The 72,089-nt window shown below is 42.8% G+C and overlaps 1 protein-coding gene across 3 annotated transcripts; it reads right to left on the bottom strand.

Moving 5' to 3' along the window:
- Window positions 1–17,014: 17,014 nt before the first annotated feature.
- Window positions 17,015–58,818, bottom strand: LOC147463264 (uncharacterized). Of its 3 annotated transcripts, XM_086487848.1 has the most exons (7): window positions 58,663–58,818; window positions 58,126–58,588; window positions 57,288–57,765; window positions 57,068–57,153; window positions 18,060–18,347; window positions 17,899–17,982; window positions 17,015–17,557 (listed from the first exon to the last, which is right to left on the bottom strand). In XM_086487848.1, the coding sequence occupies exons 3-7, from the start codon at window positions 57,651–57,653 to the stop codon at window positions 17,221–17,223; spliced, it is 1,161 nt and encodes a 386-aa protein (XP_086343974.1). In that variant the 5' UTR covers window positions 57,654–57,765; window positions 58,126–58,588; window positions 58,663–58,818; the 3' UTR covers window positions 17,015–17,220. The 3 variants fall into 3 exon arrangements, with proteins under 3 accessions (XP_086343974.1, XP_086343970.1, XP_086343971.1); XM_086487844.1 differs by having other exon boundaries at window positions 57,288–58,588; XM_086487845.1 differs by having other exon boundaries at window positions 57,288–58,604; window positions 58,663–58,814.
- Between the last annotated feature and the right edge of the window lie 13,271 nt (window positions 58,819–72,089).

The following is a 72,089-nucleotide window of genomic DNA, read 5'->3' as shown; positions in this document are numbered from 1 at the left end:
AAGAAAGTCGTTCAGTTTTTGGCAGTTTGACAGCAGTCTACCGTTTTGCTCATAACTTGAGCTACAAAGCTCCGATTCCAAAACTTTTTGGTTCAAAACGGAGCTGGCTTCAAGCTCTACAACTTTGTAGAAGGAATTGTTTTCTGATTCGGAGTGCAGGTAGCAGGCACATATGAGGTGGATTGGTTTGATTTGCTCGATTGTGAGCATTTGCAAGTGTTACAAGATCGGGTTTGACTCCCAGGTACACGTTGAGTTTAGTACTCCCACAGGTGTTGCCAGTTGTAGTTGAGCGTTTCTTTTGCAGTGTTGTGGCTTTCATACATGGTCTTTGAGCGGGTAATGCTCTATGTATGCTTATGTGGTTGTGGATGATATGTATGGTCACTTGTGGTACTCTTTGTGAGCATTTGCTGGACACAGGTTTGCAGAGCTTATGCATGTTTGTTGAGTGTAGTTTGATGCACATTGATTGCTCATTGTATTGAGCTTGCAGGACAATGGTTATTTTGTGTTCATAGCCATTGTGCGTCGAAACTCTGGAGAAATTTTCCCAGGAGTTTTATGCGCATAAGTTGATGCGATCCAGGTTGTGATGCGATTGCACTCAATGATTACGTGATGTGTTCTCTGCAGGTGGGAGCTTAGCGCATGTATGCATCGATACCGCACAGTGTGGGCTTGGTGATTAGTTCACAGATGTATGCTCTATGAGGGCGTGTGTGCACGTGATCTTCATACCGAACAAGTCATAACTTCTTGGAGAATTTTTGGGCTAATTCTTGATGCGCTACGGTTGGTAGTGTGGGGCTGAAGTATGGACTGTTTATGGCCATGAAAGAGGGCTGAGAATTTTGTAATTGTGGGTTGAATTTTCAGGGCTGATTCGGTGAAGATTATGTGTTGGAATTAGGGTTGCAGAGAAACACACACAGCTTGGAGAAGACGAAGAAAGCTCAAGGCACACAATAGAGAGTGTGTTACTTAGTGTGCAATGGAAAGATAGATAGCCCTAGAGTGATGGGCGTATATACAATGCACGGGGGAAAAAACCTCCTAAAGAGGGAAAAAATGCCCCAGCGGTCCTAGTGTGTTCACACACATCACTACCACATGTATATGGTAACAAATCCCCCCTGGAGTGATGCGGTGAACGAGAGCTGGCACATGAGTCAAGGGAAGTGCCATGCCCTGAGGACAGGATCAGTCCACAAAGGGGAGTAAGCCCAAAGCTTTGCAGAAAGCTTTAAGCTTCTCACGAGACAATGCCTTTGTGAAAAGATCTGCAAGGTTGTCCTGTGTTGGCACATAAGAAAAGCTGATCTCTCCTGTTGAGAGCCTCTCCCTGACATAGTGGTAATGCACCTCAATGTGCTTTGTGCGAGCATGAAAAACTAGGTTCCTCGCAACTGCCAATGCGCTCTGACTGTCAGTGTAGATAGTGTTGGCAGTGTCCTGTCCAACACCCAAATCAGCCATAAGGCGTCCGAGCCATACACACTCAACCGTAGCTGTGAAGACTGCCCTGTACTCAGCCTCACAACTCAAAGTGGCCATAGTAGGTTGCTTCTTGCTCAACCATGATATACATGAACTGCCAAGCATGAAACAAAAACCACTTGTGGACACTCTTGTGTCAAAACAACCAGCCCAATCTGAGTCCGAAAAAGCATGTAAGTCTGGCGGCAATGATCCCCCCTTGGGATAAAACAAGCCAAGATGTAAAGTGCCACTAAGGTAGCCGAAAATCCTCTTGACAACCTGCCAATGCTTAGACCCTGGGCTATGCATAAATCTGCTGGCATGTGAGACTGCAAAGTGAATATCCGGCCTCATGTTGCATACATAAATGAGGCAGCCAACAACAGTTTGGTAAAGAGTGACATCAGCAGGATCACCAGCATCATGTAGACTCAACTTCAAACCTGTTTCCATGGGAGTGGCAATAGGTTTGCAATCCTCAAGTCCAAACTTACATAGCAATGGCTCTATGTAACTTTTCTGACACAAGGCAATACCACCATCACACTGCTTAAACTGTATACCCAAATAATGATGCCACAGCCCCAAATCTTTCATCTTGAAAGTAGCATTCAAATCAGCCTTAAATTCAGCAATCTGTCTCTCATTTGGTCCAGTGATCAACAAATCATCAACATAAAGAACTACAATGAGAAGTACATCACCCTCACGCTTTACATACAATTTTCTTTCTGTTGGACTGTTACGAAAGCCTTGTTTGACCAAATGAGTGTTAGCTTTCTCATACCAAGCAGGAGGAGATTGCTTCAACTTATACAAAGGCTTGTTACATTTGCACACTTTGTCCTCTTGTCCTTTTATGACAAAACCGCGAGGCTGCGTTACATAAACTTCCTCAAATATGTCACCATTCAAGAAAGCAGTAACAATGTCTGATTGATGTACATCCCAACCAAAATGAGCTACCAATGCACATGGAAAACGCACGGTAGTCATACGACAAGTGGGAGAAAAAGTCTCTTCATAATACATGCCTTTTTGCTGTGCATAACCCTTTGCAACAATTCGAGCCTTATGGCGGTCGATCTCACCATCCGGCTTGCGTTTCAACTTGTAAACCCACTTCGTACCAATGGCCTTTTTGCCAGGAGGCAAATCACATAAAGTCCATGTGTCATTTTCTATAAGTGCATCATATTCTGATTGCATGGCAGCCATCCAATTTTCTGAATTTTGTGTTTCATCAAAAGTCAGAGGCTCCTCAACATCATGTAAGTTAGACACAGCCAAAGCATAACAATCTGATGCATGGCGAGAGCCTGAACGAGTACGACTAGACAAAGGTGCATCCAATTTAGTGTCACGCAAAGTGTGCACCAGCCATTTTGGCATACCTCTAGCCTGCTCATTTTCAGCCCTTTCCTCATCAAGTACATCATGTACATCTACATCAGTGATAGGCTGATCTAGAACATTTTCAAAAACCCCCATAGGCTATACATTTGCCTCATTGGAACTTACATTCGTATTTCCACCACTGAAAAGAGGCAACAAAGTGTCATAAATGTCCTGTGAGATTACATTACTGTCTCTAGTACATGACAGCAAGAGCTGAACAGAATCTTCCACAAACACTACATCCCGAGAAACCAGAATACGCTTTGTTTACGGTGATATAACCTGTAACCTTTTCTTTCAGCACTATAACCAACAAAAATACATTTGACAGCCTTATCATCCAATTTTCTGCGCTGCACTTGTGATCTATGAACGGCGCTGAAGAAGATTCTGATTCAGGTGAAACCATGGAGACCGAAATGACCACTAACATAGAAACCAACAAGGAAGATCTTCATGAGCCACAATGGCCAGGATCCAAAAAGAAGATAGGAACTTATCCAAACCCTACAAAGGAGATTGAGTGAGTCAAGCAATTAAGGATTTTGGTAGAAGATACCCAAAGGGCTCTGAAACCAATGCCTAGGAAGATCCAGATTACAGACACCATGTTCCCTACGCAACAACAACCTCACCAAGTCCATAGACCCTTGGATATACCTAGTGTCATCCAAGAAGAAAGTGACTTAAAGTCATGGGAAAGTGGGCATACTCACTTCTTGATGGAAAGAATGTTTACAGAGGGACTACCTGATCCTATCGAAGAAATGGAGATCCCATCTTCCCCATGTTAAGGGACTCAATGCCAAAAGGTGCCATTAAACATTGCCAAACTGATGGATTCATGTCTTCAGAAGTTAGAACCACCATTATGTCCAAACTATATAAAGACCCCGAGCGAGTCTCAGCTCTTCGAGCCTTCCTCAATGGAGAACTGAAGTTTGGGCTACCACAATTTGCACAGATGGATGGAGCTGGGGAGATGCCAATAGAGGAGGAACACATAGATCCACAACCCAACCTAGATGAGAACCTTGTTATAGAAATACATGTTAACAAGTTGGGACAATACTTTGAGGCTGATGAATCCAATGCGACTATACCAATCACTACTAAGGGATTAACTGTGAAGGGAATCCTTGATGGTGGCGCTGGGGTTAGCATTGTGACTAAAAATTGCTGGGAAACTATGGGAAGACCTCACCTTGCGACCACAACCATAGTAGTGAAGATGGCCAATGGGTCTATTGTTAAACCTATTGGGATGCTATAAGATCTCAAGATCAAGGTCTTTGGACATAAAATAAGGATTACCTTTATTGTTATGGATTTCTCCAAACACACTATGGCATCGGAGATGATCTTAGGACGTCCTTTCATGAGGGAAGCAAAAATGGTGCATGACTGGTCCAAAAACCATGTCTACCTGCAGTTCCAAGATTCTGTCATTCGAGAGGATCTTGTGACGGGTCGAGCACATCCTCTAGGAAACAGGTTTATAATCGATCATAGATCTGAAACCACAGTTCACTCGGCCCCATTGCAGTATTGTTACACGTGTAAAGCGGACACTGATGTTGGGGAAGATTCTCCTTATATGGATGTACTACCTGGGATGATTGAATCGGACAATGTGGATTGGGTCCACCTAGCAGCAACCATGATACTTGGGAAAATAGGGGGACGACCTGGGTAACACCTGAGGGGGATGAAATGCATGTACCCTTAAATATGCTATAAGCAATGCATATAGCTTCTGACAAGACTCATCCTCATCTAACAAGAAAAGCATACAAGTGGGTCCCTAAATCTTCTTTAGCGACCATAGCTAGTGCTAAAAAACAGAAGCCTTGTAAGAAACGTCCCACTCGCCCCAAAAAATGTAAGAAAACGTGGCGATGGATTCCTAAACGACTATTGGAAGCCCAAGGCTACTATCAAGGAAATGATCAAATCTGGGTGCCAAAACGTAGATTGTGTTCTTACCTGTCACCTGACCCATGTGAGCTCAATCCTGTAGCTCCAAAACAAATTGAAGATCGTGGAAAGGAAAAAATCACAGAATGCTACACACCCGCTCAAGAGCTAGTTTGGGTACCGAAGAAAGAACGATTTGTTCCACCTAGCTCAGGAAGGGGGGAGTCCCATGAAGCTTCTAGCTCTTCATGTAATTCATCCATAGAGGTAAAAGCTTCTCCACAGCCTCCACCTACAATAGTGGACCTCATAAAGCTACAAAGGAATCCACACTTCTCAGTGTTCAAGAATCACCTGATGAACCACTTCAAGTCCGATCCTGGGAGAGTACCTTACCACCCTTGCAACTCGATGAGGCACCTAAGGTAAGAGAAAACTACTCGCAAAAATCCCCACCTACTACCAACTGGAATAATTGGTTTCAAAGCGTGACAAGCTCATTTCAAACGGTATGATCTACCCAAGGAAGGGGCGAGTGTTTGCTAACATTCATCATTCACTTGCTTCCCTCTCAACCTTGTTTCCCTGACCTCTCAATCACCAACCTTAGGGAATGTACATATAAAGCCTTATACTCACAAAAAACAAAAATAATAAAGAGCAAGAGCAATTAGCAAATGAGTATGCACAATAAAAGTCAAAACATTGACCAGACCTACACATTCACATCCGGTACATGAAAGAGAAACCTATGCCATAAAACACCTTTGATCCTCATCACTCAAGTGATGGAGGGTAGGTAGAATTAGTACGATAGGAGTGTTTCTGTTTTAGAGTTGAGTGATTAGCAAAGTTTCTTTTTCCCACTAATGTGCCTCCTAGAGGTATTCTTTGTGTTTCCTAGTGTGTACAGGAACGTGTTGCTGTTGTTAGGATTTGGACCTTCATGGGATCTTTCTCTCATTCACACTTCAAATCAAGCGCGACCAGCGACAATAACAGGTGTTTCTTATCCATTAGCATTGCCCCTTATCTTTTTGCATCCATGTTTATCTGTTTTGATTGTCATTGGTAGCATAATATTCATCGCATTTGCTTAGTACCAAATATTAAATTCAATGAATTTTTTGTCATAATAACTTGTCTAGGTGTTAGAGATCTTCTCTTAATACCATGGGGAATGCCTTCCTAATAATCAATGGTTACTTAGGTTCTTAATCCGATTTAGGCAGCATTGTGTGAAATGTACTAGGGCTTTCTAGTGGGCTTGACCCTATTGACCTTTTGCTTAAGTATTATAAAGGGAGTTTACATGTGTGATGAGCCTGGGGAGGTGTATGAGTGTTATATGACCCCCCAAAGTTACAAAATTAAAATGCTGAAAATGAACAAACAAAAAATCAAAGTGCCACATTGTAAAATCTTAAGCTGGAAGAGAAATCTCAGCTTGATTGGGTACTTCACTCACATGTATTGCCTATGGTACTAGAGCCCTAGAGGTTCCCAGTGTGGACGCTTTTCCTTGAAAAGCAAAAAACCCAAGGCATACAAAATAAGCACACACATCAAAATTGAATCACTGTGAAAAGACTTTGGGGGGTCAAAGAAAAGGTAATCAGTCAGGCGATGATTTCATGAGACTATTCCTTTTATCGTAGCTTAACTTCAAGGTCTTCTAGGTATAGCCTCTAGTCAGCCCTCGAACATGAAATACTTGGCTCTCGCGATTAAACAACTTAATTGACCAGAGAAAATTAAGAAGCTTACCCATGGTATTAATAGTCGATCTCTAGTGCCTTTCGATCGTTAAATTAGCGACCCCAGACTTGTTTAATTTTTTACCTTTACATCTATTTATGCATTTGATTATGTTGCAATTTAATGTTTATTGCTGACGAATTGTTTAAAATTCTGTTACCAATCAATTTGCCTGCCTAAAACTACATATGCTTTTTAATCGCTTATAAGAATGCAATTACTGTGCCAATGTTGTTTGATTTTGCAGTGAGACTGAAGAAGGCTAAGGACATTCATCTCAAATGCTCTTCCACCTCAACGAACGAGCTTCAACTCAATAGCTTCCGAGGACGGAATCTACATCAGGAAGGGGGGCATGTTAACCCTCACAGCTCACGGACACCCTATCACCTACGGCGGACATTGTATTATTTATTTGGTAGAGTCAGGTACCGGGCTTGTCGGTCCAATAGGAAAAGGGTAAGAGTGATCGCCGATGAGAGGTGCACTCTAAGTGGAACATTCAAGGGATTAGTTGGCTAAGCATGGGTGCCCAAGTCTGAATGGGGCGAGCTCATATAAAAGTCAACTAAACCTAAAATTCACTCATTCTCTCATTTGTGCAATAGAAGAGTGCTCTTGCTCCATCTCCATCTTCTTCTTCTTCATCTCCTTGTGTGTGTGTGTGTGTGTGTGTGTGCGTGAGAGAGAGAGAGAGAGAGAGAGAGTGTGATCGAGCATTGCGACGACCGCACGGCGGTGGCGAAGCGGCGGCTCCTTCTTCTTCGCGGCGAGGAATCCTCCATGAAGCAAGCGTAGAGCGGTGAGTGACACACCATCGCCTTCTTTGAGCTTACTAGTTTAGGCTTGTTGTGTGCTTGGAGCCATTTGTGGCTTGCACGCGGTGTATCGGCAAGTTCCTTGCATTGACACGTGCGACATAAGCGCACAATGCTCTTAGAGAGTATACACGTGAATACTTCATTCACTGCACCCCCTAACTCTTCAAAGCTATTCCCCTCTGAATTTATATTACATGACGGTAGAAGCCTTGCCGAAGTACCAGAAGTTGAGCAAGATATCATCGCGGCTAGGGAAAAGGAAATTGAGAGCTTACGCAAGGTGGAGCAACGAAGAGAGTTAAAAGCGAAAGCCCCTATGTCAATATCTTTGCTAAGGGAGCAATCGAGTGCTCCTGAATTAGCGACCACTAAGGGTCAACCCATAGAGAGCCACATTGCAGTTAGTTCAAAGGACATCTCTAGCACCTCAAGCTTAGATGGAGCGTTCCTAAATGAGAACTGGGAGTACGAACTACAAATGGAAACTCTAATCGACCTATACACAGGTCACACCTATCACGTTAGTTGGTTAGATGTCCTACAATCCATAACGGGTGCTACTAGTATGGAGGATCAACAACAAAGAGTTTGTGAGGTCATCCATAGGGTTATTAAGCTAGAGAGACAGAACAAGGGGATCCACATGCCTTCAACTGGTCTCATGATATTCTTGGATATAGGGAAGGCTAAACAACCAACCGTATCGCAAATGAGGACTCCCTCGGTAAGTCCGTCGAATCCCCCATATGTTGTTTCACCAGGGGTCTCAGTGCAATCTGAGCCCACCAGTGAGAGCTTTACTTTTCCAAGTCTACCTCATCTTTCCCTTTATGACACCACTGCTACCATGCCTACCCCAATGATGGGCATGCCAATAAACACGCCATGGACCTCATTTGTTAGTAAAGCACCGCTACATGGTAGCTCAATGCTGACAACGGCCCCTACAAGTGTGTACCAATTGTATGCACCTATGGGTCATCGCACTCCTGTAGTCCCTACCCCTCCCATTGTTTCAACTACCTATGCTCCACAACCACAACACCCAAGCTCTTAGTTCCATGGGACCATACCGGCTAGCATTAGCATGTCACATCCGAAGTCCGATGTGCCTAGGGCCACACATATGAACTTTGGACTGCCACATGGCACAACACCGTACCAAACGTGGAACCCATGGGCTTCCTACGCGCCAAGACCAATGCCAATACCTACTCCACATGTAGTCTATGGAGCGCCTCCACCCATGGTTCCTGCTCACTTAGGTGACTTGGCAACATTTGCTCAAGCTATCGGTCGATCTATTGCTGAGAATATGCGTAATACGCCTGATAGAGAACCTAGAAGTAAGGCAATACAAATAGCCAAGCTCACACAAAAATTTAGTGGAGACGGGGATGTGAGAAAGCATATCGAAGTGTTTGAACAAATATGCGATTCTCTAGGAGAACACAATGATGTGCATAAGAGTAATGCTTTATTAACCTTAAGTGGAAAGTCTAGGAATTGGTATAGAACCCTAAGGTGGAAGAAAAAACAAATTACCCTACTCTTAGGAGACTGTTCTTAAAAGAATACATACGAGAGGGAGTTCTTTGAGGTGTAGCCTCTCAACTCTAGAAAGCCCAACAAGAGGAAGGAGAGTCGGTGAGAGAATTCATTAGTCGCTTGAAGCATTTAAATTCTAGTTGTAATCCAAATGCGTGCTTCAATAATAATCAATTGCTTGATAGATTCATTAGGGGATTACGACATGAGGATATCTACAATGGCCTAGTCATTAGAGGTATCACCACTTGGGAAGCAGTCACCACCAATGTGATCCAATTGGAGGATAATTTAATGATTCAAGGAGAAAGAGTGTCTGTTGAGCCTAAATCTATTAGCCAGCAAGCATCGGGGCATCAACCAATGATCCTAAAGCCTATTGCTAAGGAGCCAAAGATATCTGAGATGAGTTTAGCAGATCTGACCAAGGCCATTCAAAAGAGTCTTAGAGACAATCGTGCTCCACAAAACAATCATATGTATCCAAGAAGGGAGCAACAATGGTGCTCAGTATGCTATGGACCGCATAGTACTAGTGAATGCCCTACTTTTAGGGTAAAATTCAATGGGAACTGGAGTGCCCGTGGGAGGTATGGTCATCAAGGTAAGGATTGCATAGTATTTAAGCACGCAATGGCCAATAGACCAACCTTAGCATGGACAGACACACCTCGAGTGCCTGCATTGATGCCGGCCCCACCTCTTGAACAAACGTCACAACGCATGGTCCCTTGGCCAAAATATTGTTCAAACAACACCCTTACCACCTCCACTGCGAGGACCACAACCACCACATCCAAGAATCACTTCTGTGAATCAAGTGGGTTGTGAGTCATCTATTGCTTGTTTGGAAGGCTGTGAGTTAGATATAGACCCTAATATTGCCTATGGGATGGATGCGCTTGAAGAAAGTCCACAATACTACATGGAGGACTATTGGGGACAAGTCAAACGTTTTTTTCAAGTAACTGCTCTTGTTGCAAGAGGCCAAAATATCAATTACACTGCTAAGAAACCACTTATTCAATGCTATGAGTGTGGAGGTCCACATCGTGTGCTCGAGTGTCCTATTAGGCTACAAAACAACGCCACACTAATGCAAACCAATCAAGCGAGCACGTCTATAATGCCGATACTCATGTGTAATCGATGTGGCATAGATCATTTGATTTCCCATTGTCCAAATAATCCAAATGCACCGAAGATCATGCCATTAAACTTAATTGAGGTTACCGAGGAGCCATCACAAAGTACACATGCGGTACCGATAAACGTACTCACACGATCAATGCTCCAAAAACAAAATTATATTCTTGAGGAAAGAGACACGGCATCAATTGCCCAATCTCAAAAAAAAAAAAAAACATGAAGGAAGAGATCGCAAAAAGCAGCGAAGTCAGATCTTAATTCAAAGACCAACATAGGGACTCGTGACAAGCTCGTACATAGTGAAACCATGGAGACCAAAATGACCACTAAGATAGAAACCAACAAGGAAGATCTTCATGAGCCACAATGGCCAGGATCCAAGAAGAAGATAGGAACTTATCCAAACCCTACAGAGGAGATCGAGCAAGTCAAGCAATTAAGGAGTTTGGTAGAATATACCCAAAGGGATCTAGAACCAGCACTTAGGCAGATCCAGATTACAGACACAGTGTTCCCTACGCAACAACAACCTCACCAAGTCCATAGACCCTTAGCCATACCTAGTGTCATTCAAGAAGAAAGTGACTTAAAGTCATAGAAAAGTGGACGTACTCACTTTTTGATGGAAAGAATGTTTACAGAGGGACTACCTGATCCTATCGAAGAAATGGAGATCCCATCTTCCCCACGTCAAGGGACTGAAGCCCAAAAGGTGCCGTTAAACATTGCCAAACTGATGGATTTCATGTCTTCAGAAGTTAGAACCACCATCATGTCCAATCTATATAAAGACCCTAAGCTAGTCTCAGCTCTTTGAGCCTTCTTCAATGGAGAACTGAAGTTTGGGCTACCACAATTTGCACAGATGGATGGAGCTGGGGAGATGCCAATAGAGGAGGAACACTTAGATCCACAACCCAACTTAGATGAGAACTCGTGGTAGAAATACCTATTAACAAGTTGGGACAATACTTTGAGGGCGATGAATCCAATGCAATCATACCAATCACTACCAAGGGATTAACTGTGAAGGGAATCCTTGATGGTGGCGTTGGGGTTAGCATTGTGACTAAAAATTGCTGGGAAACTATGGGAAGACCTCACCTTGCGACCACAACCATAGTAGTGAAAATGGCCAATGGGTTTATTGGTAAACCTATTGGGATGCTAGAAGATCTCAAGATGAAGGTTTTTGGACGTAAAATAAGAGTTACCTTCATTGTTATGGATTTCTCCAAGCACACTATGGCATCTGAGATGATCTTAGGACGTCCTTCCATGAGGGAAGCGAAAATGGTGCATGACTGGTCTAAAAACCATGTCTACTTGCAGTTCCAAGATTCTGTCATTCAGTGGATCTTGTAACTGGTTGAGCACATCCTCTAGGAAACAAGTTTATAATTGATCATAGATCTGACACCATAATTCACTCGGCCCCATTGCGGTATTGTTACACGTGTAAAGCGGACATTGATGTTGAGGAAGATTCTTCTTATATGGACATACTACGTGGGATGACTGAGTCGGACAATGTGGATTGGGTCCACCTAGCAACAACCATAGAAACTTGGGAAAACATGGGGGACGACCTGGGTAACACCTGAGGGGGATGAAATGCCACCACTCGTACCCTTGAATATACTAGAAGCAATGCATATAGCTTCTGACAAGACTCATCCTCATATAACAAAGAAAACATACAAGTGGATCCCTAAATCTTCTTTAGCGACCGTGGTTGATGCTAAAAAGCAGAAGCCTGGTAAGAGACGTCCCACTCGCCCCAAGAAATGTAAACAAACGTTGTGTTGGATTTCTAAAAAACTATTGGAAGCCCCAAGCTACTATGAAGGAAATGATCAAATCCGGGTGTCAAAACGTAGATTGTGTTCTTACCTGTCACCTGACCCATGTGAGTCAAACCTTGTGACGACAAAGCCGATGAAAGATCATCGAAAGGAAAAATCGCATAATACTATACACTGGATCCGGAGCTAGTATGGGTTCCCAAGCGAGAAAGGCTTGTTTTGCTCAACTCAACAGTAGAAAAAACGAATAAAGCTTCTAGCTCCTCATGTAATGCATCCATAGAGGTAAAAGCTTCTACACAACCTCCACCTACCATAGGCAGCCTCCATGAAGTTACAAAAGATTTGACACCTCCCATTGTTTAATTATTACCTGATGCACTACTTCAAGTTCGTTCATGGGAGAGTACCTTACCACCCTTGATGAGGCACCCAAGGTAATAGAGAACTATTGGCAAAAATCATCAACTATTACCAATTGGAATAACTGGTTTCAAAAGGTGATGACATCCTTTTAAAGTATGATATACTCAAGGAAGGGGGGAAGTTTTCATTTACGTCATCCTATTGAATTATTTTCCTCTTACCCTTCTTTCCCTGACCTTTCAATCACCAATCTTAGGGAATGTATATATAAAGCCTTATATTCACAAAAAAGAAAAATAAAAAAGAGCAAGAGCAATTAGCAAACAAGTATGCACAATAAAAATCAAAACATTGACCCAGACCTATACATTCACATCCGGTACACTGAAACAACGGAAACCTATGTCATCAAACACCTTTGATCCTCATCACTCGAGTGATGGAGGGTAGGTAGGATTAGTACGATGGGAGTGTTTCTGTTTTAGAGTTTAGTGATTAGCGAAGTTCTTTCTTCCCACTGATGTGCCTCCTAGAGGTATTCTTTGTGTTTCCTAGTGTGGACAACAACGTGTTGCAGTTGTTAAGATTTGGACCTTCATGGAATCTTTATTTCGACTCACACTTCAAATCAAGCGCGATCATTTAACACAAACAGGTGTTTCTTGTCCATTAGCATGGTCCCTTAACTTTTTTGCATCCATCTTTGTCTGGTTTAATTGTGATTGGTAGCAAATATTCCGCGCATTTGTTAGTATCAAACATTAAATTCAATGTAATTTTTTGTCATAATCACTAGTTTAGGTTTTAAAAAAACTAGCAGTCCAACTAAGCTAGTTTAACCAAGCTAGGCGTTAGAGATCTTCTCTTAATACCATGGGCAATGCCTTCTTAATAATCAATGGTTATTTAGGTTCTTAATCCGATTTAGGCAGCATTGTGTGCAATGTACTAGGGCTTTCTAGTGCGCTTAGTCCCTATTGTCCTTTAGCTTACGTATTATACAGGGAGTTTACTAGTGTGATGAGCCTGGGGAGGGTAACAGTGTTATGATGCAGCGTTCGAGATATTGGGAGATATCATCATGCGAATTTGGAGGGACCTACGAGTCTACTCAAGATGGAAAGCAAGCATTTAGGACATGCCTCTATAGTTTAATAGTCTTTGCAAAAGAATGTAGATGAGTACCAAACTAGTGTAATGGATGTATAGGTTTGTCAACTAGAGGAACAAATAACAACGCTAAGAAAGGTTGTTATAGAGATGGGAAGCCAGGTAAATAGGTTAAATGCAGTCATAATAAGGTTCTCCAACAGTTTGAAAAGAGGACGCTTGTAAATATTGAATTTGATTTGTAAATATCTCTTGTTAAATAGACAAACCATCACTTCAAATGGCAACTAATCATATATTCTTGAGAAACTTAATGGTCCTAAGCATATGCTGAGGAATCTAAATATGTAATTCAATTTCTTTTAATTGTATATACCGATTACAAATTAGTAATATAGTAAAGACTTCATCAACTGTTTTTAATAAGAGTTGAATTTGTAGATATCAAAGAGAAGAGAGAGGACTATTCGGATAAAGAATACCACAATTGATTGTCTTATAAGTGTTCAAGACGTGCAGGGCATAGAGTGCAAATGTCCTTGCACTTTATACGATGCAAACAATGAAAAACAAAGCAAAATTTGTAGAGCATACAGCTACGGTAAGGCAGCCAGTTTAGAGACGAAAAATTTTGACCCCCAAGTTAGAAACATATATACCCCCAATTTAGAGGCAAGAAATTTGGCATATTCCTAGAATTTTGCTTATGTGTCATGTTATGATTTGTTGAAAAGTGTACCAGTACTCGGTCTTGAGTGTCTCTAATGCTTCAAAAAGCCTCAAAAGCTAAAATTTTTCAAATGGAACATTTAAATAAAATTTAAAAAATATTGATTTTGGTATCATTTGATTCGCCTTTTCATGAGGAATCTCATGCAATGTGTAAATATTAAAAATGATGAGATTTGCAAAATCCCCCCCAAAAATAACACGTTTCCACAAAATGCCTCTAAACTGGCTCCCTTACCCTAGACAAAGCTTCATTTAATGCAAACCTTTGCAATGTATGTCCCACATGCATCCAACGAGAAGCCACTCCAAATAATGAAGGTGTCAAAAGATGACTTTTGCCTCTAAATTCAATCCATTGATTATGTAAGATGTAACGTTACGAGAATAAAAATATTTATTCTTTCCTAGGCCCTAAATATCAAATATTTGTCCATAAAATATGTGTCAAGCTTCCTATATTCCTTTTTTTTAAATTTTTGCAACACCCGTTGAAGAGTGCCCAAAAAAACTTTTTTCCAAAAACTTCGAAAACCTGGATACGAATATTTTTGAAGGTTCACACTACATTGTCTGAATCTGGTACGTCAATTTTATAAGTTAGAGGTAAATCTCAGAATTTGTAGGTGGGATTACACTAAAGGTTTTTATCGAGCACTGAAGTGGAAGCCCATACCTTTCTCATCATTCCTAGGTTTACTAAGGGCTGGCCACTGCATCACTAAATCCTTTTTTTTTTTGGTAGCAACACAAGCATGCCCGCTCGCATGATATAATGAACATCTGTGAGCGATACAAGGGTCGGCTGGCCACATTCGAACCCATGACACAGGTCACGGAGGTTAAATGCTCAACAAACCAAGCTAGCTCCTTTGGACTGCATCACAGAATCCTAATAGCAACATAATTATCATTCATTATGGGAAAGACCTTCCATTCTTTAGCTTTGCAGATTGATTTGCAATCAAATATTGTTAAAGATTATTTGATGTGTACTATATGGCTTCATCTAAACATACAGTACCTCTTTACCAAGGTGAAAGAAATTCTCCCAAGAATATATTTCGCATGACAACGTACTCGCCAGCTGCATGTTTTTTCAAAGCTCTGAGTAGCGAGCTTTTGAAAACTGGGTAGTCCTTTTAAAGCGTTTCTTACAAATACTTCTGTCCTTCCACATAGAATAGATACCTTGCAAGTTGTCAAAATCATCCAATTTCTAATTTTAAGAATCAAAATCTTATTTTGAAGGATCTATTTGTCTACAGAATAGCTACAAGATTACGAGGCTTATTGCTGCATCAAACAAACACTGCTCAACAAGGAAAACTGGGAGTAGGAGACAAAATACACAGTAACACTACTTTTTAATACCTCGCATGATAACCCTGAGATGGATAAACTTGTCACTAATTTAATTTTGAGAGGTTTGCGACATCTTTGAAACAAGTGGGCCGGGGGATGATCCTCATCTTCTGCTCTTTTGCTGCTCCTTGCCTGCCCTTCTCTTTCATAGCCTCATGCAACATTGAAACCGCATGCATTTCAGCTCCTTTGTGACATGCAATCGCAGTCAATATGTTGATGTAGTTCCAACCCTCGTCACACAGCAGCTTACCTGATGGTTCGGACTCATTATGGAAGCATGTAATATATTGACAGCTCTGAGCAGAAGCACAAGCAATCAGTAAACCGAGCTATATCTGGCCTCATACAATTAAGGTCATTTCAGACTTATTTCCCACCTTCTCAAGCTCCATGCATAACCCAAGGGAGTGAATCCTAACTGCCAATTTATCTTTTCACGGTACTACAAATTCTCTAGCTTCGACCGTCCACAGCGATGCCAATACATCACCTACTGCATCTAGAAGAGCTGAAGCACCTAAGATCATTCCAAAGAAGCTTTGAAGGCATTCAACATATACTTGCAAAACATCACTGTAGCCTAGTCAAACAGCAGGGTGAATCCAACGATCCAGCTAAAGCAAGACCTATGTACTTACAGAGGTAACAATCTGCATTTTGAATAATGATACCAATATTTGGCCACATTGCCAAGATGCAGATTGTAAGATGCTTTTGTTATATCTGAAGACGCTCTTTATATAGAACTTTACTCACGCTATGCTAACTCTATGCAATTCTTCTTGAATCAAATATGTTGGAAGGAGAATGACCATCAGTCCTATCACAACCCACTAAAGTAACTGACTCTCCATCAAGACGTGATCAACGGCTCACAAGCTTGACGCACATGAGCCATCCATTTCCTTGGGCAGGGAAAAAGCCAGCCAAATTGAGGTTCACACTTGCTATCTCTACAATGCAGAGCCATTGTCAGGCCACTACACCATTGCTCACGACTTGACGATGCGGTTGTACAGTGAACTTCGGGTTTCCCCATTGCCGTAGTTCATGCATGGTTCACAACATATTCACAAAAGATCACCTTCACACACCTTGTATGGCTCAGAATTAGCTTACATCCTAATCACAACATCACGTTGTGATCACATCCCATATAGTGCACACCATGATCAGAACAGCACACAAAGGGGATCTGACGGTGTAGATGAATACTGCTCATACCTTTTCAAATGGACCATTGATCCCTTTTGGGGAGCTCCGTGTCAATTAGTCTTGAGGATCAACAATCATGGGTGTAGTCAAACAATACTTGCAAGCAAGGGTCACTTGGCACACATCTATGCATCCACATAAAGGCATTTACACCAGACGAACACGCAAGACATTAGGCCAGAACACGCAAGACATTAGGCCAGAACACATAAGGACGAAGAAAAAAGAATCAGTAGGCGTGAAACCCATCAAATATAAGCTTTTATGAACAAGCTTAACAAAAGCTTATTTCAGCTAGATTTTTTGAGATCCCTGAGAAAAAACCTTTGAAAACGAGAATAGACAAACTGGAGGAAAACCCAAATTCTTCAAAAAAATGTATTTTCACAGGATAATCAGAACAGAGAGGAAACAACCAATTGGAGTAGCAAGCATGTACAGAACCTATGTTGCGTTCGTTGACAACAGCCATACAACAAGACTTATGACTCTTACCTCAAGGATTATCCCTGAGAAAAAAAAAAAGAGCACACCTAGTGCACAACATTGCAAAATCAATGTCTGGCATGAATTCTGTACAACAGATATGCTACATACACCGATGCAGCTGCCCCCATGACAGCAAAAGCTGCCAGTGTGTCCTCTCTTTCCCAAGACTTTAACCACCAGGAGGGTTGCCACCAGCTATGGATACAAAATCGATCTGGCCTCCACCTATCGTCCTCCCCTTTGTCCGAAAAGCTTGTGCGGGGAGGATTCAAACCCCTTATGTCTGAGTAGCTTTCAATTATCTCTTGTGTAGCTTGCAAAAGATCATCACTGTCCACCAGACTTTGGGTAGAATTATGCACAGAATGTAAACTTCCCGACTCTGATCGTCCTTGAAAGCTTCTGCATCAATAGGTATCCTCAGCCAAATTAAAAACTGAAGCGCATGCCAAAACTTCCGCATCAATACAGCATAGGCATTTACACAAAATGTCCCCCGTTATGCATGCCAAAAGCATACTTCCAGACACAAATAAAATGCATGTGCATAGAGAGAAGTAAAAACACACACATGCATACTATCAACCCTTAAACTAGTTGCCCACCAACTAGAGGCCCCTTCTGCATGCAGAGGGTTTTACACAAATGAGCATACTGTCTGATGTAAGTTTACGCATATATGCAGAACTTCTGCCACTTCTATAGCAAAACCACCATAGAGCATAGTCGCCTTCCTGACTGACCTTCGGTGCCCTGCAACTAGAACCCCTATGTTGAAGAGTTCATCCACTAGCTGACACACATCATCGGCTGTAACTGAAGCATAGCTGCAGAAAACAGAAATAGCTTTGAGAAACATCATGCTCGATCAAGCATAACAAAATACGGACAGAAATAAACTCACCACTTCACTTCCAAGCTGTAAAGAATTACGTTGGCTTTGTATTTGTGACCCCCTATGTGGGTACAAGGCCTGACCCAGACATCTGCATCAAGACTTCGAGCCCGCAACTCATTCCTCAACCTCCCAATAATGATGGGCCCAGAGACCCCACAGCGAATGTCATGACTAGCATGTGAACAAACAAAGATATGGACCCCTGTAAGCCTTTCTGGCCTTCCTGAAATCCATACTTGATTTTGTACAAGTACTTCGTCAACAAACGTATCTACATCGAAATGAGTCAAACCCCTGCAAGATGCACAAAAGCACTTATGATCTCTCTCTCTCTCTCTCTCTCTCTCTCTCTCTCTCTCTCTCTCTCTCTCTCTCTCTCTCTCTCTCTCTCTCTCTCTCTCTCTCTCTCTCTCTCTCTCTCTTGCCCGCTCTCTCCTACTCTATTTGGTATGTATGTGGATGAGGTTTCTGACTACATTGAGAGAGATGGTGATAGAGGTGCACAGCTGGCAGGGACATGGATTCCATTATTGTTATATGCTCTGATGATATTGTGTTGATCTCCGACTCTCCGGAGGGGATGCAACGTCATTTGGATGCTTTGAATAGGTTTGCTCAGGAAAGCGGTTTGTCCGTCAACCTTGGTAAAAACAAGGTCATGGTATTTAATACCACCCCACAGTGGATCAGGAGGTCAGCGCCAGCATTCACATACGGCCAGGAGACTGTGGAGTATACAGATGTGTACACTTACCTCGGAGTGGTTTTTAGTGGGCCAGCATTTTCATTGAGGAGGGCAGCAGAGACTAGACTGACCAGAGCCCATGCAGCATTGGGTAGATTGGAAAGGATGTGTTCACAGGTTCAGTTTCAGGAGCCTCGGACAAAGCTCTGGCTCTTTGACACTCTGGTGGCTTCTGCATTGCTTTATGGAGCTGAGATTTGGGGACCATCATTAGATCATCACGGGAGGACAGGCCGCAGTGATGGATGGGGGGACATGGAGAAGCCTCTAGTCTCTATGATCTCGCGGCTCATTAGAGCCAAGGCCTCAGTACCACGTGCTATTGTGCGAGCAGAGCTAGCTGCCCCACCACTAGTGGTTGAGGCGCTCACCAGATCGGTCTCCTTCATACACCGCATGTGGGAACTTCCCAGAGACAGATATGCCCGCCTTGCACTTGAGTCCTCTCGACAGTTAGCCATGCAGGGAGATACAGCATGCTGGTACGGGGAGATGACATCATGGTTTCATGCGCATGGGTTCAGCATAGACAGATTGCCTCCCTTCCAGTACTCACTGGATGCACCTCTCTGACTCTTACACAGTCCGAGATCACCAGGCTCATCCGCCAGGACTTGACTCAGCTTGACACCAGGAGGACATGGATACAGGCAGCACAAGAGCTGGGCACGAAGATGGCTTTCTACAGAGAGCATCTCCTCCAACTTACGGTTGATGGTTTTGTGACGAGGCCCAGATACATGGACACCCACTTGTCTCATGGGATACGATGTGCTATCGGCCAGATACGTACATCTTCACACCAGCTGCGGATCGAGACTGGGAGATACAGCGGAGTACCAGCAGAGGCCAGGACATGCCCCCTATGTGGCATCGAGCCTCAGACAGAGTTGCACTACACATGCCACTGCCCCGTCTACTACGAGATACGAGGCCGCTTCCATTGCTTGTTCAGAGAGGGCTTTGGACCATTCTCCAGAGTCATGCAGTACGAGGAGCAGAGATGCTTGGGCTTGTTTTTGCTCGAGCTACGCAGACACAGAGAGAGCCTGATGAGAGGAGAGGCTAGCCAGTCCCAGAGCACAAATTTCTTTAGAGCTGCCACTGGACACCCGGAGGAGTTACTACCACAACAGAGCTCGTCGTCTCACACCAAAGGCACACTGCTCGACCGAGCGACTGAGCTGGGAAGATCCAGACGCCCACGACTGCGGAGGACTACACAGCATCGGCGGAGGCTACATCAGAGGATTCGGATCACTTTGGCTCGACATGCACGACGCCCGATCAGACTACTGACCATGGAGGAGATTGATGAGATCCACCAGCGAGACCGATGCTGGATCTCTTGTGATCTAGCTATCCCTGTTCACACCTAGTAGTTTAGGATTCCACAGTATTTTATTGTGACATTTGTCATTTCATTTTTGTCATTGTTGTCATCTTCTTACTCTGACTCTGACTTTGTATCAGATCCACCACATTGTAACTTTCTGGTCTCATAGGTCACTTTGGCCTTTTGAAGATGTTAATATAACATTTTATTTCATTTCATATCTCTCTCTCTCTCTCTCTCTCTCTCTCTCTCTCTCTCTCTCTCTCTCTCATTATCTTTCGCTGCCTAGTGCGACAAAAGAAAAGAAGGGTTTATCTATCTCAGCTAGAGCGGGATTTGTATCAGCTACTTATGAGTCAAGACTCGAGCGAAGCATGGAGGCTATTCCACGAGCATTCACTATCACAAACTCCTGACGTGTCAAATCCTTGAAGAATGGAGCCAACTTGCAAATCCTGGCCGAGGGGCCTAAAATCTAAGAAGAACAAGTAACATAAGAAGAAGTCATACCAATTTATGGGGACCCCGTCCAATGGGGCCCCAGTGACATAAAGGAAGAAAAATAAAGCAAGACCCATACACACACTCACGCAAAAACTGATGACGTGGCACCTGTACGGACGCTCCGCATTTTGCGCTGATTGTTGACGTGCTAGTTGTACGGAAATCCATAAAACGCGCTAGCAGCTTTTTGGCATTGCTTTTGGACCAAAAGCTTTTGAGTTTTGAAGGCTTTTCATTATAACTGCTTTTCATAGGACAAGGGCCTTTAAATATGTGCTAAGGGCTCATTCTTTGGCATATGCTTCCTAGAGAAGGTGCAGAGACTGGAGTACCGGCTTGTACTGTGTTGATGCAATATAAAGAAACAACAATAGGGGCGCCAAGGTTTGGGGCCAATACTCTGGAATTCCGCCACTCCGTGTCGTCTCTCTCTCTCTCTCTCTCTCTCTCTCTCTCTCTCTCTCTCTCTCTCTCTCTCTCTCTCTCTCTCTCTCAGTTCAATTGTTATTGAAGTGCTAAAAGTCTATTCAGTCTGTCCTTTTCTATTGGCACGTGGTGCCTCTTAACACTCGGAGCTATTATTGAGGAGGGTAGACACCATGGCAAGAGGATCTACTGTAGCTTTGTGGATTTCCGCAAAGCTTTTGACACAGTGCAGAGAGCCAAACTTATACACACACTACAGGACATGGGTGTGCCTACAGAGCTGATATGGGGTATTCTGGCTTTTTACAGGACAGTGATGGGGCGGGTACGCACTATTGAGGGAATGTCCGACATGGTCCACTCCACTATTGGAGTAAAGCAGGGATGCCCCCTATCTTCGACTCTTTTTGGGATGTATGTTGATGAGTTTTCGAACTATGTACAGCGTCAAGGAGACAGAGGGGCTCAGATAGCAGGGACATGGATTCCGTTGTTACTATATGCTGATGATATTGTGTTGATTTCTGACTCTCCAGAAGAGATGCAGCGCCATTTGGATGCTTTGCATACAGTTGCTCATGACAGTGGATTGTCTGTCAACCTAGGGAAAACCAAGTTTATGGTGTTCAAGACCACACCACAGTCGGTCAGGAGGTCAGCACCCACATTTACGTATGGCCAAGAGACTGTGGAGTACACAGATACATATACTTATCTTGGGGTAGTCTTTGGTGGAATGGTGTTTCACTGAGGAGAGCATCAGAGACTAGACTGACGAGAGCATATGCAACCTTGGGAGGACTCGAGAGGATGTGTTCGCAGGTTCAGTTTCAGGAACCGCGAACAAAGCTCTGGCTTTTTGACACTCTAGTGACTTCAACTATGCTCTATGGAGTTCAAGTATGGGGACCCTCAGTATACCACCATGGGAGATTTGGCAACACAGATAGATGGAGATGTATGGAGAGGCCTCTGGTCTCTATGATCGCTCGGATGATTCGGGCTAAGGCCTCAGTGTCGCATGAGATTATCTGAGCCGAGCTAGTCCCCCCCCCCCCCCCCCCCCCCATCGATGGGATACGATGCGCTATTGGGCAAATACGCACATCCTCGCATCAGCTCCAGATCGAGACTGCCGATTTCGAGGGGGAAAGACAATCGGAGAGACGAATCACAGATTTCTTACACCAGCCAGGGGAGAGCCAGAGGAGATTCATCACAGTAGATCTAAGAGCCCACCTATGCTAGAGGTACGTTGCTTGACCGAGCCACTGAGCTAGGCAGATCCAAACGCCCGCGACCTCGGGGGGTCTCCCACCATCAACGAAGGCTGCAGCAGAAGCTACACATCACTCTAGCTCATCAAGGACGCCCAACCAGAGTCCTGACCATGGAGGAGGTACCAATGAGAGAGTTCATTATCGAAGGGAGTTCATTTAAACCCACCAAACCCCTCCCCTATATCTGATTCTATTACTTGAGAGTCCGCCCAAAGCCATCAAACAGAAAACTGGAAAACTAGATACAACTAGGCACAAAGCCAAAAGGCAAAGACGGGATGCCAGGGTAAAAAAACATCTCCTATAGACAGTAAAAAGTGCCTACCAAGCTAATTGGAGAGGTGAAGACAGCAGACAGCAGCCTCTGAAAAATAGGCACTTCCACCGAAAATCCAATAAGCAAATGCAGATCAAGAATCTGAGCTACCAAAGGCCACCAGCGGTGAAGATGACAATGATCAACTGCGCGAGCTCGACGTCACGAGCAGCAAGCGGAGAACCAAGAAACCAACAACCAAGGCGACAAACCACCTAAATCAAAACAACAAGACCCCAAAAACCCCAACAAGAAAAGTAGGAAAAGAAACGAGAACAAAATCAACGAAAACGAAAAAGCAAACAAAATGTACTCTAAAGACATACTTTACCCAACCGCACACTCTCTCAAACACGCACTCACTCGAAAGCAAGCCATATAGTACATCAAAACAAAACCAACAAGCAAAAACTTTGCATCACACACACACACACACACACACACACAAAAGCAAAGAAAAACAACAAACAAGACAAACATGGAAACCGGAAAGCAACAAAAGATGTAGAAAGAGGCCAAACCAAGGAGCTCGCCAGCACCGCAAGACCAACAAAACCAACATAGGGAACAAACTCTTGAACAACTATTAGGAAGTCTGCAGCATAGTTTACCCGAAACAGGTAATCGGTAGAACTGCAATTCTGTGTTATGGATACTCACGTCTGAAACACGGAACGGGGAAAGGAGACCTAAAAATGGCCATTTCCTGTAACTATGGTCTACAACACCAGGAGGACATCGGTGGTGTGGGAGGTGAGGTCGAGCTTTCAACCTTCTTCGGGTAGAAACGATGATCCCAACAGGCTCCATATTTGTGAAGGAGAAGCGGCACCATGAGGTTGAAGAGCAAGGCCAAGATTCCGCACCAAGCAAAGAGAGGAGATGGGCGCTAACCTCATTTTGCAAAGGCCAATGGGCAACGCGGAGCCGGGACCAACAGAGGGCATCGCAAAGGAAGAAGACGTCACGAGGCTGGAGGCAGGATTTGCAAAGGGCAACACATAGGGCAAATGGGGGCATAGTAGAGGGTAAACGCGGGCACAGCAGAGACCAATGGACGCACACGGCAAGGCGTGGGCAAAATCAACAGGCAACATCGCTAGGTCTCTCTCTCTCTCTCTCTCTCTCTCTCTCTCTCTCTCTCTCTCTCTCTCTCTCTCTCTCGCTCTCTCTCTCTCTCTCTCTCGTCAGCTAGATCTTTAAGGTCTCTTGGGAAAGTTTCCTACGATGTTAAAACTCTCTTCCCTTCTTCTTCTTCTTTCTTCTCTCTCTCTCTCTCTCTCTCTCTCTCTCTCTCTCTCTCTCTCTCTCTCTCTCTCTCTCTCTCTCTCTCTCTCTAAGGTGCAGCGGAATGAATGTTTGCGCTTTGCTCAAGATGAGTGCTCCGAACTGTGCTCAAGGTTCATTTTTGTTCTTATATAAGGTAGAGCCTTCCGTTCTTAATGAGAGAATGCTATGATCACAAACAAAGTGAATGGACACTGTGCGTGCACGTGTATGAGACTGAGAGATAGAGAGAGAAGAGAGATACGACACCAGAGACGTAAAACCCTCCTCCGAAGAACCCACTCTCGTCGGCGAGAGTGGTCTACTTATGATTGCACAATCTGGTACAAATGGCATGCATGGGACTGATGCCAGTCTAGGCTATGTCGACGATGACGACGATGATGACGAAGTCGACCTAAGGGCTGAAATCTACAATCTTTCTACTGCTGTCCAAAAACTCTATGGCTGAAATCTACGACTAGTCCAAAAACGCTGACTTGGGGGCTGTTTTCTGTGGGTCTTTGACGCTGAAAATCTGTAGGTTTATGGCTGAAAACTGAGGTTCTTCAAGGCTGAAAACTGATGGTCTATCCGGGCTGAATCTGCTATTCCTTAGGGGCTGAATCTGCTACTCTTCGAGGGCTGAATCTGCAACTACTTCATTGCTGAAAAACGTTGCAGTTGTAGCTCTTCAAAAACGCTAGGCATGTTGAGTTTCCAAAAACGCTAGGGAAGGTCTTCTGCTGGCGATGGTTACTGATGCAAAAACGCTAGCTGTTGGGGTCTTTTGGTGATGGCAAATCTGATGCGAACGCTAGGATCTGGAACTTGTTGGCGATGACTTGTGGAAGGAAAAACGCTATGCTTGGGGATCTTTGCTCGAAGGGAAACCACCAAGGCTTGGTCTTGCTGAGAAGTTGCCTGCTGAGCTTGGCTCCTGTTGCCTCTTCTACCAAATAGTGCTAGCTCTAGTTTGCTTAAAAACAAACTTGGCAAAATTGCCCTACCTACTTTCCAACAAAAGTCACTTAAAAATAATCAGTGAGAAATGTCAAAAATAGGAAAAATAGGCTAAATGCATTGGAAAATTTCCCTGACTGATTCTGATGGATTCTGATAGGAATGCTTATGATCATGTTGTGTGCAACCAGAGGATATGCATCTACACTAAGTGGCTGGGCATGCACGGTCTACGAACAAACTCACAAAAGTGCCAGATCACTTCTAATCTAGACTAACTGGACTGACTGAACCCTGATCATGTTGTAGCTTGTCCACGGACACATAGGGTTGGATGTGTCACGTGACCTCCCCTCCTTTTCAAAGTGAGGTACTGGTACCGAAATGTATGGCGTCGAGGGAGATCGCCATAGCATCCGGAATCCTCGAAGAGACTCTTCGCCGGTCCACTCTGATGTGTAGGTCGTGCGGTACTTGAACTTCATAAAGGTCTGCAATGCTTGCTTCTTTGGGCCGCGCCGAAAGCGACACAAAGTCTTATGTGGCTCCTTCAATGCTTCAACGTCGTCGAGAGTCATGCTTCTTTCTTCTTCAAGAATCTCCATGGCTGAAAATTCATGAACCCATTTCCAACACAAAACCATGAACATACCCATTCCATGTAAAGTGAGTGGAAAAAATCGTGTCCTCCTCAAAGACTGTGCATGCAATGTAGATGAACAAAAAGACGGAGTGCTAAACCGTTCACCACATACTCGCAAACAATGAGATCGAATCTTTCTCTTATGATCTAGAGCAATCAACTGTGGCAATTCACAACGGAAATGCCATGCTTGGTGTTGATACTTTCATGTGCTCGTTCTACGGATGTGTCATGCCAAGGAAGAGACATGGAATGTGACTTCCTTGAATGCATACATTTCAGCTTTTCATGAACAATCCGCATAGATTCGTACTCATTCATGAGTGAAACATGCTCAACGTACAATATGTCATGCCTAGGAAAAGGGATCACATAAAGACGCTGACTAAAATACAGGAAACGATCACGAATGAAACACTCGAACAAAGCGTGCGCATCAATCATGCGAATACATAATACTTCCTATGAGGGCTCTTTGGACCTAGGCTCGAGAGCCAAGATCGCTTCTTCTTGAGGGGGTTCTTTGGACCTCGACTCGAGAGCCATGATCGATCCTTCGTGATTGATCGAATCTGCAACGAGGTTAGCTTCGCTAGAAAAAGCATCCACTAACACATCATCCTTGTGAAGAATCACATCTTCTTCATGCAACTCATCATGCTTGTGAGAAATCACATCTTGATCAAGCAAATCATTATACTCATCATTATCATCCAAATCATCATGCAAGTCATGTGTGTCATTCTTTGGAGAAAAAGAGACTGAGAGAGTCTCCTTCTCATGAATCCGTTCAATCTTGTTCTCCATATTAGCAATGAGAGATGGAGAATAAACAATGTCCTCTCCATGAATGACAATGGGAGAATCACTTTTGGCATTAAGAGTGATAGTGTTAGCCTCCCAATCAATGAGAGGGTTAACATCATGAAACCATCGAATGCCCAAAATCATATCACATCCTGAGAGAGGAGAGACAACAAATCTACTAGTGAAGGCAGCTTGTTGAATTGCAAACAACACACCAAGACACTCCTGCGTGATCAAAGCGTCCATACCCGGAACAAAGCCAGAGACCTCGAGAGGAGATCTCTGACAAACTTCTAGGCGGGCTCTCTCAACAAGAGAGAGACTGATCACATCATGCATACTACCTGGGTCAAACAATATGTTGCCCCGACACCTGATCATAACATTTAATAAGAGAATCGTCAATGGGAGGGTAAAGAGAAACTTGGGACACACTTGTGTTATGATTAATTGCATTCACAGAGGAAGTGGGTTTTGTGGATTCTTTAGATTCATTCGATTCAAGCTTAGGACATGTTCTTTTTATGTGACCCTTAATGTGACAATGAAAACAACGACCTTCCTTAGAATAAGTGCTTTGCTCTTCCGACGTGATGTATCCTCCTACAATTCCTTGTGCTACCTTTTCATCTGGAGTAAGCTTAGGTTTAGCAATTGTGTTAGCCTTACCCTTAGATTCATTGGAAGAATCTTTTCTGAGAGACTGCTGGAAGATTGGTTAGAAGAGTTACCATTCTTACCGTTCTTACCGTACTCAGGGTTCTTAGAAGTCTCCGAGCTACTTGTGGAAGTCTTGTTCTCCTTAGGCTTTCCCTTGTTGTGCTTCATCTCCTGTGCGAGACCAATCGCTACCGCCTGGTTGAGATCGATTGGATCGAAGACTTCTACATCAAACTTGATATAGTCGTCTAACCCAAAAAGGAATGCCTCTTTGCATTCATCATCCGACTTGCGTAATTGGGTACCTAGCTGCAAAACACGATTAAAAAAAGACATAACCGGCATACCATTTTGCTTGAGGGCGCACCAATCACCCTTCAATCGTGCAAGGTACTCAGGTGGCCACGCCTAGAGCTTGTCTTGGAAATCAGCCCAGTTGAAGAAAAGGGACGTGAATTCGTCGGCTTCCTCTAGGTGCGACGGCTAACTGTGCCTCTTGCCATCCATGGTACCAATTGATGGCATCACCGGCAAGGTACATGGCTGCCATCAAAACTTTGTTATTTCTTGTCTTCTTAGTTGTCGCAAAATAAGCATTAAATTGATGCAACCAAGAATGAATAACCGTAGCATCCATCTTACCATCATACTTACTGAAAGTCAACTTCTCTGTGACTGCATGGTTGGAATCCGCATCGTGGCTTGCGCCACTTAAGGAACTCCCACGATCTTTGGCTTGTTCGGATTTCGAGGCAAGTACTTGTCGAATCAATTCTCGAGTGCGTAGTTCTCTTTGAGCCTCACGCTCGATCTCCAAGGCCACTCTGAGCTTCACGCTCGACCGCCAAGGCCACCTTTTGAGCTTCACGCTCGACCTCCAAGGCTGCGCTTCGTGCTACCGCTTCCTCCTTTCTTTGTTCTTTTCTTTCTTTTCGTTCGTCGCGTTCGCCTTCCAAAGCAAAGCGAGTCTCTTCTTGTTTGGCCATCATGTTAATGCGATTTGCTTCTTGTTGTGCGGCAATTCTTTCGTTTCTTTCGGTGCGCTCGCGGTCCTTAGATTCCTGTTGTTTTGCTTCTCTTGCTAGTTGTGCCAACGCAACACAATTCATATCTTGTTGTTGTGCCATCATGTCCAACGTCAACTTGATCATCTCCTCCATAGAAGTTGGTACAATTCGTGGCGTAGATGGCGAAGGAGGAGGTCGGAAAAGTTGGTGGGGAGAACTCTTCGTCGCCTTTCTCATGCTCACCACCTATATGCGAAGTATCCATTCCGCTTCGGCTGATAACCATGCACTAGGGTCTTGGGTTCTTGGGTTCTTGAGGTTCGTGAGGGTCTTGACGTTCTTGAGGTTTTCTTTCACTTGCAAACCGCGTTTGAGAAGGATCTTCTCTTCACCCGAGTTCTGCTCTTTTCCAAGGGCGCATCCCTTGGCGGCCTTGCACTGACACCAAGGTTGCTTTTTCCCACCGCACGTCGATTGGCCGGCCGCTAAGTGCACGGTCCGCTCTCAATGAGTGAAAAGAGGCATAAGGGGAGGCTGGACAGGCCCTTCTTTCTTGGGATTCTTGTCACTCTTCAAAAACACGATTAGGAATCGACATCGTGCGACCGCAACAAGCAAAAAAAATTCATGCGGTTCTTGTGGTTCTTTCCTTGAGTGACACAGGACACTGTCAAAGCTCTGATACCAATGTTAGCTGCAGCGGAATGAATGTGCGCTTTGCTCAAGATGAGTGCTCCGAACTGTGCTCAAGGTTCCTTTTTGTTCTTATGGAAGGTAGAGCCTTCCGTTCTTAATGAGACAATGCTATGATAACAAACAAAGTGAATGGTGTCACCAAGAGGTGTATTTTTCCTGTTGCCTTTCGTAAATAAGTACTAGATATTTTTATTTATTTTTATTTTCACTTGTTTTCCTCGGAACCCTTGAAAAGGTGCAAGTGGACATTGCATGGCCAGTGTGAAACGGCTGCGGCCGAATAGGTTTCTCAGAGCGGGAGTCTGGGTCGGTCAGTCTGGGACTGGTCGGGCCAGTTAGCACTGAATTCTGATGAGTATGTAAGCCTGCGTGCGCCAACTGAAATCTGGGCCACTCGGAAAGTCACTTATAACTTTATAAGTCAGTGGGAACTAGAGAATTCACTCAAAAGGGGCAAACTGGACACATGGAAGCTTCTGGGGAGTTTGCTACTTCCAGCAGAAGAGGGGGCACCCAATTTGAGAGAGGAGGCTGATTTTTGATCATAAGTGAGCTACATTCTGTGTGTGAGTAGTGGGTGCAGATCTACAGCTTTAATGGAAAGCTTGCCTTCTCCTCTGTCTCATGTAGCGCGATGATTTGCTCTCGTGCATCTCTCTCCCCCTTTTCGCACATATCGTAATGCCCCACTAGTTGGGCTACTCAGATGAACATGTACAGTTCTAGGGGTTTATGCGTGTTTGCCAAGGCAAGAGCCTTCTGAACAGGAACCGGATTAGCTAATTGCTAATCCCCCACAGGTACGCACAGTTCCATCGCGAAATATTGCAAGTTTGGAGAGTTTCCTCGCGTGAAAACTCGTCCAATTCACAGGGGAACTGTCCCATTGTGTGCGGGAGCCCTTGGGACACGCGTAGGCGTGTTCGCTCCGCTAAAAACGATCCGAAACAGCGAATTACAGCCTCCTGTGTTTTTCTGCAGGTTTAGGGTTTCGCACCTAAATTGCAAGGGAACACTGGGGGAGCCTCGTGAGAGCCTTGGGATGCGTGTATAGGCTTTTGGGCACCCGGCAGTGGAAAACAGCGAATTACAGCCCGCTGAATTTCTGTGACAGCTCACCAGAAAGCTTCCAGATAGCGAGGGAATCCGTCCTAAACAGGTGCTTTTGACCTACAGGGGTTTTGCACCGTTATGCTACCAAAATCAGGTCGAAAACCTGCGTTTCAGCCCTCGCCAGGTTTGAACAGCTTTGAGAAAGCTTGTGCTAAGTGGTCGGATCATCTACCTTAATTTGAATAAAGAAATACCAAAAGGGGCGCCAATCTTTGGGGCCTACAGGGTGTCGGTCTCGTGTGCGTAGTGACATTCTAGTCGCTGAACGCAACTGTGTTCTCTTCCCTTCTCAGTGCTCTGTGTAAAGTTAACAGGTAATTAAAATAGTACCGCCCTCTACGATGTACAGGCCGGTTATATGGTTCCATCGACGGGATAGTCACTTTTTCTTCAAAAAGTGCAGCGTGGATTGTTGTGGGTGAAAGCAACACAGAGCTTGTCGATATGGCAGAGAAGAGAGACCAAGCACCTGAAGAGGGATCTTCCTCACATGGCACAGAGAAAATTCCTTCAACTCTTCAAGAAGAGGACAGGTTGTTTAGAACTCAAATGCGTTGTTGCATGGACATGTTTCAACAGTTGGCTAACAACGCAAGGATGCAGGAGTTCTTACAGGCTCCGGCACAGGGTTTTCAGCCTCCTACACAGGGCATGACTGAGCCGTTGCAGGAAAAGGAGATTTCCAATGCGTAGAGGACTCATGATGCTCGAGGGAAAGCCCATGTGGTTGAGCAATTAACGGTGTCCAATGATCCAAAGCAACTTGTTTTAGCTGGACAGGAACCGTTTGTGAATGGTGAAGGGAGTAATGAACACGCTATGCATCAGACCCTTCCATTACCTATTACTTATCCTGGTTATTTTGGAGGTGGTTCAGTGTTTCAAGCTATGGCTGGACCTTCCACAGGTTATATGCCAAGGAATGTGTTCGGGACAATGCAAACAGGCATGGGTAACCCTATGTACGCGAACATGGGTGTCCAACCAGGTTTTCAGGGTGCCTACGCCCAGTTTCGAGAGCCTGGAACACAATTTGGTATGGCTTGTTTTTCGCAGCCATACCTACAAAATGCAGATATGACAGGTAAAACAATTGATGCAAGTGCTGGAATGAACAATCATGGAGCACCACTGTTACAGGCACCTATTTATGATAATGTGGCTCCTTTGAGTCAACTGAAGGATTACAAGGAAGGTGGGCAAGGAGTGAAGTTGGAAACTTTCAGAGGAGCTGAGGATCAATTGAAGGCTTTGACCTTCATACAATAATTCGATGCAGCTTATGCTGGAGGAAACTTCACGGAATCTTCGAAGATACGCAAGGCTGCCACTTTCTTGAAAGGGAATGCGCTTCAATGGTGGACCGCATTGTTGAACCAAGGTCAAGCCCCAACAACGTGGGTCCAATTCAAACAGCTTTTTGCGCCTGCATGGTTGACAAACACTTTTGAAGTGGATGTGATGACAGAATGGCACGAGTTGAATGCTAAACAGTGTGCGAATCTCGAAGAGTACAATAAACAGTTTTGGGCCACACTGTTGCCAGTCACCTCTTACAGGTTTATGCCATTGTCAGAACAGATTGAGAAGTACTGTTGCGGATTGCCTAAGAAAATCAGGGACTATTGCACAAAGACTACTGTCATGAATATGTTTCAGTTGATAGAGAATGCAAGAGTGGCCAGCAATCTGTCGAAGGGAGACTCCGATGGATTTAATAGCCACAAGAAAGGGTCCCAGGGCAAAAAGTTTTCAGCCAAGGGCAATGTTGCAACACAGCCTACTGAGCCTTCCGCAAAAAAGCCCTCCACTCAAAAAGGTGATACGTCCAAGAAGCAGTCTAAATCTTCTTCGGGATGAGGACAAGGGCAAAAAAGGCATTTTTCTGGCAAAACTTTTGAAGAAAGGAAAGCTCTTAGGGAGGCCAAGAAATGCTATATTTGTGAACAGGAAGGACATTTTGCAAATGAATGCCCACAGAAGTAGTCACAAGATAAGGATGACAAGTCGGACCATAAAGGGAAGAAGCCAAAGCCAAGTGCAGGACTTGTTCCAGATTTGGTTGGAGACCAGCCAAACACAGATGCCACGGAGCTGTGCAGAGCTTGGGGCAAAGTTAGAGACCAGACACTGCTGGTTTTCTTTGATCCAAGAGCCCGTGCAAATTTCATATCACCAGAATTGGCATCAAAGTTGGACATTCGTGCAGAGGAGATGGGTATGACAACGGAAGCAGGTTTGGCATGTCCAGGTCATTCAGAGCCTGTTACTCCCATTTTGGGAAAGCTTCGTCTGCACATTCAGAGCTATGTGGATGCGGAAGAATTTCATATTATGCCACTTGAGGACTGTGATGTGTTACTGGGTATCCCATGGTGTTACAGGTTGCATGCTACGGTGGATACTTACAACAAAAAGATTACCCTTGTACATAGAGGAAAGACTCGTGTCCTTGATGTAAAGCTTAAAGGCGAGTCTCTTCCAGTTGTTTCTGCTTCTACTATTTCATCTGTAATAAAGAATCATCTTTCTGCGTACTTGATCTTTGCAAAAGAAGTACCTCAAGTTGTATCTAATTTGTGTACCTTAGATAAAGACAGGTCAACTTTTCTGAGTGGTTTCAGTGATTGTTTTTCGGACTCTTTGCCAGGGGAGTTACCTCCTGAGAGACCTGAGGATTATACCATAGATCTTGTGCTAGGTTCTAGTCCACCGAATAGACCACCATACAGGGTTAGTGTAGCCCAGCAGAAAGAGATTATGAGTCAGGTCTACGAGCTTTTAGAGAAGGGGCCGATTTAGCCCAGTTCATCCCCTTTTTGTTCGCGTGTACTCTTAGTGCAGAAGAAGGATGGTTCATGGCACATGTGCATTGACTATCGCGCCTTGAATAAGAATACCATCAAGAACAGGTTCCCCATACCGAGGATAGATGACATTCTTGATCGGCTTGAGGGAGCGTCATTGTTTACAAGGATAGACCTAAAGAGTGGCTATCATCAGATACGCATTAGGCCAGAAGATGTCCATAAGACTGCATTCAGGACAACATTTGGTCTCTATGAGTTTCTTGTCATGCCATTTGGTCTCACAAATGCTCCTGCCACGTTTAATAGAATGATGGACAGAATTTTTAGACCACATAGAAACTTCGTGGGTACCTTCTTTGATGACATGATTGTCTATTCGAAGCTCGAAGAGGAGCATAGGGATCACTTGACTGCAATTTTCAATGAGTTACGTAAGAACAGGCTACTCATTAATGCGAAGAAGAGTGAATTCTTTTTGCAAGAGATTCACTTCCTTGGGCACATTGTTTCAAAGGATGGGGTACGCATGGATCCCGCTAGAGTGGAAACAATTAGATCATGGCCACGCTTGAAGTCCGTACATGACATCCGAAGCTTTCTAGGCTTATGTTCCTACTACAGGAGGTTCATCCGAAATTTTGCTGAGATTGCTTCTCCACTCCATGCACTACAAGGAAAAGGAGTTACTTTCAAGTGGACAGCCAAGGAAATTTTAGCGTTCAAACACTTGAAAGAGAAGTTGACTTCAGATCCGGTAATCATTTTGCCAGATCTTTCAAAACCTTTTGTGGTTCAGTGTGATGCGTGTGGCCATAGTCTTGGTGCAGTTCTAATGCAGAATGGCCGAGTAGCCGCATATGAGAGCAGAATTCTTTTGAAGACTGAACGAAACTTGCAAGTCTATGAGAAAGAATTGCTGACAGTAATTCATGCTCTCACTAGTTGGAAACACTATCTGCTAGGAGCTGATTTTGTTGTCCAAACGGATCATCAAACCTTGCGATATTTTCTCACACAGACGAAGTTGTCTGAGAATCACATGCGATGGGCAAACATCTTGTCAATGATCCATTTTCAGATTGTGCATGTGCAAGGAAAAAAGAATGTGGTGGCTGATGCGTTGTCACGAAAGCCCCAAATTTCAACAGTGTCGATTTCGTACCATTGTGAACTAGACGAAATGAAGACACAATATGCTGAAGCTTCAGAGTTTGCAAGGATCTATGACCAGCTTGTTGATGGGCAACATCATGAGCACTATATGCTTAAGAATGACTTTCTCATGATGCATGGAAAGTTATGCGTTACTAAACAGTTACGGCCAAAGATTTTGATGGAAAGTCACGCTCCACCTTATGCTGGGCATCGTGGAATTGATGCGACAGTGAAAGGGGTTGAGGCATTCTTCTATTGGCCAACTTTACGCCAAGATGTTGACACATTTGTAAGATCATGCTTAGTATGCGAAAAAGTCAAATTTGACAGACAAAAGCAACCGGGATTGTTGCAGCCATTGCCGATCCCTGATAGGCCATGGGAAAGCATAACAATGGACTTTATCTTTGATCTTCCAAGAACGCAAACAGGCAACGATGGGATTTGGACTATCATTTGTAGGTTCAGTAAGCAGGCCCATTTCATTCCTGTGAGGAAGAAGATAAAGCCAGAACACATGGTCAAGATATTCATGAGCAATATCTTTAAATACCACGGGATGCCTCAGTCAATTGTCAGTGAGACAAGGATCCACTTATGACGAGTCTTTTCTGGAAGGCATTGTTTGAGAACATGGGCACTACGCTAAAGTTCTCTTCTTTGTTTCATCCGCAAACTGATGGACAGTCAGAAGAGGCCAATTCTACTATTTTGGACCTGCTCAATGTTATGTGTCAGAGCACAAGGCAACTTGGGAACACCATCTTCCATTGGTTGAATATGCTTACAATAACACTGAGCATACGTCAACAGGTAAGGCACCATTTGAGATAGTGAAAGGAGGGAAGAAAGACCCGCCCATTTTGCAGACTAAGGACAAGATTTTTGAGGCAAACAAGTATGTGCAAGATATGGATGAAACATACAGGAAGATAAAGATTGCTCTTGAGAAGACTCAGGCTAAGCAAAAGAAAGTTGCTGATCGTCACCGTCGTGAACTTGTATTTTCACTTGGTGATTGGGTGCTTTTGCGCTTTGAAAAGGCCAAGTTAAGGAAAAGGAAAGGCAAGGAACGCTTGTTTCCTAAGCTCAGTATGCGATATTATGGTCCTTTTCAGATTTCAGAAAAGATCAGCGATGTAGCTTACAGATTAAAGCTACCAGCAGGCTGGAAAATCCATAATGCTTTTCATGTCGGCCTTCTAAGACCCTTTGTTGGTAATGTGCTAGAGAATATGCTTGATGAGGAACAACCCGAAGTGGAAGAATTGGATGAAATCCTTGTTCCTGAACAAATATTGGCACATAAAGAAAGAAAGGTTAGAGGAAAGGTTGCAAGACGCTATTTGGTGAAGTTCAAGAACTATCCATCATTGGATGCCAGATGGATGGAAGAGTCTGAATTGCTTGATTCACCTCAACTATTGCAATTGTATCTTGAAGCCTTTCAGATGGAACCCACAATGACTTGATGTAGACTTTTTGGAGCAAGGCAAGAGCATGGTTCATGATGCTCAAAAGACTAGTTAAGCAATTGTATCTACTCTTTCCATACAAAATTTAGCTAGAGAAGTTTGTGCTTGAGAGTACACTAGAAGACTTCTATGCTTGATATATGTGTCGTAGCCAGGTTGGTGGGATTGTTTAATCATCCAACGCTACATTTCCGGAAGCATGTATATCTTGGATTCCCATCATAGAATATATGTGATATCACGAGATATTGCAAGTATTATTGGCATGCAAGCGAGGTTGCTTGCAGTATTTCAAGGGTGGGGTGTGTCACCAAGAGGTGTATTTTTCATGTTGCCTTCCGTAAATAAGTACTAGATATTTTTATTTATTTTTATTTTTACTTCTTTTCCCCGAAACCCTTGAAAAGGTGCAAGTGGACATTGCATGGCCAGTGTGAAACGACTGCGGCCGAATAGGTTTCTCACAGCGAGAGTCTGGGTCGATCAGTCTGGGACTGGTCGGGCCAGTTAGCACTGAATTCTGATGAGTATGGATGCCTGTGTGCGCCAAATGAAGTCTCGGCCACTCGGAAAATCACTTATAACTTTATAAGTCAGTGGGAACTAGAGAATTCACTCAAAAGGGGCAAACTGGACACATGGCGACTTCTGGGGAGTTTGCTACTTCCAGCAGAAGAGGGGGCACCCAATTTGAGAGAGGAGGCTGATTTTTTATCATAAGTGAGCTACATTGTGTGTGTGAGTAGTGGGTGCAGATCTACAGCTTTAATGGACAGCTTGCCTTCCCCTCTGTCTCATGTAGCGAGATGATTTTCTCTCGTGCATCTCTCTCTCCCTTTTGGCACATATCGTAATGCCCCACTAGTTGGGCTACTCAGATTAACATGTACAGTTCTAGGGGTTTATGCGCGTTTGCCAAGGCAAGAGCCTTCTGAACAGGAACCGAATTAGCTAATTGCTAATCCCCCACAGGTACGCACAGTTCCATCGCGAAATATTGCAAGTTTGGAGAGTTTCCTCGCGTGAAAACTCGTCCAATTCACAGGGGAACTGTCCCATTGTGTGCGGGAGCCCTTGGGACACGCGTAGGCGTGTTCGCTCCGCTAAAAACGATCCGAAACAGCAAATTACAGCCTGCTGTGTTTTTCTACAGGTTTAGGGTTTCGCACCTAAACTGCAAGGGAACACCGGGGGAGCCTCATGAGATCCTTGGGATGCGTGTACAGGCTTTTGGGCACCCGGCAGTGAAAAACAAGGAATTACAGCACGCTGAATTTCTGTGACAGCTCACCAGAAAGCTTCCAGATAGCGAGGGAATCCGTCCTAGACAGGTGCTTTTGACCTACAGGGGTTTTTGCACCGTTATGCTACCAAAATCAGGTCGAAAACCTGCGTTTTCAGCCCTCGCCAGGTTTGGACAGCTTTGTGAAGGCTTGTGCTAAGTGGTCGGATCATCTACCTTAATTTGAATAAAGAAATACCGAAAGGGGCGCCAGTCTTTGGGGCCTACAGGGTGTCGGTCTCGTCTGCGTAGTGACATTCTAGTCGCTCGACGCAACTGTGTTCTCTTCCCTTCTCGGTGCTCTGTGTAAAGTTAACAGGTAATTAAAATAGTACCGCCCTCTACGTTGTACAGGCCGGTTATACACACTATGCGTGCAAGTGTATAAGACTAAGAGATAGAGAGAGAAAAGAGAGATACGACACTAGAGACGTTGTAAAACCCTCCTCCGAAGGCCCCACTCTCGTCGACGAGAGTGGTCTACTTATGATTGCACAATTTGGTACAAATGGCATGCATGGAACTGATGCCAGTCTAGGCTATGTCGACGATGACGACGGTGATGACGAAGTCGACCTAAGGGCTGAAATCTCAATCTTTCTTCTGCTGTCCAAAAACGCTATGGCTGAAATCTGCAACTAGTCCAAAAACGCTGATTTGGAGGCTGTTTTCTGTGGGTCTTTCACGCTGAAAATATGCAAGTTTAGGGCTGAAAACTGAGGTTCTTCAAGGCTGAAAACTGATGGTCTATCCGAGCTGAATCTGCTATTCCTTAGGGGCTGAATCTGCTACTCTTCGAGGGCTGAATCTGCAACTACTTCATTGCTGAAAAACGCTGCAGTGGTAGCTCTTCAAAAACGCTACGCATGCTGAGTTTCCAAAAACACTAGGGAAGGTCTTCTGGTGGCGATGGTTACTGATGCAAAAACGCTATCTGCTGGGGTCTTCTGGCGATGGCAAAACTGATGCAAACGCTAGGATCTAGAACTTGCTGGCGATGGCTTGTGGAAGGAAAAACGCTATGCTTGGGGATCTTTGTCATGAGGACGTGGCAATTGCTAACCTTAGTTGTTGGTTTCTTTCCAATGATTTTTGATTAATTTTTGAGACCCTCTTTTTGAAGTTGCAAATGGTCGGACATTGTATTGTCAATGTGAACGGTAGTTTCACCCGCAGACGGGAAGTGATCGGCTCTGGAATTCGTATAGTAAGAGGATGTCTAGGCTCAGAGCAAGATCATATAGGTCCCCCTGTCACACTTAGCAAGTTGGTGGATAGTGGGAAGTAAACTCAATAAAGGCACAAAGTCAAGCTGGGACTACCAACAAAAAGTATCCGACAGTTGGGCCACATTGCACTTTTGGATGCGGTCCCAATGAGGATAGATGGTCATATGACCAGTGAGAGCCCAACGGAATCATTACCTAAAATTTAGGTAGCTGCTATTTTGGGCCGTGAAATGTGTTCGTGTCATTACCTCCGATATGACAAGGGGAATATTCTACAACTCTGCCGCGAAGTTAACTCGGCAACCAATTGAGAGATTTTTAAGCAAGAAGCCCAATGCGGGGAAATTGCATGTATGAGTGCCAAGTGTCACTTTTTGGTCAATTTACCAAGTTTGGGAGAGCAAAAACTCGTAACTGACTTCTTGGAGCAGTTTTGGAGGCTGATAACTGTGATTTTCAGTCATTTCTCTCCATTTTTGAGCTTCCCATGACTTTACCTTGGACCAAGGAGCTCATTTACAGCATTGGAAGGCATCAAATGCGTGTTTACAGGGCCGTTTTGCTGCGTTTTCAACGATACGCAAGTTTCCCCTTTTTGCATCTATTTGTTCACAGATGCATTACAGGTCAAGGGCAGCAGAGGGGGCGCTCGATTTATGTTGGGGGGATGCTTCATTGAGAAGTTGTCACAGGTTAAGATCTATGGGAGCTTGCTTTCCTCTCTATGTACAGTGTGGTGCTAGGAGTGATGACCTGCACACTACACACTGCTCTCTCCCTCCCCTACGTGCACTTATGTGATGCCCTACAAGAGGGCTCTTCATTTGACTAATGTACAGCTGTGTGGTTTCATGCTTTTGTGCTAAGGCAAGAGCCTCCTTGAGCAGGAACAGGGGTAGTTAAGGTAGCTTAACTGCTACTCCATAGCAGGCACCGGTGAGGGTCATAACCTCACCATACAGGTGCGTTTTCAGCGCTGTGTATGCGCTGTAAATTGACTGTTTTTCAGCCATTCGGACGCCAAAACCTTTGGGAATCGTGCCCCACTGGCAGAGGACAGTTAGGGGACTGTTTGGGGCTGAAACAGGGCAAAAACCAATAAATACAGAGCGCTGAATTTACTGTTTTTGGGCACGAACCAGAGGGTACACGCCAGTAGAATTGAGTTCTAGAAGGGGAATTGGTTTCGCACAAGTTTGGGGCTGTTATGCTGCCGAAATTTGGCCAAATCAGATGGTATTTAGCTGGATACGGGTGAAGGATTCCCAGGACTCTTCTTTGTAATTTACCCTCCTAAAGAATAAAGAAATACCTAAAGGGGCGCCAATTTTGGGGCCTACAGGTTGTCGGCGTCTGCTCGGAGCATTCTAGCTTCCGAGCCGTGTGTGTACTTAAGTGTTAATCCCTGTTGCAAGTTACCTTTGCGAAGTGCTCTGTGTGTGTGTGTGTGTCTAAAGTAAAAATGTTTCGGGTGAAAGCCAACGCCTACCGCCCCACCACGGGCCGGTTTCAATCTTTGCTCGGAGGGAAACCACCACGGCTTGGTCTTGCTGAGAAGTTGCCTGTTGAGCCTGGCTCCTATTGCCTCTTCTGCCAAATAGTGCTAGCTCTACTTTGCTTATATGCAAACTTAACAAAATTGCTCTACCTACTTTCCAACAAAAGTCACTTAAAAATAATAAGTGAAAAATGTCAAAAATAGGGAAAATAGGCTAAATGCACTCGAAAATTCTGCTGACTGATTCTGATGGATTCTGATGGGAATGCTTATGATCATGCTGTGTGCAACCAGAGGATATGCATCTACACTAAGTGACTAGGCATGCACGGTCTACGAATAGACTCGCAAAAGTGCGAGATCACTTCTAATCTAGATTGACTAGACTGACTAAACCCTGATCATGTTGTAGCTTGTCCACGGACACATAGGGTTGGAGGTGTTACGTGACATCCCCTCTCTCTCTCTCTCTCTCTCTCTCTCTCTCTCTCTCTCTCTCTCTCTCTCTAGATGGGGGGCTTGGTACCCCTTCGTATTACGTAATCAAAAATACAGGCCCAAAGGCGTTACATCGGCTTGTAAGCACACAAATATAACATATCTAATAGTGAAAAAACGTTGGGATTCTTCAACAACCACAAACCATGAAAGAAAAACTACCAGTGATACAAAGTTACAAAAGATGGGCAACAATCAAAAGCTAGAAACGGAGGAGATAACGGAAGAAAGTAACAACCACAAACCATAGGGGAAAAACTACTAGTGAGACAAAGTTACAAAAGATGGGTAGCACATCAAAAGCTAGAAATGGGGGAGATAGTGAAAGAAAGTAGTAAAGAGATGCAACAAGAACAAGCCACCTAATCTTTTACTGAGAGGCCAAAAACTCTAGGAAAGAATCTCACTAAGAGCCCGAAGGCAATACAATGGCCCGTAGGCATCACGAATAACCAACTGGTAGTGAAAAAACCCTGGGATCTGACAACATTACAAGACCAAAGGGAAAAAACCACCTATGACATACGGGATAAGACTATGGAGATACGCCAAGAACCGGAGACAAGGGAGTAGGGGAAGAAACTCAAAAACTCTATGAATTGAGAAAGGCAAGGGGAAGACACACCTCTGGAAGTGAGGTAAAAGTGCCCTCTCATCAAAGGAAGAGAGGATGACAACAGCCTTTGAGAGACGGGCACTTTCCACAAAAAGTTGACTCAAATTATAGTATAAATCCCAAGATAAACAAAAGGCCACTAATCCTATCAGTGAACACACTACATATGGCAGTTGCTCAATGTAAGGCGAGAGCCCACCAACTAGTGTCATCTACAACCATGGGACTATGAAACAACTATGAAAGTTAATAGCCGATGATGCAGAAGAAACAATCGCCGTCACCAAGAAAGTTGTTAGAGATCCAAGAGAACCATCAAGAAACTAAAGAGGAGCTGCCAAGGAGGCCTTGAAGCACTATAGAAGAGAATCCACTTGTTGAAGGCAACTCTTGTACTCTAAAGCTGTAAAGGCTAACACTAGAAAGACAATGATAGGGAAATCCAACGTCAACCAAAAGATGTCCATCAGCATATATCTTGGTATAGCTTGGTAGAGATCCAGCCCAATGCACACCCTGCTCAAAACAAAAAAGGAGACTACACTAGAAAACCAACATGAAAACCACAAGAAATCGAAACAAAAAACTAAAAAGAAAACTTAGGACAATATCCAAGCCAAGCTTCACACCTTCGAGCACACACAACCCTCTCCTCCACACTCACCCAAAAAAACAAAGCAAACAGAGGATATAAAACTATAATTACAAGGACATTCTTATTAAACTCACCCTACGAGAGCCTTTATGGAAAATATTTAGACACGGCAAGATTGAAAGTGATACACGCCTACATTTTCGCCTAATTATAGGCAAATTGATTAAAACAAATCATCTTCGATCAAAGAGAATTATGTTGAAATGTGTGCCCTTGCTTGCACACGGGCAGAATGTATGCCAAAAGCTGAATGGCACTTGCCAAAGAAATTTAAAGATGGAAGACACGGGCTAAAGGGTGCACAAAGGTCCTAAGACGGCCACCAATTTTGCATTATTTTTCGGCACGCCACTAAGTGGTTGTAATTATCCAAGCCCATTTATTCAAGCCTTATGGCTGAAATCCCACATTTTGGTATAGAGAACCTTAGGAGTTGATTGTGAAGCTTGGGAAATTTTCTTGTATTTATATGGAACTCTCAAAGCCCAAAACTATGCACAAAGACTATAATTAACCAGTTTTGGCTGATCAAATGTGAACCCTAGTTTTTAAGCTCCATTATGATAAAAAGTCACTTTCAACTCATTTTGGGGGTGAAGAGCTAGTCACATCAAGCTTACTCTGAGAGCACTAAGGAGCTTGCATAGCTTCCTCATCCACTTCAAGGAGCTACCCACTTGTATTCTTTTGTTCTCATAAGCATGAAGATTGAGATTTTGGATGAAACCGATGTTTCTTCTCCTTCACTTGTTTTGTGCATGTGTATTTGAGGTAGCTAATCAAGTTTACTTAATCATTGTGTGGTGCCTCCTGTGAGAATGGTGATGCCCTAGGTTACGCGTAACAGTAGGAAGAACTACGCAGCACGCTTGTTTGCTCATTTATGCGCACACAAAATAGCTACATTACTTCATCTTGCACTGACAAGGTTTCATTGAGCATTTCATGGTGTGAGCATTACACAAGTAAGAAAGGGTCAGCATAGTGGCACGTGCACATCTAACCATATGTGCAGGTGGACAAGCTAGCTCCTACTTTTAGGGTTTAGAACAACCTAGGAAGTGTCTTGGCACCTTTGTGAGCCTGTACGCAAGACATGCATGTCCAACAGGGTTGTCCTCGTATGGCATACGGGACAATTAGTACGTTCCGTATCGTACCGTACGACTCGTACGTTCCATACATGACGTTTTTTTTTTGCGAGTGTGATTTGTGGGGTGGGACCGTTTTGCAATTTCGACTGCATTTGACCAAGAGCCCAATCGCTACATTGGCTGAAACAACCATCACCTATGTGTGGCGAGGCTCGGGTAACGGATCTACTATGGTCGCCACCACTCTAGAGATCATGATTCTTCTTTTTTCGGACATTGCCGTTTCCAATGTCCATGGACAAATCTTTCATGTCCTAACTTGTAAGACTTAAGTTGCCATATTTAGTACTAAGATCTATGTCATGACTCATATGATCTATCATGTTCTAACCTCTTAAGTTTGAAAACTTCTTGGTTTAGTCTCTCTTATAGTGTGTAAGACATATGAAATTTTTTTCATCGTACTTACGTCAACGTAAGTCTAATTTTTTTTGGTTCGATTAGTACCGCACGTCTTCGTACGTGTACCTGTTGTACGTGACTGCACATGTCAACCTTGATGTCCAAGCACTTAAGATTAGCTGCATACCCTCTAATTGCACATGAGCACCGCCAATGTCTGCTAGGTGCAAGCACTGGGGAGTATTCCCATACTCTAGCATGAGCATTGCCAATGTCTGCTAGAAGTAGGCACTGGGGAGTAATTCCCATACTCTAGCATAGTTACCTGCATATGAAGCACCTCTTAGTAGTAGTATTTACATTATTAATAAGTGACGTTTGCCAGGTCATGGAGCATCCTCTGGCATTCCTACTACTAGACATACGCTTCTCACACTTTAGAGGCGACCCCCTAGGTCATCACTTGCATCATAAGTCAATACCATGCATGGGCAGCATCGCCCTCAAGCACCAGCCGTAGCAAGTCAACATACTAACATACAGCGTGTGGACACCCCAAGTCTAAATTTTGTCACGACACAATAGAGATTCACTTCAAATACTTTACAAAAAATAGAGTCGACACGGCTCGACGTAGTTCCGTGCCAAGAGAGATTGCGGCAAAATGTCTTCGTGCCATTACGTGCAGTTTGACATGGGGATCATTTTCTTACTCTGTGGCCAAGTCAACAGAGGCTGCAGGTGAGATATTTTTAGACCTGAGGGTCTAAAGCGGGAAAATGCACAAATGAGTGACACTTGGCACTCTGAGGCAAGTTTACTACTTAAAGAGAAGGCAAAAACGTGATTTTCAGCTGTGAGCTTGTTTTTTGAGTGTTGTCACAGGTGGGAGAGCTTCAATGGAGTGCTGGCTTACCCTCTATGTACAGTGAGGTGCACGATGTCATGACCTGCACACCTCTCACTGCTCTCTCTCTCTCCCATATTCTTTATGGTTATGCCCCTCTAGTGGACTCATCAGATTGACCATGTACAGTTGTGTGGGTTCATGCGCGATTGCCGAGGCAAGAGCCTCTTGCACAGGTACTGGATTAGCTAGCGGCTAATCCCCTGCAGGTACAGGTGATTCGGAGAGGTTTCACATGCGAAATCTCGTCTGATTCAAAGGGCAAAGGGCAAGTAGCCCTACAGGTGCGAGAGCTCGAGGACTTGCTACGGATGCGACCGACATGCGAAACGGAGCCCGAAACAGTGAATTATAGCCTGCTGTGTATTTTTGCAGGTTTAGGGTTTTGGCCCTAAACGGACCCTAATACCCCCAAGAGGTTCGGGGACGCGAGGAGACCGCTCTACAGGTGATCTTGCGCATTTTCAGGGCAGAAAACATAGAATTCAGCATGCTGCAGATTCTCGCCAAGTTTTGCAAAGTGTCCGTATGCGTCGGGAAAGTAATCCAATGCGTGGGGATACTGACTGCGAAGGGTCCTAGTACAGTTATGCTGCCGAAATTAGGCCAGAACAGAAGAAATTCAGCGCAGATTGTGCGGGGCAGCTTGTAGGGAACCACAGCTTTTATTCCCTCTTTTAAAGAATAAAGAAATACCGAAAGGGGCGCCTATTTAGGGGCCAATCTAGTGTCTGACTCGCATAGAGATGCATTCTAACATCTGTATCCCATTCCCCTCTCTTGTGTCATTATAGCACAGGTAGAATAGACGACTAATAATGGATGAAAGCTAAATCAAGGTTTGAAGTAAAGTCTACCGCCCTTTTTGAAGTCAACAAGCCGGTTACATGGTTCCATCGACGAGACTAAATCACTTTTTCCTCAAAAAGTGAGCCTTGGTCAGTTTGGGTTAAAGACACAAAGAGAGTTTGGGATGACCTTGAAAACACAGAGAGTTTGAAAGTAGATCGAATGGATTTACAAGTGCGAAAGGCTACGAGAGTCTTTCTTTGGATACAGGTGAGAAAGGCTACAAGTCTTTCTTTGGATTTACAGGTGAGAAAGGCTACGAGAGTCTTTCTTTGGATACAGGTGAGAAAGGCCACGAGTCTTTCTTTGGATACAGGATGTGGATGGCAACAAGGAAGAGGGTTCCTCTTCAGAGGATAGACAGCCTATTCCAACTGCACATGAAATTGGCGAGAGTTGAGGCCAAGCAGAGAAAGCTTTGCAGGTTGTTACTGCTGTGACCATGTTCAAGCAATTGATGGAGAATCCAAGATTTATGGAGTTCATACAATCTTCATCAACAGCACATCAAGTTCAAGGCAGTTTTGGCATGCCAGGAACAGTGTTTAGGGGTATGCAAGGCATGGTGCCCAACCCCATGTATGCAAACATTGGTTTGCACCCAGGATTTCAGGGCACACAAGGTCAGTTTGGGGTGTCACAAGGCAACTTGGGTATGGCTGGTTTTTCAATCCCATCAGTGAATATGACACCTGGACATCAACATGTTATTGGCAAGGGAGTACAAATGGCTCCCACAGGTGTACCCATTATGCAAACTGTCTCTTTTGACAATTTGGAGTCAATGGATAAGCTAAAGCCATACGAAGAAGATGATCAGTGAGCCCATTGGCACATTCAATGGTTTTGATAAGAGGACAAAGGTTTTCTCTTTCCTCGAACACTTTGACAAAGCATTTGTTGGAAGGAGCATTTAAAGTTAGGAAAGCTGCCACTTTTCTGGAAAAAAAAAATGCAAGTCAGTGGTGGAATACACTGTTGTTACAAGGACAGACTCCTTCCACTTAATATTGGCAATTCCATTTTTGTTTATTTTCTCTTTCTTTGGGGAATTTTGTTTGTTTTACCTTTTGGAAAAACTCCTCTGGAAATCTAACTCCCCTGCATTGCATAGCCAGTGTGGAACTGTTCAGAGAGAGTCCAGGCCTGAGGACTAAAGAGCACTAGGGTTGGACAAGGACTATGGTTAGCCAAAGTGGGGTCATTGGCCAACCAAAGCAGAATCCTTTGCTACATAGGCTACATTTCAGTTCTGGGTGTGACTGCAATGTACAAAGAGGGTCAAATGACCTAGAAGAATGTAATGACAGAAACTCCTAAATTTTAGGGACTGCTATTTTTGGACGACAAAATGTCTTCGCGTTATTACGTGCAGTTTGACATGGGGATCATTTTCTTACTATGTGGCCAAGTCAACAGAGGCTGCAAGTGAGATATTTTTAGACCTGAGGGTCTAAAGCGGGAAAATGCACAAATGAGTGACACTTGGCACTCTGAGGCAAGTTTACTACTTAGAGAGAAGGCAAAAACGTGATTTTCAATTGTGAGCTCGTTTTTTGAGTGCTATCACAGGTGGGAGAGCTTCAATGGAGTGCTGGCTTACCCTCTATGTACAGTGAGGTGCAGGATTTCATGACCTGCACACCTCTCACTGCTCTCTCTCTCCCTTATTCTTTATGGTTATGCCCCTCTAGTGGGCTCATCAGATTGACCATGTACAGTTGTGTGGGTTCATGCGCGATTGCCGAGGCAAGAGCCTCTTGCACAGGTACTGGATTAGCTAGCGGCTAATCCCCCGCAGGTACAGGTGATTCGGAGAGGTTTCACGTGCGAAATCTCGTCCGATTCAAAGGGCAAGTAGCCCTACAGGTGCGGGAGCTCAAGGACTTGCTACGGATGCGACCGGCACGCGAAACGGAGCCCAAAACAGTGAATTACAGCCTGCTGTGTATTTTTGCAGGTTTAGGGTTTTAGCCCTAAACGGACCCTAATACCCCCAAGAGGTTCGGGGACGCGAGGGGACCGCTCTACAGGTGATCTTGCGCATTTTCAAGGCAGAAAACAGAGAATTCAGCGTGCTGCAGATTCTCGCCAAGTTTTGCAAAGTGTCCGTATGCGTCGGGAAAGTAATCTAATGCGTGGGGATACTGACTGTGAAGGGTCCTAGTACAGTTATGCTGCTGAAATCGGGCCAGAACAGAAGAAATTCAGCGCAGATTGTGCGGGGCAGCTTGTAGGGAACCATAGCTTTTATTCCCTCTTTTAAAGAATAAAGAAATACCGAAAGGGGCGCCTATTTAGGGGCCAATCTAGTGTCTGACTTGCATAGAGATGCATTCTAGCATCTGTATCCCATTCCCCTCTCTTGTGTCATTATAGCACAGGTAGAATAGACGACTAATAATGGGTGAAAGCTAAATCAAGGTTTGAAGTAAAGTCTACCGCCCTTTTTGAAGTTAACAGGCCGGTTACAGCACCCCTTTCAGTATTTCTTTTTATATTGATCTTTTAGCAAAGTACAACTCCCGAAGGTGCTCGCTCTCAAACTCTGCATCTAAAGACAGGTAAACTCAAAAGCAACTTGATCCAAAAGCTGCCAGCAAAAAGCAATCAACGCAATTGGTGGAATTCCATATGGTGTTGCCACATCAGCAACCAACGCAAATCGCGGTTGTTCGTACAACAGTCAACAGAAATCGTGATCGTTCGTACAACAGCCGCGTCAGCTGTCACAAACGGGAGCGCACACGAATAATCAACAAGATGAAAATAAATAATCTTTCAACTAAACAAAGTTGAGGGAGAAGTTCGACACAGTATTTGGGACCAAAAGATAGGCTGGTCCCCCCCCTTAAAGAGAATCCTTTATTAGGGAGAATCTTTTTACAAGCACAAGAACCGGAGAAAAACCCCTCCGTTCTAAATCTCTGACTCAATGGTCGTTCCTTCCCGTAAGGGAAATCCGAGAGACGAGCTCTCAATCCTTTTTCCGTCTATACTCGGAGTCGAGACTCCGCAGACAATTTCCGAATTCCGTTCCCGGAATTCCCAAGCGTAGGGCCGAAGCCTTCTCGCTTCTCCTTCGCGATGAAGTACCTGCAAACACACACAAACACGCGACAACAATTTGTATGGCGAATCCACAATACATACCTATCGCTCTTGCACGGGAAAAGCGACTTCCGTGCTTCGTAGTCTCGAGATCTCTTGCGATAGAGTCTTCTCTTGTTGACGTTGGTAACCTCCCTTTCAGTGAGGGCATGTGGTGCTTTTATAGCTCCTTGGCCACGGCACGAATAGCTGCTCACGAAATAGGGAGAGAGAATTCGCTGGCGCTTTTTTTTTTTTTTTTTTTTGCGCTGCTTTACCCGAAATACGGAGAGAGAATTCGCTGGCTGGTTTTGTTGCTTTATTTTCTAAGTGGCTGCCCACTTATTAAGTGGACGGCCGGCATATTTTTAAAATTGGTATGAACCTGTTCAAAAACTCAATAAAACCTTATAAGCTAAAAACAATGCCTTGCACAACATTTCCCAGGCATCGTTGGATGCAACCACATGCAAGAATGCAATGCAAACATAGATTCCTTGCGGGAAAGCGTCTGCTCTTCCCGAAAAACTCGTTAAAATATTCCGCTTATTAAGAAAAGCTTCTCTGAACCCATCTTTATTCTTGTGCTTGCGTCTTTACGCGTATTCCTCTTTCCAGTTCGGGTTTCCTGCCAGACCCACGAGATATTCCCTTTCCGATGCTCCTGTCACCCCATCACATGACGCATCAGGAATATTCGTTTCCCGGTCTCTCCCACCGAACTAACGGTAAAACCCCTTCGCGATGCTTAATGTCACCCATCATATGACACATCAGAGTTTTCCGTTCCTGATGGCTTTTAATAATTCCAGTAGATCTACAATTTCTAACCTTACGGTTCAAGTGCACATCTCTAAATATCCTAATTTCAATAAAAAGAAAATACTCGAGAAAATAAGAAAATACGAAAAAAAGTCTATTTAGCAACATCAGCAACCCTTTCCGCATTATTTAATGCCTAGGTGTCCCTTTGGCCCCTCAACAATTGATCATAAGTTGGAACAACTTATTAGTTGGTCATGCCATGTCATCAGTTTGTGACATACCCCCCTCTTGAAAGAATTGTAATCGCCCTCGATTACGCCTGCAAAACAGACAGAGGCCATAAACCATTTCAACAAACACTGACTCTAAGTACCGACACACTAGACACGACACATCTAGCACTTGTACAAAGACGACAGTCACATCACTGCACATGACATCACAACACAAATCAATCACAAAAAAAATCATTCCAAATCTCAGACCATGACTGCCAGCAACGTATTTAGTAACCGCATCTAGATCCATCCCAGACCTTACTGATGTCGTGTTAACTAATCCTTACTGCGATCATGTCTATAGAGATTAATGAGACCAAAATGCTAAAGTCATTTCGTCTTCCGATTCCTGCACTTAAACAAGTCAGATGAGAGAGTATATCATTCATGTCTAGTTTCGGGAATTCCATCTCATAAAGTCATACACCCTCTGCACCAGATTCAACCCTGCTGATCTGCGGTATCTCTCAGAATAGACGTAGCTAAACTGAATTCTTCAAGGTAAAGTTCCAAAATTTGCAGAGTATCTGCTAGGTCCTCCTCCTCCATCCGCTTTGCATCTAATACCCGATAATTCTTGAATTCAACTAAGAACCCTCAAATCACTTTACCTTCCACTTTTCTTTCCGTATGTGCAAAAATCTGTTCAGAAACGAGTATCTCCTCTCTCTCTTCCACTTCAAGTTGCTCATCTAGCTCCCCATCAATTGGCACCTCACCTTTAAAAGGTTTAGAGAGACTCACATGGAATGCATTGTGAATCTTCCAACAAGCATTTTGGTCTCATAAATCTCCATAGACATGATCGCAGTAAGGATTAGTTAATACGGCATCAGTGAGGTCCGGGATGGATCTAGATGCGGTTACTAAATACGTTGCTGGCAATCATGGTCTTTCGATTCCTACACTTAAACAAGTCGGATGAGAGAGTATAAATCATTCATGTTCAATTTCGGGAATTCCATCTCGTAAAGTCATACACCCTTTGCACCAGATTCAACCCTGCTGATCTGCGGTATCTCTCAGAATAGACGTAGCTAAACTGAATTCTTCAAGGTAAAGTTCCAAAATCTACGGAGTATCTGCTAGGTCCTCCTCCTCCATCCGCTTTGCATCTAATGCCCGATAGTTCTTGAATTTAACTAAGAACCCTCGAATCACTTTACCTTTCACTTTTCTTTTCTTGTGTGCAAAAATCTGTTCAAGAACGAGTATCTCCTTGCTCTCTTCCACTTCAGGTTGCTCATCTAGCTCCCCATCAATTGACACCTCACCTTTAAAAGGCTTCAAGAGACTCACATGGAATGCATTGTGAATCTTCCAAGAATCTGGCAGCTTAACTCGAAAGGAGACGTCATTTATCTTTTCTTTAATTTGGAAAGGGCCAGAATACCTCATGCTAAGCTTTAGAAAAAGCCGCTCCTTTCCCTTTCGTTTCCTGCGTGCCTTCTCAAAACGTAAGAGCACCCAATCGTCCTCCTTTAGTTGCAAGTCTCGTCGATGTTGATCTGCTGCCTTCTTATGTCGTACTTGAGATTTCTCTATAGCCTCACGAACCTTGGCAAGAGCAGTGTCCAAGTCCCTCATGTACTGGTCGGCTTCAAAAATCTTGTCGAGGCCGCTATAGAGAGCGCTCAAAGATTAGAAGGATAGCATCATTTCTAAAGGCAATGCACGGACATGGTGGTCCACTCTTTTGTTAAGAAAAGAAGCACCGACAAAGTGACTGAAATTCAAGAAACTCTTTATTTCTTCATGGCTCACTCAAGAATATAAACGAGATGTGAGAACCAATTAGAACCACCTTCGGATGATCAGAGGTGATACTTTAGTTAGTAAAGATTTTGGGATACTTTCCTTCCGACCTCTTCTTTCAAGAAGATCAGTTTTAAGGAGCAGATTGAGAGGTTTCGATGTGGACTCCCCAAAGAAATTTGAGACTACTGCCTTGAGAAGAAGATAGAGTCCATTCAACAATTGATGAGACATACTAAGCAGGGATTCGCTATGCATTCAAGTAACTTGACTTACCCACCAGATGAACCTTCGACAAGTAGAAATAGACGGCAGACAGATACACGATCGACTGATACAAGATCAAAAAGATGAATATTTCAAAGCAAGAAAGTGTTTTGAATGTGGAGAACAAGGACACATCGTTGCACGGTGCCCCAACAAGGCACAAGAATAAGGATGACTGACAGAATGGAAATACAACGGAACGAGGAGATACTCGTTCCAGACAAGATTTTAGATAAAACATTATGGATGAGAATTAGCATTATTTCGTTGTATAAATTTATGAAATAAGACTTTTTGGAAGAAGATCTTGAATTTTTGGATGAAACCAATGTTGTATGGAAGAACCTGTTATTTGTGAACCTGTTATTTGTGAGCATATAACACAATTATGAATGAAATGATGATAATGGCTTTGGAGCAGTGATAGCTCCTGGATGAACCTGAATTGAAAAGAGCCAAAAGATACTCGTTCAAGAACAAATACCGGCTTTCCAAGACATGAAAGAGAAAGGTAAAGTGAACGGTGGTTCTTAATTAAGACCATCGGACAGTAAATGCGAAATGGATGGAGGAGGAAGACCTAGCAGATACTCCTCGGATTTGGAACTTTACCTCCACGCTTTTGGTCTAGCAGTGGCTATTCCAAGAGTTCCCACTGATCAATGCGTTGAATCTTGTGCAAGTGGGACTACACAGGAGAGGAGTTACTCCCCTCCTTTGTCACCGATTACTTCGATGGAATAAAGTCACTGATTTTTCCTTTGGGTTTCAAGGATACTGATGGGCTGACAATATTCTACTGAATGACTTTATGAGCGAAGTTCTTCGAAATGGGATCCCTAAAAATAGTTTCTCGCACACGACAATGCTTGAGGCAAATGACTACGTGCACACGACAATGCTTGAGTCGAAAATCTCCATAGACATGATCGCAATATAGGATTAGTTAGTCCTACATCAGTGAGGTCCGGGTTGGATTTAGATACGGTTACTAAATACGTTGTTGGCAGTCATGGTCTGAGATTTGGCATGAATTTTTCTGTGATTGATTTGTCATGTGAAGTCATGTGCAGTGATGTGACTGTCGTCTTTGTACAAGTGCTAGATGTGTCATGTCTAGTGCATCGGTACTTAGAGTTAGTGTCTACTGAACTGGTTTATGGCCTCTGTCTGTTTTGCAAACGTAATCGAGGGCGATAACAATTCTTTCAAGAGGGGGATATGTGACAAAGTGATTTGTCATGTGAAGTCATGTGCAATGATGTGACTGTCGTCTTTGTACAAGTGCTAGATGTGTCGTGTCTAGTGCATCGGTACTTAAGAGTTAGTGCCTACTGAACTGGTTTATGGCCTCTGTCTGTTTTGCAAACGTAATCGAGGGCGATAACAATTCTTTCAAGAGGGGGGTATGTGACAAAGTGATGACGCGACATGACCACCCAAGCGGAATGGCTAAAGTGGCAGGCTGACGTGACAGGTGATACGATCGCTGACGTGACAGCAATACGGAACCCTCGGTTTTTCCGCTGACATGCGGACGTGACAACCTGTACAAAGAGTCCCGCTTTTCGCGCTAACAGCTAATTGGAATTTTCGTAAATTGCACTGACTACTTTTGGCAGTTTTTGGGATCAATTGCTTTTGGAACAAATTGCTTTTGGGGTTCATTGCTTTAGGAACCAATGGCTTTTGAGTTTAACTGCTTTTGGGGCTCTGCTTTTGGCATCCCTTGTAAGAATAAAAGGACCCTTAGGGGCCTCACTTCTCAGAGCATCTAGATGCAGAGTCTGAGAGCAGAGGTCCCACGGGAGTTTAACTTTGCTCAAGCATTAATATAAAAAGAAATACTGAAAGCGACGCCAGATTTTGAAGCCAATACCTCTGGGCATAAAACACGTCGAGCCGTGTCGACTAAATGGATACACTGATTTGAAGTTGTGAAGTGTTTTAAGTGATTTTCTCATATGTCGTGCTCGATTTCCCACTTGGGGTGACCAAGCCTGTTACAAAGAGACTCTTGCCTCGTCAATCGCGCATTAACCCACAAAATTGTACATACATATGAATACTCCTTCAATTGGGCATCACGATTCTGTATTCATAAGGGGAGAGAGGTGCACGAACAAAATCATCATGGTACATAAGACAGAGGAGAAGGATTCAAGCTGTAAACCTACGCCCACTACTCACACACACACACACTGAAGGTTCACAATGAAAAAGAAGGCAGCCCAATTCAGCCCCAAATCGATTTGGGAACCCCCTCTCAATTGATGTGTCTGGTAGATTTGCTTTGGAGCCGCCAAGTGTCCACTTTGCCTTTTTAAGTTAATTTCCTACCCACCAAGTTATTAAGTCTCGCGTGGGGCCTAAATGACTTTAGTTGAGCCTAGCCACCCTTTTACTACTCGGATTTTAGTGCCGATCGGTCCAACCATCTCATGGCGACCTAGCCTTCACTGCTGCGAATAAAACTCTCGGTCATCTACCGTTTCACATTAGCCATATAATGCATTTGTGACTTCAAAAAGAGGGTCCAAAAAATTAAAGGGAAGGAAACCAACAAATAAGGTTAGTGTTTGTCACAGTCTCGAGACAATTGCTGAGGAAGTGCACAAAATCGTGCAACCTCTTATCACCATAGGCAACCCTGAGAGCTCCAAGAGAGCATGTGTATATATCTCAAATACCTAAGAACTCGAAAACACTCCGTGTCAACGCATGCTCTAAATTATCTTCCCAATATTGTGGGCCATTCTAACAAGATAGGTACAATTTACTGTAAGTTGAATTGACACTCACACCTTATCATTCATCAAGAGGTCCTTGACTGTTCAAAGCAACACTTAAGAGACAAGATGAGCAAGCTATTCCACTTGAGAAAGTTTCTAACTTAGAGGATACTACACGATATGTCCTTGATACAAAGTTCGTCCTTGCCTAGAGTGTAAAGTGTTCTCATTCGACCTCTTGGTCACCGTACCTAATCGAGAGGAAACATAGAATTTAGTACCCAACGACTTGGGAGTCGGTGAGGTTATTGAAAAGTCACTTCTTGGGTATTATTCCCAACAAAATTGCGAACGATGGCAATTCTACATAAGAGGGGAAGTGTTACATCTCAGACATGAGGATCCGACCATGTGAAACAAGCCCTTAGGTAAGGGCGATTACGAAGCCTTGTAAATAGGACTCTTGGGCTCAAGTGTGAACCATATTGTGTAATCACCAACTTGGACTATAGACCCTTGGCAATGCTTGCCCGGACACCCAAGCCAGGGTGTGGGTTCGTGGTCTGAGAGGCCACAATAACTACAAGCTCTTAGGCTTAAGGGTGAGCCATTTAGGATCTATGGCTAGGAGGTGAATCAGATGTCTATCCCTTATGTTGTTTTTTTGTGTTTGTTTGACTTGTGTCATGTCATGTCATGCATGCAGGATGAATTTGTAGGGAGCACTAACACATTAGCGAGAGAACTATCCAAGACTCAAAATCAATAGCAAGGACCACATGTGAATAATACTTTTGAACTTGGTGAAACTTCCACTTTGGTGGACTTGAAAAATACAAATTATTCGAAATAGACGTGCTCAACCGCACCTTTTTCCAAAAAACTCTCCAAAGACATCTGATTAAGCTAATAAGGCATCAAATTCGAACTCTCGAAATGAAGAAATTCTCACTCATGCAATGACATTTATGCACATACTTAAACGGCATACTTCTTTTCTAGATAGACATAGAACTCTAGAGGAAATTTTTGCAACTTCACTCCAGAATCTTATTGTCTTGCAGAATCATGGGGTGAACGAGCTGAAGGTAGTTTGTCTTTATGATCCTTGAACACAGATTACTTTTATTATGTTGGCTTCTGTCACGAGGACGTGGCAACTACTAACCTTAGTTGTTGGTTTCTTTCCAATGATTTTTGTTTAATTTTTAAGACCCTCTTTTTGAAGTTGCAAATGGTCGGACATTGTATGGCCAATGTGAACGGTAGTTTCACCCGCAGACAGAAAGTTGGTCGGCACTCGAACTCGTAAAGTAAAAGGATGTCTAGGCTCCGAGCAAGATCATGTAGGTCCCCCCGTCGCACTTAGCAAGATGGTGGATACTAGGAAGTGAACTCAATAAAGACATAAAGTCAAGGTGGGACTACCCGCAAAAAGTATCCGACAATTGGGCCTCATTGCACTTTTGGATGCGATCCCAATGAGGATAGATGGTCAAATGACCAGTGGGAGCCCAACGGAATCATTTCCTAAAATTTAGGGAACTACTATTTTGGGCCATGAAATCTGTTCGCGTCATTAGCTTCAGAATGACAAGGGGAATATTTTAGTACTCTGCTGCAAAGTCAATTGATGCACTAGTTGAGAGATTTTTAAGCGGGAAGCCCAATGCGGGAAATTGCATGCATGAGTGCCAAGTGGCACTTTTTGGCCAATTTACCAAGTTTGGGACAACAAAACTCGTAACTGACTTTTTGGAGCAATTTTGGAGGCTGTTAACTCAAATTTTCAGCCATTTCTCTCCATTTTTGAGCTTCCTATGACTTTACCTTGGACCAAGGAGCTCATTTTCAGCATTCGAAGGCATCAGATGCATGTTTACAGGGCTGTTTTGCTGCGTTTTCAGCGATACGCAGATTTTGGCAGCCATGGAAATCTTTCCCTTTTTGCATCTATTTGTTCACAGATGCATTACAGGTCAAGGGCAGCACAGAGGGCGCTCGATTTTTGCTGGGGGGATGCTTCATTGAGAACCTGTCTCACAGGTTAAGAGCTATGGAGTGCTTGCTTTTCTCTCTATGTACAGTGTGGTGCTAGGAGTGATGACCTGCACACTACACACTGCTCTCTCTCTCTCCCCTACATGCAGTTATGTGAAGCTCCACAAAAAGGCTCTTCATTTGACTGATGTACAGCTGTGTGGTTTCATGCTTTTGTGCTGAGGCAAGAGCCTCCTTGCGCAGGAAAAGGGGTAGCTAACTGCTACTCCAAAGCAGGCACCGGTGAGGCTCATAACCTCACCGTACAAGTGCATTTTCAGCGTTGTGTATGCGCTATAAATTGACTGTTTTTCAGCCATACGGACGCCAGAACCATTGGGAATAATGCCCCACTGACAGAGGACAATTAGGGGACTGTTTGGGGCTGAAAATAGGGCAAAAACCAGTAAATACAATGTGCTGAATTTACTGTTTTTGGGCAGGAATTAGAGGGTTTATGCCAGTGGAAGAGAGTTCCAGCAGGGGAATTGGTTTCGCGCAAGTTTTGGGGCTGTTATGCTGCTGAAATTTGGCCAAAACAAGTGGTATCTAGCTCGATACAGATAAAGGATTCCCAGGACTCTTCTTCGTAATTTACCCTCCTAAAGAAAAAAGAAATACCGAAAGGTACGCCAATTTTGGGGCCTATAGGTTGTCGGCGTCTGCTCGAGGCATTCTAGCTTCCGAGCCATGTGTGTATTCAAGTGTTAATTCCCGTCGCACGTTCTCTTTGCAAAGTGCTCTGTGTGTGTTTAAAGTAAAGAATTCCGGGTGAAAGCCAACACCTACCGCCCCACCACGGGCCGGTTTCAGCTTCTTGCGATGAGATTAGATTATTCGAGCAATGCAAATTTGCAGCGTGATATTGTTAAGGTGAAAATGCAAAACCAACCAACAGTAGCTATTGTCCATGTTACATACAAGGTTCACCTTTGAACTATCAAAGATTATACTTCAACAAAGAATCAAGTAGGAAATAAGTATAAAAGGAACAAAATTTATAGCAGCATGCCTACGAATCTCAATGCCTCGGCCTGATCAATCATGCATCATCATGGTACTCGAGAAAAATGCCTATCACTTATCATGAATCTTTGCAACAAACCACCCTTACTGGCATGAAAGACACCACACGAAGGCCAATATGATCATTAGCCCATGAAGACTTAACTGGGCCAAACAGACACACATGGCAAGATCTCACCATTGACCAGCCCATGGATACTTAAACATGCTACCCGTATGCACACACTGCACCACACATCTACATCCCAAAGGAACCAAGACCAGCAATAAAGGAAAATAATTAATCCCAAACAAACCATACCAGTGATAAATAAGATTAGGAGTTAAATCAAACAACAACTTTTGCACACACACAGTTGTTTCAATGAGCTGAGCATAGCAAAAAATCCTTTACCCATGAGATACTCATGCAAAACAGTGATAGAAATCTGAGGCACATCTGTAACCATTAGCAGCTACTGATTTGTACAGAACCTAGATGACCAAGACAATGCAATATCTTCTCTATATTGTGGACCATTATCCAGCTCCTAGATAAAGATACCATCTAAAAAGTGCTCGCTTAGGCAGAGCTCAGTAGAGTGAGCTTTACCCCAAACATTGCAACCATATAGAAACTCAAAGAACCCACAGCATAATTCACTAAAGTTTACGGACTTAAACAATGAGTACGTTTATTCCTACCATAGTACATGTACACCATGAACACACATAATCCACGATCAGCAGGATAAAGAAACACAAACATATTCAAAAGCATGCACACAATCTGAGTCAAAACCACAACGTAGGGCCACAATATCAAGATATTTGCTTTCATGAGACTTACTTGTATCGGACCATATCAGGAAACAACATAACATCGCCATTGGAAGAATCCGTGCCATCCCGGCCTTCACACACTGTCAACCGCGTCTAATACACGAATAACGCAATCAGACATTCCCAAAAATCTTGGGACTGCTCACACAAGACATGCTAAACTGGTAGCAACTCTAGTCCATTGGCATGAGTAATAAATAGAGCAAACTAGGAATGTTTCAGCTCACCTTCTTTGTCATCTCATTCTTCTTCAATTTGATGGTCACTGCTAACGAGCGAGGAAGTCGGTCAAAATCTGCTGCTTCAACCAATGCAGGCCAGCTCTGGGGCTCTTTGAAGCACAAGAACACTTGTCGTTCATCAAGAGGAAGACGTGTAAACAAGGAAGAAGAGCTGAGTGAGCAAGCCTCAACTTGTTCGAGCCCATCAACATGTCCTGTGAGGTCCTCCCCATTGAGTGGGAACACGGGAGCTGCTGAGTCTGCTACAAAGATGGGTGAGGAATTCACAGGAGCTTGGCCCTCATCGCTTGTGCTGGCAGATCCACTATAGTCGTAACCTTCTGGGTCATAATCAGGAGTGAAGGACGCCATGAAAGGCACCACGGTCTATGTAGAAATTGGGATGAGGATTGACTCTTTCGGGAAGCCTCCAGCTTTACCCGAAAGAGAAAGACGGTGTGCCCTTCAGGATGTACATGAAGCCCTCGCAAAGCAAGAAAGTACTCTTTGCACAAGTACACATAGAAAACAAACACGCACACACACAGATTGAAAGGTTTAAGACAAAGAGATGCAAACTCTAAAACCTGGAGGGTTTTGACGCATACACGAGCATTTTAAAGAGAGATACAGACCAATGCAAGCACGTCAAAGAAACCCAAGAACACCAAAATTCTTCTAAAAAATTGCATTGTGCTGGGAAACCTTAGAAAACAAAAAGCTTGAGCGACACTGGGAGAAACCCTAGAAAACACAGAAGCTTGAGCTGGAAGGAAGGACGACCCAAAAACACAGCGAAACAAAACGAGAAAAGTGTGTATGAACACAGGCTCTAGAGGATTACCTGTACCAGAGACCACGAGAAATTATACATCAGGGGGGTAGGCGCGAGGGACGTGGAAAGTTCGCCATAGCTAGGGCTTCGTCTTCCTTGAATTTTGAATTACGGCGGCTTAAATGAGACCAGGTTCTTTTTCAGAAATATAAAATGGGTCGAAAATTCGGACCTAGGGCTTGGGGGGGCTTGGGGGTGGACAAGACAGCACAAGTTGAGAAGAAATTAGACGCCGCCGCCATCCAAGATCGCTATTAATTCTCTACCTGTCATCACAATGCTACAAAACTGGCGGCCTCAGAGCATCGCCATATGAGATCTCCACCTGAAAATCCGTATACTCAGAAAACCCACAACACTCCCCGAAGACCCAACAGTGCTGAGACTCAGCTCTGTCCTAAACCATAAGCTTCGTCCTAGAAGCTTCCAAAACCCTAGAAAAGCAGAGGCTCAGAGCTTCCATGGACCGCTCCTGCATCATAACAAGTCTGTGGAAAAATGAGTAAAAGCATTAAACCGAAAAATAGGACAGCTAGATGCCCATACCTCAGAAATCAGTTGAAGAGACCTCTTGCACAGAAGAAAGGGAACTGTTAGCAAGCCATTGTACGGTGAAAAGAGCAACGTGAAATTTTACACACTGGGAAATCCACGCCCCAAATTTACAAAGTTGTCGGTAAATCTCGTCCAAAGGTTTTCTTCACGTGGGTGAACGTTATTTTGTCGATTGCCTCTTGCTGTAGCGCACTTGAGAGAGAGATAGAGTGAGAGAAGAACAAGAGATACACTAAGGGTGGATTCACAAACATCCATGGGCAAAGAGGAAAAGAGGCTTCAGATGAGACAGAAGAAGTCCTTTGATGTCCACATGGCGCTATTCGATTGGGAAAATTTGTAGAAGCGCATGTCCAGCTGGACCCACCCAAACATGGAGAGGCCCACCTCCCCGCCCCACGTGGGCGGTAAAACAATGATGCCACTCACTTTTCACCACGTATCGTAGTTTACAAGGTTTGATCTCACATTGTAGGTCCAGCAAGCATTCTCATTACCACTATGCTATCTCTTGTTGGTTCCAACAAATTTTGTCATTTTATTAAAAAATTGTCTCCTTTTATTGTGAATAGGAGGCATGGAAACAAGAGCCACCTGTATCAGCTTTCGTTGGGCTCGTTTGAACACGACCTTGGTAAATGAATAGCAAGCATGTCGACAATCGAATAGAAAGTTACTTCACACACACATGCAAGGGTTGTCCGCGATATCCCACATGGTGCTGACTGGTGGCCGTTTTGAGTGGATTCCTGGGTAACACCCCCCTCCCCCCACTCAAGGACTAGACTTTCAAAAAGATGTGGCTATTGCACCTTGAGCATAGACATTGTGCGACAGGAGAAGCATTCAACCATCATGCTATATATGTTTCAATGACCAAATTTTGAAGATATATTATTCGAAGTTGTATGCAGTTCCATATATGACGGTCATCCTCTCACATGCAAGCTTTTTATGATGGACATAGGGTTGTTGGATCACAAACATATGTGGACTTTTAGAAACCCATCCTTTGGCTAGGTTTGATAGCAAAAGACAAACTGTGTTTTGCCTTTATTGCATGTTCACGAGGGAAAGTGTTGTATTATGCTACTAATTGACAATGGTTCGAGTAGCAACGCCAACGTCTTGCAATGTAAAGTGTGTATCACATTGTAAGGGTTGAGGCTAGGGAGGATGTAGTCGAAGGGCCATGGCGACCCACTTGGAGCGTGCATAGGGCATAGAGGATGAAGGAGAGAGAGAGAGAGAGAGAGAGTCAGTTGCAATAATAAAAAGCCTTTCCATGCAGACTTCTAAAAGAAGTGAAGCTTCATCTGCATGCTCTAAGAGCTAATTCCAACGGGCATGACGTACTTGGGTTGAGAACCCAACAACCCCCCCCCTTCTTTCCCTTTGACAACAACATATGTGTGTGTGTGTGTGTGTGTGTGTGTGTGTGTGTGTGTGTGTGTATGTGTATGTGAATGTGTGTGTGTGTGTGTGCGTGTGTGCGCGCGCGCGCACTTCCCTCACAACTATCAGTGTGAGACAACCAGAACTCAGAACCAAACATAAAAGGGCGATCTTACCACCACTGATGTGTGACAGTGTTTATAACCCGTACAATTATTGACGAATGACCGACATTAAAAAGGCAACATAAAAACAAACTGAAAACTACAGGACATTACTATCTACGAGAAGCATCGATGCTTCACCATCAACCATGTTTATTTGTCGTTTGTTCTTCTTAAAACATTTATATGGAGGATGATTGGTCTTTCCACAGTGAATGTACGGATTTTTGATGAAACAGTCCTTGGTTTAATGATTGTTGCGGCCACAAATCACACAAGGTCTAGTATTGGTAGTAGATCTGGTTGAAGTTGTAGTCGAAGTGCAACCACGGGGGCTACATATGCAATAGGTATGGTAGAACTAACATGTGGTACTCGTTTCTCTTAATATCAAGTCTTGACCCAAATTGATGAAAACGACATCATACGCGTATGATGTCTTTGACCTAATTTTGGACATATTTTGATACTTTGCCAACACAGATCCATTGTAATAGCTGTCTAGAGGTTATATTTCAAGTTTCATCCCATTTGGATCACAATTGACCCAAAACAAGTCAAAAGCGGAAAATTGCCAAGAAAAGCCTAAATTAGCCATAACTTGCTCAAACAGAGTTCAAACTGAATTTTGTGAGTGGACAGAGCATAAGGGGGCTACTGACAGTGAGCATAACCAAAATAGTCCAAATCTGTGAAAAAAGACCTGCAATGAATTAACGATACCATCCAAAGAAGGTAGCAGATCTTTCTCCTTTAAATAGTTACAATCTGACAAAATTCTACAGGGAGGCTATTAAGGAAAACAGCTATAAGATCTTCATCTTGCATAGGGGCTTCAACATAAATTAGCTGAGTGTGGATGCTTTTCAATCTGTTAGCTAAAGCTGTAATATTATTGTCATCACGCATGGAAAGAGAATACATCTCCGTTTTAAGGCTCATTTTGGAGTACTTGCTTTAGTACCAAAGACTTTCTCTAATTCCATTCAAGCAACATTTGAAGATTACACATCATTCAAATAATGAATAAAGTCATCTTCGAGAGATGTCGAAATAATACCTAGTGCTTGCTCGTCCTTGCGTTGTTGCTCGACAGATAGCGCTCTCGTAACTGCAGGCTTGAAATCTTGTTAGAACGCAAAGCCTGACTAGCGGATGTCCAGCTTCGTTTGTTGGTAGAGACTTGACCACGCTCCAAAGATTCTTGTGCATTAGATAGCCTTTCACTTTAATTTGCTAGGTACGAAAGCCGAATCCATTCAATTTATCCACTTTCGATGCCATGTTTGATGAAATTTATGCTATGATCACTATCGTTGAAGTTGAATAATGATGTCGAATTCAAATGTTGCTCGCTACAACTATTATCGTTGATAAGTTTCAAACTTGTGACCTTTGAAGAGTTGGCGATAGTTGAAAACAATCAACAAATTTAGTTTAATAGCCCATTTGCAGCAGCTTAATCTCTACAAGCTTTTCAATAAGCTGTGGATTTCAAGCTTTTCAATAAGCTATGCGGATTTCACCCTCATTGGCTTCACCCTCATCGTTTCAAGCGTTGGCAAGCAGCGTTTCAAAAACGCCACAAGTTCTGCAACTGGCCAAGCTTTGTAATCGGCGTTTCAAAACGCAGTGCGTTGTGCCTTGGTGTGCAAAGGTTTCGGTAGCGTTTCAAAACGCTTACTGTAGAGGTACCACCCACCCATGCTTCGCTAGCGTCTTGAGAATCTACATAATTGCTTGCGCCACCAACGGCTAACGTCTTGAGATGTTGCAGAAGACCCGCCTGGTGCTTTGATACCAGCTGTAAGGGTTGGGGCTAGGGAGGATGTAGTCGAAGGGCCATGGCGACCTGATTGGAGCATGCAAAGGGCAAAGAGGATGAAGAAACGAGAGAGAGCGAGAGAGAGAGAGAGAGAGAGAGAGAGAGAGAGAGAGAGAGTCGGTTGCAATAATAAAAACCACGCTACATTTCTTGATTAAAATGAGTTACATATATAGAGAATCCTTTCCATGCAGACTTCTAAAAGAAATGAAGCTTCATCTGCATGCTCTAAGAGCTAATTCCCACGGGCATGACATACTTGGGCTTGGAACCCAACAAGATCCTCACTTCCGAGGGGAGGGGGCATAGCACTCAACGCTCGGTGGGTCTGAAAGCAAAGTTATTCTTTTTTCCTCCAATCAAACTGCACCATCGTGGACTCCCTCTTCGCTACTAGGAGATCATCAAAACCTAGCCTTAGCAAAAGTGGAGGTAGACGAAGCAATGCTATAAATAAATAAAAAATCTTAGCCCAATTTTTTAAGGGCAAACTTGTCAAATAACTGAGGTTTATGCCCAAATCTAGGGTGATTGCCAAGTTTATAACTAAAACGTCCCATTTTGGACCTTGAAAATCAAGGTTCAATGGAATTAAAAGAGGAATTTTTTATTTTCAACCACACTACAGACTGGGATCTGTTAGCACCGAGCCGAAGGATAACAAGGTGAGAGTTGTAGTTGGCTTGCCAAAGGTCCAGGCTTTTAGAGAACCTTGATCACAACAAGACTTAGGTTGTTTACACACAAGTTGGCGTAAAAAGGTGGAGTCAATCGCATTGTTTTTCAAGCAGCGATCTTTGCAGAAGTAACTTTATATTTATAGGGTATTGATGCTACTACTTTAGTTTGACAATTGATCACACAATAATTAATTAATCACACGGTTTACTTACTTTGATGAGAGCACACACCATATTCTAAATGTGTGTGTGTGTGTGTGTGTGTGTGTGAGTGAGAGAGAGAGAGAGAGAGAGAGAGAGAGAGAAGAAGAAGAAGAAGAAGAAGACAAGCACTTAAGCAAACAAAATAAAACTCTTAGATCCACTTGATAGGTGCAATAACTAGCTCGTACTTAGGCTACGGTCACGTGAGGCTTAGTTGTCATTTATAGATAACTATGCCTATACAACGCATTGAATGAATAAATGAGCCTCTTGTAGGGTCACGCAAGACGTAGTTATTCATTCATCCTCCCAAGTTCCAACCATGCCTTGAACTTCACAACTATGCCAAATTTGGTATAGTTACAAAGGGTAGGCATAATTATTCATTTAATGTTGCTTTTTGTGTGTGACAAAGAATGAGGCTTAATTATTTGTTCAAATAATCGATAACTAAGCCTTGAGTGAGTAGGTAGCCAAAACGACTTTTTTACAAACCATTAATTAATTATTTTTTTTTTGGGGGGGGGGGGGGGGGAGGAAAAGGGAAGGGTGGGGGAAAAAAAGCAAAAGGAGAAAAGGGGGGGGGGGGGGGGGTTAATTTGTTTTTTTTTTTTGTGCTTAAGGGAGCCCTAAGGACAGCCAAGGCGAATAGCCTAGTGGTTAAGCTTGTCTTTTTAGTGTCTATGTGTTGAGGTCAAATCTTAGGGATTAGGGGTGCTTTTGAAGCTAACTCTAGATGCTAAAGCATCTTCGAAAGATACTATGTATTGAAAAGTGAAAGTTGGAGCCTTAATATGAATAGCTTGCATGGAACAAACCTTTGAAATTGTCAAAACAAAGACCAATGGAACAGGTGATCCAAGTTTTTCTTTGATTTCATCGTTTGCTTTATTACCATGAGAGGACCTCATGCCCACATCGCAGAGACCACACCTTCTCCCAAGGTTTTTACCAACAATTGTGATAGACTTAATGGCACTCGAACCCTTTGCCTCGAAGAAACTCTTATTGATTGAGCTATTGCCCAATGAGGTGGTGAGCCAGGTTAGAGAGAGAGAGAGAGAGAGAGGGGAGGTTTAATAGGAAGGGACATCTTATAGAGAAAACTCGCATCTTGAAACATTATTACCTAGAAAACTCATGTAGCCACGAGTAGTCCGCAAGTAGAGCTTGCAACTTGGTGGCAAACCATAGGGGGGGTGTATCAAACATTGCCATAATTAGTGACTATGCCACATTAGTTGTGAGATTACCATACTCTAAAAGAGCATTTCCAACCACAATAATTTATAAGCACACGTGTTTGTCCTTGTGCTTATCATAGATAGATTTATGATTGTATTTGAGTGTGTATGGAGACATCGTGCATAAAATGTGCAACAACCTAACCTTAGATGTATTGTAAAAGGGAGGAATATTATGATGAAAGAGCACAAACTATCCATGGATCTTGCATAAGAAGGCTTTTGCAATTATTGTCCTCGTTTCTTCCGCTGCAATAGTTTACAAGAAATTTGACCGTAAAAGGTAGTTCTTTTGTTCTAAGCCTGAAGATTGAAAAACTAGCCAAACATAACATGTTACTTACTGCAACGGTGATTGTGACGACTCTCTAAAGATAGTGATCATATACTTTCAATTATCGTAGTGTGATTTACAACAAGTGCGTTGTCAAGACGAGACTCTGCTTCTACCACAATGGGTTTGGTGCCTCGATTATAAGAACTTGAATATGAATCCCTACAAGATCAATTGTATTGTTGCTAATGTGCCCAATGCGATATTTTATCACCAAAATCGTTGTAGTAATGCTTCATTGATCATAATGTAGTTTTTATCTTGCATGTGCTTGAACAAACAAGCTAGGTTTATAAGTGTAGGTTCACCTACCGAATTTGAACTATAAACTTCAATTTTAGAGGTGAGGAAACCTACAAGAGTTTTTGAAGACCCACAAAGTTGACCAAAACCCTCTAAAACTTCAATTTTAGAGGTGAGAAGACCTACAAAAAAATATAGTTCTCTCTAACACACTCTAAAACAAAGGACTATTATATTTAAGCAGCTACTAGATCAAGTAAATGAAGAAAAGGATATTTGTCACTTACAAGATAAATGAAAATGAAAAAGTCAATTGAGAATTGTATTCATTCTTCTTCATCACTTGCAATAAGAACGATACACATGGGTTAATTGAATAGCTTTGTGTGTGTGCGCGCACACAGACTTGTTTTTTTCCTTTTTAAATAGTTATTGTTAGCAATAACCAATTTTAACAAGGGCTTATCCAACAATTTTTAGAATAACTTATCATGATGGGTCCAGTGTTAGAAAAAACCCGGGTCCAATGTATTTTAACAGGCTGAAATCCTAAAATCCCTCTTAGATTTTGAGCTTGCCTTGAAGAAAACCGGGAAGTTTTCACAAATTTTAGTGTAATTACCGGCAAAAGCTTTAAATTTTGACCTAAAAATCTGGAGAATTTCAAGCTTGCCCTTATTTTCTTTAGTTAGGAAAAATGTAGCCTTGGATGGGTCACAAAAGGGTAGTTGCTAAATTGCTAAGTTGCACCATATTGATGTTCAAAGAATCAAGCACACACTGTAGATATTTGACTCCTTGAAGAAGTGTAGTAAAAAAGTGAAAGTATTTGAAGATGAAGCACAAAATGTAGATATCTGGAAAAAAATATATTATGGTAAAAAAAGTGATAAAATCTTTTATTTTTTTAACCTTTACTTTACAAAATGTTACCCATTTGCCACCCTTTGGAACTAAATGAGGGTAGACAAATTTTGTCCTCAATTTGTGCAATCCTTTGTTCTTGTGAAGTTGTGGGTCTGTCCTTCCTTTAACTTTCTCCATCTCCTTTGTCTTGCTCCCTCTGCATGGTGCACATTCAATGCCCCTTACAAATGGGAATAGTCCTCTTCAAGATTGTTTGCCACTTGTACAAGTCACATCATATATCATTATTTTTTGCATGCCCATTGCCCTCCAAAATTTCCTCATGTTGTCATCATTGCTCACCCAAAACTCTTTTTTTAAAGCTAATGTGAAAAAAGCAAAAGATTCAAAAACTCTTTGACATGTAGCCCTTAGGGCCTATTTCTCAAGTCTATATAATGGTTTGGCCTACCTTATCCGGCTAGGATGCTCCACCTCACGGAGTCGGGTGTGTGAGTTGTAATCTCAAGTTGTATATATCTTTATAAAAATAAATTTAAAAAATAAAAAACTATTTTTTTAAATTTATTTTTTCATTTTATGTGATCACTTATCAATAGTGGAAAATTTTTTACAAATGCTTTAAAAAGTTAATTTTTATTTATTTTTATTATATGGGACCACTAATGCGTGCTCGCAAAATTGTTTCAAACTTGCGAAACCTACATATGAGAAATTTAACAGATAAACTAACTATTTTCAGAGGTGTTCACACTAAATCTCTAAAAAAAATATAGGTTTTCTCACCTTCATTATATTTGGGAATTCTAGGCCATCATCTGGCTATTTCTAGAGCTTTTTACACTATGTTTCTCTAAAGTTTGTAGGTTTTCTCACATTCAAATTTGAACTTTATAGGTAAATTTCAAAATTTATAGGCGTGATTACGAAACCTAGGTTACAGATAGATTTCAACATTTATAGGTGGGATTACTAAGTCTAGGTTTTTTTTTGCGCAATGTCGGTGATGATGTTTTTTTTTTCCTCAAATAAGCTTAAAATGTTGGTGCCATCTTTTTTATAGATAAAAGGCCATTAATAGTGTGGGAAGGTTATATTTACTAGCGAAAGAAAAGTTAAATTTCTGCATATTTTCTATATATTGGCTCACTTGCCAACAATTTTAACAATTCATCGAGAAAAACTATAAATGTTATTTTTTTTGCGAGCTATAAATTTACAATAAATATCTATTTTTTAATTGATGGTTGTGATATGTTGCAGTAAATTTTTTTCACATCATTCTTAATGAATTCCAACCCATTTCCAGCTATGTGCCAACTCAGTGATAGATGTCCTCTTTTAACAAATTCTAGTTCTTTTACAAAAGTTGAAGGTAGAATCATAAAGCAATCATGGTGAGTCATTAAAGCTACCACTATATTTTGTCACGACTCATGAATTAGCCTCTTTTTGTGAACCACAAAAACATCCAAAATTTTGGAAGGAGAAATGTAGTACACAAAAATTTATGAACATTCAAGAGAATTTTTGGGAATGGATCTATTGATAGCCACAAACACATATATAGGTACAGTCACACATCTATGGGTAAGTAATACGTGTTTGTATATGTGGATTTACATACATTGTTTAAACATACATGCATACAAGGGGGCAGGTCGTTAGGGGTGGCTCCCCAGATAGCCAATATAAGTATGGTCTCTGGATGATGTCATGGCTTGACACGAGCATGGCAAGTCCTTGTAATTTTTTGAAATGATCAATATAATTCACTCACAATTGTGAGTTTTGCTTTTTTTTTTAAAAAAAAACATACATGCATACATAGGCAAACACTCAAACAATTGTACATGAATGTGTATTTGATGCTATACACTTGTATATGTACATGTGTGGAACCCAAGTGCTACCGCTAGGCCAATGCTCCCATATCCCGATTAGCATAGTAAATTTCCCTATTGAATCCTAGATACGATTTCATTGAACCTAAGCTTTCGAGGGCAAATTTTGCGCATTTAACTTATGAGTCTCAATAAATACCCTAAAATTCTGCATAGATCCGGGGTGTAAAATTAGCTTGCTCTAGAAAAAGAAGGTTTTAAAAGAGGTTTTTTTAAAATAAATAATATCATTGAGCTTGAACTTGACAAGAAAAGTGTGCCTTTATCACTTTATAAATCTTGATGGTGAAAGCTTTATTCGGTGATATTAATTGAAAGCCTTTAGCGTTATAAGCTATGGGAGGTCATGGTCCCAAATGACCTTTTCATGTTTGATTTTTGTGTTTGGCTTTTGCTTCGTCAACGTTTTCTCAAACTTGGAACTTCTAGTGGTGTTGGGCAAAGCTGCAAATTTGGGCTTAGATAGCTAAATAATGGTATAGTCATGGGCATGCTCGATAGGCATGAGACACATGTAAGAGTGTCCGAAGAGGATAAAGGCTCAATAGCCTTGCCTCGCCTTGTACCCCTAGAGGAGGAGCAATGCTTGGGTCAAGGATGTCGGGTTAGGAATCAAGGTGCGCAAGAGAGGAGAAGCGATGTATCTCGAGACTGCAAAGGAGGCATCATTGGAAACCCTCTTAGAATATGATTTAGATATAAATGTATCACCCTTTTATTTAGTTCATATTTGAATAGGCACAACTAGAAGTTTAGTCCACTACGTGAATACTTTTGGTATCCAGGGTTGTTTTTTGACGGGCACCCTTGCCTTTCAAATTTCAAACTTTTATACATTCTTTGGCATAGCGTTGTATTTTTTGAAGGGTAGCTCACATTTTCACCAATAAAATATGGGCAAAATACTCAAAAACAGGTAAAATGCTAGAAAGAGCAACCCTATTGGTATCCTCAACATTTTCTTGTACTTGGACATAGAGCCCAATTTTCACAATTTGTGTTGTGAATTTGTCCATTGAATAATGAGAAAATTCCTACTTATGATATGCCCCCAAAACTAAAGTCTCAATTTTACATATTCAAAAGAGAGAATTTTCATATTTTTATGAAAAAAAAAACACAATAAATGTAGGTCCATGCAAGTCGAAAAATCACATTTGCAATTCTTAATCAAATGTTTACTTAAATAAATACACAGTCTTCCATTATCAAGTGGGGTATGTAAACGTAAAGGTTGGCTTTTGTACTTCACTTTTGCACCCCATTCTATTTACTGCACATAGAGGGGATAAGATAAAGGAATTGTGAAGGTGCAACCCATCAAGATATTGCAATTTTACTTATCAAGCTAACTAGCCATTTGCTAGCTAACTTCATTCATGAGTTCCAATGCTCATAGATCTGATTAAGAAGTAAACTGTGAAGGTTGGGACAATGTTGTGATTGCAGCATGGTAGGAGTAAGAGTCGGTTTCTGAGCTAGACACGTTTTCCGTGGGGTGGCCTCCTTATTAGCCGATGTACTAAACTTGTTGGGAGACGTCATGGCTCGTCATGAGCAAGACTAGTATTTGTAATTCTTTTGGGTAGCTAATATAATCTACTCGCGTTTGTGAGTTTTGCAAAAAAAAAAAAAGTAAACACGAGCAAAATTCACAAGGACTTCCATACATGATGTTATCTGCGCACATGTTCCATTACCTTAGTCTTGACATTTTGAATATTTGATTTAAATATGCACTATGACTAGTGCATGACCAATCCTCTAGACACATAGGAAATTTAAGCCACATTCTAAAGACATACATGTACGAGGCTAATTGGTATAGCCCCCTCGACAAATTATGGAAGAGGCACTGGACGGAAAAATGGTGGGAGGGAGTCATGGAGAACATCTGGAAGCCAAGGTGGCCTCAGTATATGAAGATATTTCTGTGGAAAGTGACGTGGGTGCTCTGCCGATGGACGTAAAGATACAAGAAAGAGGAATCGGGTCCGATCGTTGCTCAGGGTGCAGAATAGCTAGTGAAGACCTAGCCCACCTTTTCATGGGATGCCAGTCAATCAGTGGCATGGCTGGGAAAATATGCAAGTGGATTCAAAGGACATGGCAAATTAAGTTCTTCAAGACTCATCTGTTCTTTGGTAGTAACAGGTTCTGTTCTTTGGTAGTAACAGGTTGGGAAGTCCTCCTCTTCTTGTTTGCACTCAAATAATCAGGTACTACTTCTTTCACCATATTTGGCAAGCAAGGAACCGCCGCGTGTTTGAGGGGGATCTGGTTGTGGCAAGCTTTTGTGAAATCATACAAGAGAGCAAAGTGACGATCCACATGATCGGAGGCAAACAAGCCTTAGAGAACTGGTCTAGAACAATACATGTCATGATGACATCTTGTAATAAGTAAAGCCTAGGAGTAGGTGTGGTTTCTCTGTCAAGCAGAAAACTTGTAATCCTTTGACCCTCAAGGCTCGGTTTGAGCTCGAGGTTGGTGTATATTTCTTATGTTCTTAATACTACTATCCACTCACAATTGTGAGTTTTGCAAAAAAAAGAGAGGAAATTTAAGCATCACCTCATGAAAAAAGAGTTTCTCTCTAGACACATAGGAAATTTAAGCGTCACCTCGTCCCTTGATCTCTCTATGCTTTGCATGAAATATACACAAAGAGCGTTCTGTTTTTGTAACCGAAATGGGTATTTGATCATTGTTTACATTCTATTTTGTATATTTTTCTTGATAATGAAATGAGAATTAATATGTATATTATTATTACATGACATGGTGTTGTTTAGCATATCAGTGAGTGGCTAAGTGAAGAGCATGTGCATGACGGCTTCTCTTTTGCAATGATGTCGTCACTTTTTGTATGCTGATGGCAAGCACACCTTTACATAGTTTAAGCCAATGGACTACGAGTTCTCATTTTTGTGAGCTTGTTATGAGCAAAGGCTATTTTATATCCAAGTGAATATTCGAAGCTATTTTGACCATGTAGTTAATCGATAAATATTTAATATCTAGAAAGTTTAGCATGGCACTAAACCATAAAGATTTAATATGTGTAAGAGGGGCATGCTCACTTTGGCATAGATTCATTTATAAAAAAAATTCCATGTGTAAAATAGCTACAAATACTCAATGGGCATAAAATAGTCTTCGTTCATAATAAGCTTACAAAAGTAATAACTGGTTGTCCTTCAATTCTAATTGCATCATCAAAAAATATCCCAAATAAACAATAAACAAGTATTCAAACATCCATTTCCTTTAGCATGTCGCTCTTGTGAGTATTTAATTTTTAGTTTAGACCATACTTAAAAATAACTCCAAATATTCACTTTAGCATAAAAGAGCATAGAATAGTATTCACTCATAAAATAAGCTTACAAAAATGATCACGGATTGTCCAGAATTGGTAACTAATCATTGGTAACTAATCCATTGACATAGATTATGCAAAGGTGTGCTTGCCATCAACGTACAAAAAGTAGCGGTGTATTGCAAAATAGAAGACATTGCGAACATGTGCGCACCTAGCCACTCATTGATATACTAACCAACACCATACCATGTGATCATATGAAACATATCAATTGAATAGCTTTGTGTGTGTGTGTGTGTGTGTGTGTGTGAGCTTTTTCTTTCTTTTTAAATAATCACCATTAGCGATAACCAGTATTAACAAGGGCTTATCCGCAACAACTTTTAGAATAACTTCAACTTGAGTTGTGTCAAATAGAAAACTACTTCACACATGCACCCATGCATTGTGTACAACAATGAGACACGAAGTTGTTGAGAGATTTTAAGTACCTTGGCCTTGAGGTTCCGGCCAACCACAAAGTGGCATGAATGTGCTATGCATCGTTTGGAAGCCGATAAGAGAGCGTACTATGCATTTGAGAACATGTGTAATGCGTGAAACATCAAATATTGGGTTCTCGAGAAGTATCTTTTTGACACATTGGTGACACTGGTTCTTCTTTATGGAGTTGAAGTGTGGGGTGGGGGCATCTCAAAGTCTACTTGGAAAGAGTTTGAGAATGTCCAAAAGTATTTTCTTACAAACTTTCTCCAAAATTTCTCCAAGTTTAAGACACAAACACCATATATGCTCCTACTTCTTGAGTCTGGATCTCTTCCAGTTGAGGTTATGGCAATGGAAAGGTTGTGGAGTACCTGATAAAGATGCGTCAAAACCCCTCACATTGACTTTCTACAATTGCATGGGAAGTAAGCAAAGAGTTCAAAAGACACATAAAAGCAAGATCTTGAGCACGAGATGGATGCAAGACATTAAGAAGTGGTTTGGGAGATTGGATGCAAGTGACTTTCTACATGATGCCTCGATAGACTCCCAAGTGAATGAAGCTTTTCTACAACATCACCCATCCAATCTATCCGCAACGGCAAACATCTTGAACACATCTGCGTTGTTATCAGCCATGGCAAATGCCTACACTGATGTGAAAACTGCCCAAAAAGAGTAGTAACAAAGTGGGACTAATGCGTGCTATATAGCACAACCCGAAGAATATTGTACGGGACCTGTTAT

Source organism: Adiantum capillus-veneris, chromosome 2 (assembly GCF_014529385.1).
Source record: "Adiantum capillus-veneris isolate H3 chromosome 2, ASM1452938v2, whole genome shotgun sequence".
NCBI classification, from domain to species: Eukaryota; Viridiplantae; Streptophyta; class Polypodiopsida; order Polypodiales; family Pteridaceae; genus Adiantum; species Adiantum capillus-veneris.
Note: the sequence above shows the minus strand (reverse complement) of the source record. Positions and strands in the feature narration are given on the sequence as shown.

Coding starts and splice junctions, on each gene's coding strand:
- LOC147463264 (XM_086487844.1), bottom strand. CDS start 57,653: ATGGCGTCCTTCACTCCTGATTATGACCCAGAAGGTTACGACTATAGT. Junction 18,348..57,067: donor CCTGATATGGTCCGATACAA/GTAAGTCTCATG, acceptor TGCATCTTGCAG/GGGTTTGACTCATTTCGATG. Junction 17,558..17,898: donor CTAGTTGCAGGGCACCGAAG/GTCAGTCAGGAA, acceptor CTATTGATGCAG/AAGCTTTCAAGGACGATCAG.